General features: G+C 34.2%; 5 protein-coding genes across 5 annotated transcripts; 2 read left to right on the top strand and 3 right to left on the bottom strand.

Moving 5' to 3' along the window:
- Positions 1-25,229: 25,229 nt before the first annotated feature.
- LOC131606147 (non-specific lipid transfer protein GPI-anchored 30-like) lies at positions 25,230-27,485 on the bottom strand. Its single transcript, XM_058878425.1, has 2 exons — positions 27,167-27,485; positions 25,230-25,654 (listed from the first exon to the last, which is right to left on the bottom strand). Exons 1-2 carry the CDS (start codon positions 27,483-27,485, stop codon positions 25,533-25,535), a joined length of 441 nt encoding a protein of 146 aa, XP_058734408.1. The 3' UTR covers positions 25,230-25,532.
- A 984-nt stretch (positions 27,486-28,469) lies between these two features.
- LOC131606148 (F-box/kelch-repeat protein At5g15710-like) lies at positions 28,470-29,866 on the bottom strand. Its single transcript, XM_058878426.1, has one exon. The coding sequence runs from the start codon at positions 29,804-29,806 to the stop codon at positions 28,649-28,651; it is 1,158 nt and encodes a 385-aa protein (XP_058734409.1). The 5' UTR covers positions 29,807-29,866; the 3' UTR covers positions 28,470-28,648.
- Positions 29,867-36,405: 6,539 nt separating this feature from the next.
- On the top strand, positions 36,406-39,122 carry LOC131606149 (uncharacterized). The gene is made up of 3 exons (XM_058878427.1): positions 36,406-36,545; positions 37,893-38,115; positions 38,528-39,122. The coding sequence occupies exons 1-3, from the start codon at positions 36,454-36,456 to the stop codon at positions 38,798-38,800; spliced, it is 588 nt and encodes a 195-aa protein (XP_058734410.1). The 5' UTR covers positions 36,406-36,453; the 3' UTR covers positions 38,801-39,122.
- Positions 39,123-40,501: 1,379 nt separating this feature from the next.
- On the top strand, positions 40,502-45,186 carry LOC131601177 (3-isopropylmalate dehydratase small subunit 1-like). The gene is made up of 2 exons (XM_058872945.1): positions 40,502-41,352; positions 44,923-45,186. The coding sequence occupies exon 1, from the start codon at positions 40,587-40,589 to the stop codon at positions 41,349-41,351; it is 765 nt and encodes a 254-aa protein (XP_058728928.1). The 5' UTR covers positions 40,502-40,586; the 3' UTR covers position 41,352; positions 44,923-45,186.
- A 3,091-nt stretch (positions 45,187-48,277) lies between these two features.
- LOC131606150 (uncharacterized) lies at positions 48,278-49,957 on the bottom strand. Its single transcript, XM_058878428.1, has 3 exons — positions 49,798-49,957; positions 48,866-49,259; positions 48,278-48,632 (listed from the first exon to the last, which is right to left on the bottom strand). Exons 2-3 carry the CDS (start codon positions 49,234-49,236, stop codon positions 48,557-48,559), a joined length of 447 nt encoding a protein of 148 aa, XP_058734411.1. The 5' UTR covers positions 49,237-49,259; positions 49,798-49,957; the 3' UTR covers positions 48,278-48,556.
- Positions 49,958-72,089: the final 22,132 nt, after the last annotated feature.

Consider the following 72,089-nt stretch of genomic DNA (forward strand, 5'->3'; position numbering starts at 1 on the left):
TTTTTGAAAGTCTCTCAAGAATTGAGTCAATCTGATCTTGTTCGGTAATGGAATCTCCAACTGCAAGCAAAGAATTAGCTATGGCTTTGATGCGTAAGACGTACTCAGTTATTGTGCGATTGACTTTCTTTGTAGATTTCAGTTCCACACGCAATTGACGCACTCTGCCTTTCATTTGAGCATTGAAGTATTGGTGAATCTTATCCCAAACTTCAAAGGCGTGTTTACACGCAAGAACCCTAGGTAGAATAGATTCCGAAATCGTGGAGAATAGCCAGAAAAACACAGCTTGATCTTGAACAATCCATGCTTCATACTCGTCAGAAACCGTACCTGCAAGACAATCTTGAGCGTTCTAGAACTTGGCCGGAATCTACGGATTTGCCACAAGCTTGTGCATCTTCTGAGTGAGAATCACATCCTCAACCTGTTGATTCCAGCAGATAATTGTTCTCCTGTAGTTTGATCGAGAGCTTCGGTCTGAAAGCGTTATTGCCTTTGGAAGACGCAAAAATGGAATTCATATCTTGAGTTGATGTAATGTCTTTAATCAGCGATCCTTGATTTTCGTCAGACTCCATTGATGAACTTCGAGCTTTGGATGAGTGGAAGATGAAAGAATCTTGGTGAAACAGCTGAATTCAGAGGGAAGAGTGAAAAATCGTTACTGCGAATGATACCATGTTAGATATGAATCTTTGATCTCATCTTTGCAGTGAAAGGAAAGAGGTGCAAGTGAAGAGAGAAAACGAAAGATTGTACTAACATCAAAATTATAAGAGTAAAAAGAATTATGTAATACAATTAAACATTATTTTTCTAAGTTTTGTTCAAATATATTAAATTGTTTTGTTACCAAAAAAATAAAATTAAACATACACATTATCAACCTTTTATATATTAAATTCCTAATCTAGCTGGTCAGCTAATTAACATGATGAGCTAGTAGTTATTTTCACCATTCATATAATCCCTAGTCCTTCTCATTCATTTCGTAGAACATTCAAATTGGTATTCTAGTTTGGCATGCTTGTATATTAATATTGATATTTACTATTGTATCGACAAATGTCACGCTTTAAACGATTTGCTCTTCTCTTCAACTTATTTGGAATAATGTCAAATGACTCAACATACTAAATTTGAAACAAACAAAGCATCAATTATTAATATCTACGCAAATTTGGTTTGGTCCACAAACACATATGAAAATGAAAATTGTAGTTAATCATGATTTTGAAATTTGGTAAAGCAAAGTATGATTAAGATAGGAGATCAATTGAAGGAATGAATGGTGAACCAACTTTAATCATTCAAGATAAAATGGTTGTTATTGTCGTGATCATCATTATCATATCATCAACATAATAAGAGATTGATCAGCTATTAATTGGTTGCCGTAGGCCGTTAAAGTTGACATAGTAAATATGCATGAAACATTCAAATATATTTTTAAAAAAAAGTTAGAGCTGTCTTAAATTTTTGAAAATCTTGTATAAAGTAATCATAGTTTAAGAGATTTTATTTAAGTTTATCAAAAAAAAAATTATTTAACGAAGTTTAATCCAAACAAACATTTATAAGTTTTATTCAACTATAATTTATCTGTAATAAGTTTTTACTCCTATAAAATAGTCCTTATATAGTCCGTCTTATTCGTTAAAGACGGTGATTTACAATACTTATGTAGTTAAGTTACAACTTTAAAACACTGAGAACATAATATAATTGGTTGGATAAATAAATTAATGATTAATATTGTTATTTTTTAATAATATTAAATGTGATCAAATATTTAAAAAATTGAATTTACTTGTATACTTATATTTATATTTTACGTATCATAAATTTATTTGTGGTCTGTTAAGGTACCAAAATTAATCGGAAATCGGAGGTTGCGGTAGGCAACGGTGGACTCGAGCTTTTGGTACGTTGAGATTGGTTTGCAAGGTTACGATTTAGTAAGTATGAAAGTAAGAAGAGTGAATGAAGTTTGAATTTGAATTGCACCTGAAAATTCGCGCACTTCCTCTTTATATGGTATAACGGTTATAACAACTTACTGATCTTCTAGAATAGGATGCGAGAATCTGTTGGATGGATCTTGGATTTGGATTGTCAACGCTCTAAACTAGCATACTATTCCTACTCTTTAAGTGAATTGGTATATTATTGCATTCTTTGGGCGGCGATTATTGGGCCTTATGACAGGCCCAAAATAGTTGCCTCCAAGCTCTTCCATTAGTTTTGTAGTGTGAGAGCTTTGTTGCATTTGTTCTTTTTATTGGTCGTAGCCCAGCTTGAGTCGAAATCCAAGAGGTGTTGTTGATGTCATTGGGAACTCGCGCCTTAAAAGCGCCATATGCTTGAGATGTCTTTTTCGGAGGCTCTATCATAACGAAATTTGGGAACTAGAGTACTAGAGTGTTTTTCAGAGGCGATCTAAACCGTTGATAATTCCTATGAATTTTCTTTTGGTAAGACATTACAAGTGTTGTGAAAAATGATGCTTGAATCAAAAAGTATAATAGGTTTCTTTCGGCAAGAAACCCACAAGGGTAAGAAAATGTAGGGGTGCAATAAAAACACAACGAAATTGATTATAACTGCTATTCTTTACTTTCTCTTTAAATCAAGATTACAAGTGTTACAAGAATAACAAATAACCCTCTCACTCTAAATTAGGATAAAGTATGCAATGATGAGAGACCAGTATGCTATTTATAATAAACTTAACATACTAAACTAATGGGCTTTTTCACAAATACCCATTACAAGTCAAATTAGGGTACAAGCTAACTTAAACAATTCCACATACCAAACAGGCCCAATTCGAAATACTAACAACCCTAGCATTTTGATACCCACATACTAGAACACACTTCGACTACAATATGTAGGTCTTCGACACATTCTCTGTCGAAACAGGAAGCTGCTCTTCAACCCACTAGAGTTCGATCCAATTGAGGTCTTCCCAAAGTCAGTTATACAATTTATTGAGCTGTTACTTTTCTTCCTTCGTCATATGTATTTTCACAACATATTATTTTCTCAATTGATGGAAGTAGTGCCCACCGTGAGTCCAAAATTAAAAGACTATACTTCTGTCTCTTAGGTTGATCACTCTATTTTAGCAACTGCTTCTATATTTGCTCGCGAAGGTAGTCTTGAAAGGGCTTTCCTTGACGTGGGTCCTTCTTTACGTTGGGGTGTATTGATCCTTGTGGAAGATAAAGTGATTTTCAATGAGCACGACGAGTGCGCTATTCTTTTTTATGAGTGCGCTTTCTTAATACTTAGTATTCTCCTTCCTTTCAACAGTTTCAAAATAGAGGTTTTGAATCATATGATCATTGTCCCTTCGCAACTGACCCATGTGAAGTGGGCCTATATTAAAGTCTTCTAATATCGGTGTGAGTATCGGGAAGGAAAACCATCTTTGTAACTTTCCTTCCACCTTATCAAGGTACAATGTAGTTTAGTAAACCATGTGTAGGGTCAAAGCTTGATTACATTAGCGTAGGTTACCCGTTATATTTCAAAAATAATTCTGGTGGCGTGAAACATTTCGAAGATCGACTCTTTTTGGTTACTTTTCTTAGCAAAGAGGTTCATGTGAATGTATGTGTCATAGGGACCAGAGCAGGGAATCAATGCACTACTTTGTTTCATAATTATTGGAACCAATGAAATTTTTTACTAGGGAACATGTCATATGTCTAAAAGTAGAGAAACATGTCGCCGAAGGAGTTTTACGTAAAAAATAGGTTAGTCGCTTTTTCAAAGAGCTGAGTCTATTATTAATATATAAAAGTAATAGTACTTGGAAATTCCAATAAAAGCCCTCTGATAAATGTACTGAAACTTTTCTTATTCCACGGGTATAAAAGTCTTTTGTCAAAATAACACAATAATATTGATTTGGCATTTATTGCTGCTGATGTGGCAGTCTCTAATTTTTTGTTGATTTTTAATTTTTCGTAATTGATTATTTTTTTCTTCAAATTCAAATCTACACGTTATTAATTATTTATTTATTTATACAGATTACAAAACCCTAATAGGTCTATTAAATGCATGAATTATTCCATAATTTGAAACGATGAATTTTACAATTTTGAAAACACAAAGCCCTCCACTAACCAAAATTACTCCTGCCCTTCCATATTCCAAACAACACTTTTAAAATTCACACAACTTCCTATCTCCATTAAATTCCACCAGTTTTCCATAAGCCCTAATATTCACACCATTATTATGACTATATATATGACTATATATTTACTTCACAGGCAAAAAAATTGTTCCAACATCACCACCAAATGGAATCTGGCGAAAATTGAAAGGAGCAAGGTTACGCCATAACCTTATAAACAACCAGCAGTACATAACCTACAAACAAACTCAAGCCAACATGCAAGCAACCAGCAACGCACCTCAAACTGCAAAACTACAATACACAGAGCAACGACACAACCAAACAAGATCCAGTCACACACAAAATTTGCAACAGAAGAAACATGCTGTCTACGGTAATTTCCGGTAAACAACCGCTAGTCTTCCAAACTATAATAAATATGATTTGGTTACTTGCAGGATCGACTAGATTGATCCTAGGACACATAGTCAAGAAGATTGTTATCAATGTTTGTTCGAACCATATTCATTATTTGTCTTCTTCAATAAGCGTTGTTCGATTTACAGGACAAATAGTCTTGACAATCACTTTGTTATATATAAATGTGACTTCAACGAAGTGACATGACATAAAAAATTAAATGGACAATTGAAACGTAAAGAATCTTAAATTGCAGAAATATAAAAGACTTTGAAAGTAAATAGCATGAAAGTAATTCGAAAGTAAATGACGTTAAAGTAAAGATGCAGAAACGTAAATGGCAAGAAGTAAACGAAATGCAGTAATTCTGAAAGATAAAAAAAAAGATAATACACATGTATTAAAATGGTGGTGTCATACGTACATTTTCTCAGCGAACTCTTTCTCTTAACGCTTGATACTTGAGTAAATATGTGAGTGATTTGTACAAAATGAACACACAGAATCCTAACACTAAGACTCCTATTTATACTAGTTTCGACCTTAACGGTCCTACACTAATCTGCTGCCACGTTTCTCATCAGAACTTCCAGCGAAGCCATCTGTTGTTGAACGGTTACGAAACCGTCTTCAAATTTCAAATCTTCCCGCCTGAGTCCATCTTCGACGCGTGGCAGTGTATTAAACAAACACTACTAAAAAACACGCTAAGTAGTAATACTTGAATACATATTCTATGAATTTTGTCTAAGTCCCGAAGACATATGCTTTCATTAATCTTTCAGCGTTCACTTATCTTCATCGAACTTAGAAGTCTTTATTTTTCGAAGCATGACCATCAGTAGCCATTCTTTTACTTTTTAAGGGATGGCCATCAGTAACCATCTTTCCTTCGATTCTCAACTCCTTCGAAGGATAAACAACATAAAACGAAATCTTCAGCTAACAAATTGCCCCCAATAAATGCCTGTTTCGAGAATCAACAGAAATAGGCGTTTCTTGCCATTATAAGATTTCGTTTTTTTGATCCTTGAAAGTTCCAAGACTGCTGACTAGCGTCATAATCACTGATAACACTGTTTCCGAGACGTCTTGTCATTTTCAAAGATGTCTTCTCATAACCTACATTCCCACGTTTTAACCTTACTTCCTGATCATTACTCCTACATACTAGGAGTGAAGCTAACTCATTCGACCGCCGTTGGATTAAATCACCAGCCGCCACGTGTCTCTCGGGCTTTACCCAAAAGATTTAAAAAAAGGTTTCCGTTAAACCTTTAAATACTTGATCTTGTGTCTCTATACCGCCTTTCATTCATCTTCTTCACCAAAAAAATTGAAACATCTTCACTCTTTTTTAAAATCTTGTTCTTTCAATCAAAGAATTTCTTCATGGCTTCATCTTCAAATGTTCTTCAACCCGCTTTGAAGCTCCAATCAACAACACGTTCTGGGGAACGAGAGTTCGTTCCAAACCCTAACACTGAAGAAATACGCGCTATTTACGCTTCCCAGGTAATCATTCCCTTTGAACTTTCTGAGAAAACTCTTGCCTTTATGGGTCCGTTACCGAGTGAAAGTATCCAATCTATGAATAAGTTTTTTCCTGCTTACTACAAGACTAGACCATTAGTTAGCAAAGTTAAGATAGATGAAGACGGTCGCTCTCCTTTAGGCAAATCTGCTAAGATTGAGGAAACTTCAACCGCAATCCCTTTAGCTTTAAACAAAATTAGGTTAAACTATATGACCAATTCTGTAAAAGTGTTTAGGTCAATCCCTTTAGCCAAAGATCCTGACTTGTACTATGCCTGGCTAGAAAGGGTAGAGAAACAAAAAGGATCCTTCTGGAAAACATTAGGAATATACGATTTGATTCAACTGTCAAGAACGGGTTTAGAATACAACCAACCCATGTTAGTAGCAGCGGTTCATTTTTGGGATGCTTCTCACAACACCTTCCATCTCCCATGTGGAATGGTTACCCCCACGCTTTTCGACGTGGCCGCTATTACAGGACTTCGACCAACTGGTGAAACCTTCGACCCCAATGAGATGGACAATGACACTATTGGTTTTAACGATTCGCAAGTCACTTATACGGCATTCATCCAGAAGCATCATATTACCACTGAAGCGACAGTATCTGATGAAGAGCATATTGCTTTTCTAGCATTATGGCTTTCACGATGTGCCTTTTGTTCAAGGTCTATCCAAGTTGCGAAAAGGTACCTTTGCATGGCTAATCAATTGCATGCTGGAAAAAAGCTCAACCTCAGCCAACTACTTCTAGGGTCTCTTTATGAAAACCTTAGTGAAGCTGCAAACCTTACCAAGAATTTCAAATCTGGTAGTTTACTTTACGCTGGTCCTTTCTGGCTATTGCAACTGTGGCTTAATGCTACATTCGAAACTCATCTTCCCTTTCGAGGAGATGTCAATGAGGAGGATAGCATAATCAAAAATCGAACTATAGAGGGGACCAGGTTAGCTTACCTAACTCCAAAAGAAGAAATGGGAAAGCTTCATGAACATTTCCTGGCGTATTCGATGATGTTTGCTCGGCGTGACCAGTTCGATCCTTCTATGGCCCCATTTGTACACAGAACAATAGGCCCTGAATGGTTTACTCGAAAATTTCCACCAACATCTCAGGATCAACAAACTGAATCTATGAAAATTTGGGAAGCCTTTCTGACTCCAAGATTGTTTTCCCACCGTCTTCGACCATCAAAGGGTCAATGTATCCTCATGTGCTATCAACCGAATTTGGTCTCAAGACAATTTGGGCTAACTCAAATAACACCCAAGTGCTTATATGAGAAAAGGAACCATATGTGTTTCCACACTTTGTATTTGACTGAAGAAGAATGTGAACAAAAAATCGACAAATACGTTGACGTCACCAATCTTTCTCCTATTCCTTTTGAACCTTCTTTTTACTCTACACCAGATTTTCATCAATGGTGGACAGAGTATTATAGCTCTCAAATTTTTGATGCTGATAGCCTTGCTCAGGAACTAACTGCAGCTTTCAATGATGTGCAGGAGAACTTCCAAAAAGGTACTTCCACTCATATTAAAGAAATCCAAGCTTTTCAAAAATTCTTTGAAACTATCTATAGGCCTGATGATCTTAGTCGGACTGTTCGTGAGGCTGCAGTTACTTTGCGCGAAAAGTTTTCCGCCAAACTAAATAAGTTGAAATTGCCCTCGTATGTTCGACCAGAACTACGTTATGAAGTGGCTTTCAAACTCAATCCTCCAAAATTCCCCCCACTACCAAGTGCTGATTTTGGTGTGGCTCTAAGTCCTCCTTTCCCAGACTGGTTCGTGTGTGGGAATGCTCTCAAAATTCTTCAAGAGAGTACCAAAAAACGCGCTGAACGAGTGGTTCCGACTAAGCATACCTTGGATACTTTCAAAGGACATCTTCATATAGATCTTAAACATGTTCGTGTCCTGACTCCAATACCTGAAGGTCTGGATTAAGGCAATCTTTTCGACTGACTCATCTTTTCTTTATTGATATACTGATTTCAGTCTCAACTACAGCTGTTGCACGAAGGAGGAAGATTAAGGAAGCTTCTGCCTCAAAGGACTCTGGGACATCTAAAAGCAATAAACCAAGTGGGAGTGACTCCCTCGTCACTGATAAGAAGCCCACGGTACATACTTATCTCATACTCTCAATCTTGTACAATATGTGATTAGTACTCATCTTTCTCATTTTCGACTTGCCAGAGTTCGAAACCCCCAACGGGTTCGAAGCGTAAAGCTTCTTCGACCACTGGTTCGGATGGCGAAGATAAGTCCCCTCCTCAAACTAGACAAGGACAGAAGAAAAAATATAAAGCTGTTACCCCTTCGAGAAAAGGGAAAAAGGCAAGTCCTTCCAAAGCTGCTTCTCCTGGTGATAAAGCGTCCTCTGAAGAGTCTCCTTTGAAAGCTGCTAGTAATGCTTTCGTTGTGGAAAGCCATAATTCAAGTCCAGACAATCTTCCACCCAAGGTATTTTGGTTTTGTCCCACATATTATCGTGTGATTTAAAATCATTGTACTGACACTTTACCTTGTTATTGCAGGATGATGCTGGCACTGCTACTTCCGGTTTTAAGGATCCTGGCCTCACCATTGATGTTGACAAACTTTATGGTAGTTGTCAAACTTTAACTTTCGTTAACTAAACTCTTCAAAAGTTTATTTATTTTTGAATAACTTTGCTCTGTTTAACATAGGTACCTCTCAAAATCAAACTCGTGTTCTTTCACCAGTCTTCGAAGACGTTAGGCCAATTGCTACCATATTGCCTAATGAACCGGTCGAAGAAAGCCACTCTACTGACGAATCCCCACCTACCCATCAAGGCAAAAATTTGGAAGAGGATCATCCATTCTCAGGCAGCGTTAATGTGAACCAGCAATCACATGACAACGAAGATTCCGCGTCGGAGAAAGATGCTATGGAAGAGATTTCTCAGCCTGAAAAACCAGTTTCTCATGGAACTTCAACTCTAGACGCAAAAACCATTCCTGAGACAACTTCGACGCCTGCCCCTGCAAAGCTTACTCCTTCAGAGCTTGAACAACTTAAGCAAACTGATCCTCTCAGTTTCTTAAAGGCCATTATGAATGTGAATACTCCTTCGCCTCCGGAGCTTAATGTCTCAACAGCTATTACTGCAGACTCTAGTGACAAGGAAGATATTCCCAATCTTCTTCGACAAATAAAAGAAAGATTCTTTGGGGTCAATCTTGTAGATGTTCTCAACCGGGACCCTATTAAGAGCCACAACTTAAATCAACTTCTAAAGAAAGTAGATTTGCTTCAAGTTTCCACAGAAGTTTCAGAGGTAATTGTTCTGCTGGGCTCTCTACTCGAGCAACTCCAAGCTAACATCCTTCGAAGGCAAAATGTCGAAAAAGAGTTATCTGAGACAAAGGCCTCTCATGACTCTTCATGGAATTTTGCTATGGACGCAACGAAACAAGGTGAGGCCCTCAGGCTCAAACATTCAGAAAATCAGAAGGCCATTGATGATTATGAGAAGAAAATCGGCTCTTGGAAACAAGAAATCAAAGTACTCGAGGGCAAGATAAAGGAGGCTGAAAGTTGTCAAGCAGTCCTACAAAAGTCTAATCAACAAGACTTGCTCGAAGTGGTGCAGTCAGGAATGAAACATTTCGAGGCTGCACAAAAGTTAGTGCCAGAAATCGAAAGGTTGAAGAAACACCGGGCACTAATTGAACTTCGCATGTCTTCATGGGAGACTCAATATTTGAAGATCAAAAAGGATCTCCCTGAGGATTTCAACTAAATGTTTTCGATCTTGTTACTTATTGCACCTTTATTTTGTAATCGAGGCCACTGTAGACATATAATATTTGTACGCTTGACTTCCTTTTATCTCTATCATATTTGCCATTGTTGATTTAGCAAATCTTTCAATTTCTTGTCAAGATATATCTTTAGATTTCCTACAGTGCTTTTATTAAATGCAACATATAGAACCTGAACATCCTTCGCAGCGCTCTTGCCTCTAGACTTGACGTTTCCACTTCTTCTAGCCATAATCATTATTAAAAGTGACGTCACTTTCTCCAAAACGTCGGTTTTCAGACGTGCGTGCATCAGTTTAATGATTACTTCTCAACTTCCAAGGGCAGGAAACGGCGGGAGCCATAACTCCTTTCTTTGGAAAACCAACCGCAGTCCAATCACTCATTGGCAATTAAACCCACCCTTCAGTATTCCCCTTCTATATAAAGGGTCCAATATCATCTTTATTTCTCATTCATGCGTTTTCTCTCCAAACTAAACACAGAAAAAAGAAAACACACAACTTCTCTTTCAGAACAACTTTCTTACCTTGCAATGGCTGAACCTCTCTTCTTTAACGACATCAAAGCCCTCATTAGAGGCGAGTTCAGACTCTCTGAGGATGAACTTGTTCGCCATTTCATCAACATCGAAACCCTGTTTGTTAACCAGGAACTAGACTTCTACTTTGAGGAAGTCCTGGAGGGTGCCATTTACCCCAACATGGTGGCAGAATTCTGGATGAATGCGTCTTTACGCATAGATCCTGAAGGTAGGACCACCATTGATTCTGTTATTCGACACGCTCGTCTCAGCATTACTCCCACCACTATTGCCAATCTAATAAGATGCAATAACTCTGGTGAAACTTTTGATGACAACAGTTTCAACATGACTACTCATCTCATGCTGAGAGCTCTTGTGGATAATGACCGCTTCAGTGCCAAAGTCATCAGGATCTGGCACAAGATGCTCGTGGGGAACTTCCAACCTCGGCGGATTGACGAAAACGACATCATGGTTGAAGACTTGGAGTTTATCCTCTGCGGTCTTCGAGGGAAGAAAATTAACATCCCTTTGATGATCTTCAAGGGACTTGTTAAAGCTGTCTCTGCCGGTGTCGACCGTCGAGGGGTTGTGACTTGTCTTCCGTACGGGAGACTCCTTAGCTACATTTTTCTTAAGAAAGGCGTAGTGAGAAGGATGCGTACTTCTGGAGCCATGGATATGTTCGAGGCTGAACCTTCTCCCGTGTTGTCTTTGGACAATTTAAACCAAAGGATTGACTAGCAAGTTTTTACCTTAGGTTTAATCTTTTTTATTTATATTTATGCCTTCCTTCTTTTGTAACTTCAGATCCTATTCTTTGGATCTTTTTGTAATGAATGTACTCCCATGCTTGAAATGAAAAAGAATATTTTGGTGTCTTCTTTGATTTTTCTTTCCATAATTCTTCCTGATTGTGAAGCCATTTTGGTGCCTGACCATTTTGGCTTTTCGTAGTACCCTGGGTATCTACGTCTTTGCAATCCTTACTTCGTGCATACTTGGTTTATATCTCTTCAAATATTTCCCGTTTACTCTCAAGATCCTATGATCTTCTGCTAATTCTTCAATTTCATAAGCATTGTTCGAGAATACTTTTAAGATTCGAAAGGGTCCTTCCCAATGTGGGGACCATTTACCAAGTGCCTGATTCTTTCGATCTATAGGCAAAATAACTTTCCAGACTAAGTCATTATTAACAAAAGTTTTACCTTTCACCTTTTTATTATAAGCTCTGGACACTCTTTCCTTTTGCCTTTTTATCATTTCCAGCGCTCGAAGTCTGTCTTCGTCCAAATCTACTAACTCATTCATCATTAATTCCCAGTATATGTTGGGAGGAATGTCTGCTTGTCTTTGTATCCTTACTGACTGCAAACATATCTCAATTGGAAGTACTGCGTCATGTCCAAACGTCAACTGGAAAGGAGTTGTATTCGTAGCTTCTTTTGGAGATGTTCGACAAGCCCAAAGTGCTTGATCTAAAGTCTTATGCCAATTCTTAGGTCTCTTTCCTACATGCTTCTTGATAAGGCCAATTATTATTTTGTTTGCTGCTTCAACCTGTCCATTTGCTTGGGCATAATAAGGTGTAGAAGTAAATAGCTTGAAACCTATTTCTCTGGCAAAATCTTGCATTTTTCGTCCAGTAAAGACTGATCCCTGATCAGTTGTTATACTTTCTGGGATTCCAAATCTATATATAATGTGTTTCTGAATAAACTCAATCACCGCCTCTTGATCCACATTTGCCAATGGTATTGCTTCGACCCATTTTGTGAAATAGTCTATTCCTACCAAAATGTATCTTTGCCCTTTGGATGACTTGGGGTGAATCTCTCCAATCAAGTCCAGTGCCCATCCCCTGAAAGGCCATGGTTTTACTATTGTACTTAGTTCGTTTGCTGGAGCGTGTTGGATACCTGCATGTTCTTGGCACTCTTGGCACCCTTTCGCGAACTCTATGCAATCCTTTAGCATCGAAGGCCAATACATCCCATAACGAAACAAGAGCCATTTCATTTTGTGCCCTGCTTGATGTGCACCACAAGCTCCACTATGTACGTTCGACAGAGCCAAGTATGCTTCTGCTTCTCCCAAGCATTTCAACAATACCCCTTCAGGAGTTTTCTTGAACAATTCATTTCCCATTAGAAAATATGACAAGGCTCTATACTTGATTTTTCTGTCTGTATCCGTCGAAGGATTTTTCAGATAGTTAATAATTGGATTCCTCCAATCTGTGTCAGCCAATGAATCTATATTTAGTACCTCGAATTGTTCTTTACTGGCATAACCCAATTGTGAATCTTCCAGATCACTTGGCGAAAGTTTAGTAAACATTGCTCTTCCTCTTACTTCAATCAATTCTTCCAACTTTTCTTTTGATACTTTATATCCCGAAGCTAATTGAGCCAAGTCGTTTGCTTCCTGGTTATTCACCCTTGGTACATGTTTTAATTCCACGTATTCGAATTTCCTGAGCAACCTATTTGCGATGATAAAATACATGATCAGATTCTCTTTGATGCATTTGTACTCCTTTGTCAATTGTTTGATGACCAATTCGGAGTCTCCTTTAATTTCGACTCTGGTTGCCCCCAATTCTAACAAAGCCTCAAGTCCAGCAATTAAAGCCTCGTATTCAGCTTCATTATTGGAGCATGATGGACCTTCGATTTTATACTTGAGCTTTGTTGGAATTCCATCAGGAGAAATTATCAACATTCCAACACCAGTTCCCTCTCTATGCGTTGAACCATCGAAATATAACTTCCAAGGTTTCAAATCTACACAATGCTGATGATTCTCAACCACCGCATGGTCGACAATGAAGTCTGACACAATCTGACCTTTCATTGCCTTGAGAGGCTGAAATATTAATGAATATTCAGTAAGGGCTAAAGCCCATTTGCCAATTCGACTATGTAGCATTGGCTTAGATAACATATGTTTAATAACATCATAATGAGATGAAACGTAAACATCAACTGGTTTTATATAATACTTGAGTTTGATACAGGAGAAATACAAACAAAGGCAGAGTTTTTCTATATCAGTATATCTAGTCTCTGCATCATTGAGTACTCTACTTAAGTAATAAATGGCTCTTTCGATGCCATTCTCATCCTCCTGGGCAAGCATGCTGCCTATTGTTTTATCTGATGCTGAAATATATAGGCGCATGTGCTTCTTCCCACTTGGGGGAGATAGAATTGGTGGACAAGTCAAGTATTGCTTTATCTGATCGAAAGCTTCTTGATGTTCAGCACGCCATTCGAATTTCCCTTGCTTAAGCCGAAGTAGAGGTGAGAAAGCTTGCGTGCGTCCACTTAAGTTAGAGATAAATCTTCTTAAGAAATTTATCTTACCCAACAATGATTGTAATTCTTTCTTCGTGGAGGGAGACTTGGTCTCCATAATGGCTTTTGTCTTGTTTTGGTTGATTTCTATCCCTTTTTTGTGGACTACGAAACCCAAGAAATCTCCTGCCTGCACAAAGAAAGCACATTTAAGGGGGTTCATCTTCAAGCCATATTTCCTCATTCTTTCGAATGATTGGCTCAGATGATCGAGATGACTCATACCCGAGGTAGATTTTACCACAATGTCATCTATATACACTTGCATGAATGTTTCTATGAAGTCGTGAAATATAGAATTCATTGCTCTTTGATAAGTTGCCCCTGCGTTTTTTAAACCGAAAGGCATCACAACCCATTCGTAAGTGCCTATTGCTCCTGGGCAACGAAATGCTGTCTTGGATACATCATCTTCTGCTATAAAAATTTGAATGTATCCCGAATATCCATCCAACATGCTCAAATACTCAAAACCTGCGACCGAGTCTACTAGCATTTCTGCTATAGGCATGGGATACTCGTCTTTCGGAGTAGCTGCATTAAGGTCGCGAAAGTCTATGCATACTCTTAATGAGCCATTCTTTTTAATTACAGGTACTATATTAGCAATCCACTCAACATACCTTGTAGTTCGGATAAATTTGCACCGTAAGAGTCTTTTGACCTCTGCTTTAATCTTCGAGTGAATCTCTGGCGCGAATCTTCTGGGAGTTTGTTTTATTGGCTTCTTCCCTTCTTTTATTGGTAGTTTCAATTCGACTAAGTCTCTTTCGAGACCAGGCATCTCATCATAATCCCAAGCAAAACAATCTCTATTGTCTTTCAACATTTTGATGACCGTTGCTTTCAATTCTGGTTCTAGTTTCGCGCTGATATATGTTATTCTCTTTTGATCATTGTCTCCAAGATTGACTTCTTCAAGTGGATCTTGGGCCAACATCTTTATGTTCGACGCCATCGGGTCTTTTTCAAATCCCAACGGTTCTTCGTCGTATATTGCATCTAACCTTTGACTTGGTTCTTCTCCTATGATCTCTTCAACTGGACCCGTATCTTCAGAGAGTTCGAAACTCGTACGAAATTCCAATTCTGATATTCCTTCTTTGGTTAGGACTGTATCTATCTTTGTATTTGATAGTTCGGCTTCGAGAGCCGTTTTTCTTTTGTTCTCGGCCACATAGGCCGAAATCTTTTCGAAGAACGCAGACTCAGACATGATTAATGTCATCGTCCCAGCCCGTTGGCCGTACTGCTGGATAATTCTCCGATGGTGCTGGATCTGGTGGACCATCCATGATCTCCCTATCCCATTGGAATCCATTTGGGTGCAAAGTCAAATAGTACATTGCATTTTTGTTTGGGGTATACATCTCTTCAGCAGCATGACAAGGGCCTATGTTTGCCAAGTTCCTGTCGAAGTTGTTTTTGTTCACCTGGTTGACTTCAGCCATGTAATAACTCTGATCACCTTCGATATTTTCCACTATACCATCTTCTCTCCAAATTGTCACCCTCTGATGCATGGTTGAGGGTACAGCCGCTACTCCATGAATCCATTCCCTACCAAGCAAAAGGTTGTAGTTTGCCTTTGCTGGTATAACCATGAACATGGTTGGCCTGGTAACTGAGCCTACTGTCAAATTGACTTGAACAACTCCCAGAGTTTGTCCTATTTTGCCTTCGTAGTTAGATAAAACCATGTTATGTGGCCTTATATCTGTATCGAACATACCAATTCTTTTTAGCATGTATTGAGGCATTAGGTTCACTGCTGCTCCTCCATCAACTAGGACTTTATTTATGCCCACGTTCTCAATCTTAGCCCTGATATAGAGTGGCTTCAAATGATTTCGCATACCCTCATCAGGCCTTTCGAAGAAAGCATTCTGTTCTTCTACTGCACCGTTATTCAGCACATAGTAACACACGGGTCTGTGTTTTGCCATTTCTTCGATATCAGCCTCTTCACAGTCTTCTACTTCAGTTTCCTGATTAAACTCGTGAGGGAGTACCGAGACAACATTGCAATTCAAGTTTATGGATGACACCCCATCAGAGTCAAAATCATTTGTCATTCTATCCTCTTCTTTCCAAGAATTTGAACGCATCTTGTCTTCTTCATCCAAGAGTTTTTCAGCTTCGAATAGTCTGCGTTCCACCGGAGGTTTGTTCGACTTTGCCCCCTGGTATGGGACTTGGTTGCTACTAGAGTCTCCAGCTTCTCTTGGCCTGTATTCCTTCTGAGCCTTTTTTATTCTCTGATGTCTTCTCCACTGGGACCGAGACATAGGATTTTTTCCTTTATAATTCTCCAACCGATACGCCTCTCGATTTGATCTTTGAAATTGTTTCCTATATGCCATTGCAGTTCTACCACCTTGGTCCCAACTTCGCCATTTGTTGGTTCTTGCATCAGCTTGTACCCACCTATCCCTGGGTGCATTTGCAGGGACTTTGAACGTCACCCTTCGAGTCCTAGGATGTGGGCTATCAGGCCTCTTTGTTGGAGTCCAAATGTCGAAACCGTACAGGTTGGGGCGCAACCCCTGAGTTTCTTGACTCATGTAGCAATACACACGTTCGAATGATCGTGCTAGCATTTCGTCATAGACTGCCCCGCATCTTGGGCAGAGAGCAACTTCAGTGTTTTCTTTGTGGCATCTGACCAAAAATCCTACCAAGCTTTCCTCCATCTTTGGGTACAGTTGTAGTAGGGGATTTGGCTCTCTTCCTGGGTGTTCCCACCTTTCGCGTCGAACCCTTTCGAAGTTGGCTTCGACCCTTCGATTTAGCATGATCGAACACCTTGGACACACCCATTGCTTACCACCATTTCTCTCGTGGCAATTCCAGAGATATTCTTTGAGGCTTTCAGTTCTTGGAGGAACTTCGATGCCCCCATTTTTCCTCGTCAGCCATGTCTCTAGTTCGCCAAATTCAGACGCTGGTCGTCTGGCGCTAACCATGTTAACCGCTACTGGAGGAACTTCAGAAATCTGGATTTTCTGGAGTTTCATCCTGAGGTCTTCAGTGGCCTCACTGTTTTCTTCCTTCGAGGCTTCAGTTATTTCTGCCTTGGAAGATTCTTCAACATCAGTATTGAAGACTATGTCACTATTTAGGCTTTCAGTAGCCTGCTTTCCATTGAACATTGCTTTAGTCTCGATTTCAGAAACCTCCACCATGTTGATATCTTCTACCTCGCAGAGGCTGGCGTCAGCAATGTTTAGGGGATTGGTATCGACCCTCATATGACTCTTGGTCTTGTCAGCAAACTTCAACCTTCCATCATTGAGAGCATTTTGAATTAGATCCCTGAAAAGAAAACATTGAGAAGTTTTATGGCCTAAAAACCCATGATATTTGCAAAAACCTCTTTTCTTCCGTTGTTCAAACGGAGGAATTTTTGAATTTGAAGGTAGTATCATTTGGCCATCTTTTACCAATAAATCAAATATTTCATCACACTTGGTAATGTCGAATGTATAAGTTTTCTTAAGGAACCTATCATTCTTATCGTTTTCTACTGGATTTTTTCCATTGGCAGGATTTAGCAGTTTGCAAGCATAAGGTGGCGCTTCTTTCAATTCAGCCAAGTCTATTTCGACTTCTTCAGGGCTATATGAGTCATCGAAAGACTCATTCTCAGCATCCTTGGCTTCGACGTATGCCACTCTTTCTTTCTTATAACTTTTATTTGCCCTAGCTTTTTCTGCCTTCAGGCGTTCGACTTGTCGAACCCTATCTGCTAATTGGGCCATGTCCCTAAGGTATTGGGTATCTAGTTTCTTTCTTATTGAATAATCTAGACCACCTGCAGCCATTTCAACAAGTTCATGCTCTGGGACTGTTGTAAAACACCTTGACTTCAACAGACGGAACCTATTTAAATAATCATCAATTGTTTCTGTGAATTTTCTTTTAACACTGGCCAATTCTTTCAAACTTATCTTAGTTTGGCCCATGTAGAATTGCTCATGGAAAAGTCTTTCCAAGTATGCCCATGCATCTATCGAATTTGGTGGCAAAGTAGTAAACCAAATGAAGGCATTTTTTGTCAGTGAACTAGGGAAATATTTGATCCTTAAATCCTCATTTCCCGCTAAGTCACCTGCTTCCGTCAAATATCTAGCAATATGTTCCACCATTGACTCGTTTGTTTCGCCTGAAAATTTTGTAAATTTGGGTACCTTAGTGCCCCTAGGCAATTCTGCTTGCATGATATAATCTGATATAGGGGACGTATAGTTTGGACGTCTAAGTCCAGTATTAAGGCCATTGTTGGCCATAACCCTTTCTATCATGGGGTATAGTTTGGACGTATATGGAACTATGTCTTGTACACGTTCTAAAATGGGCCTCTCTTCTTGATTCGAAGGCTGTTTGTCTTTCCTTTTGGGTGGCGTTACTCCCATGAATTCCGCCATTCGATTCATCTGAGATGATATCTTTTGGAAAGTCTCCATGTTTTCTCTATTCGTGGTAGTAACATTTGCCATTAGTGGGCTTAAAACTGAAGTCAATTCTCTGGCCAAAACCCCTACCATATCATGGTTGCTTGCATCCATTTCTTGTCGAAATGCTGCTTGGTTATTTGTGGTAAAGTGAGGCATCTGGGTAGAGAAACCAGTGTTATGTGCGCTTCGACCCACTGAACTAACATTTGGTGAAAATGTCGCATTGTTAGTTGGGGCATATATATGTCCTGCCCCTCGTACGCCTGTTCCATGTGGGTATGGCATTCCGTATGGATTATTTGGTCTCCATTCGAAAGCGGAGTTCGTGCCTTGACCAAATAAATTGTTTGCAGCATTTGTCGAGGCAAACAATACGTCCTCTGCGCTTGTGGATGAGGGTGCGGTTGTCGACACTGAAACTGGAACAGTCCCTGTGGGTGCTGTATTATTTTCAGGCATAGTCTGAGAATTATCTGCAGGTCTCGATCCATTTGGACCCGTTGCATCTCGTGCTTCTTGAGTAGAAGTCGAATTTGCCGCTCCAAATCCTGAACCTTGTGGGGGATCTTGATTACCCCCTGCACTGGCCGTAACGACCATTTTCCTGTTGTACCTTCGTTTGGGAATCGGTTGTGCACTGTTCTTTAATTTACCGTTCCTAAGGTTCATACAACATCTTGATATTGTCTAGACAAAAATAAAGCAATTGATTAAAACAATCTGCTTGACACTGTCCCACTGGGCGTGCCAATTTGTTTACGGTAATTTCCGGTAAACAACCGCTAGTCTTCCAAACTATAATAAATATGATTTGGTTACTTGCAGGATCGACTAGATTGATCCTAGGACACATAGTCAAGAAGATTGTTATCAATGTTTGTTCGAACCATATTCATTATTTGTCTTCTTCAATAAGCGTTGTTCGATTTACAGGACAAATAGTCTTGACAATCACTTTGTTATATATAAATGTGACTTCAACGAAGTGACATGACATAAAAAATTAAATGGACAATTGAAACGTAAAGAATCTTAAATTGCAGAAATATAAAAGACTTTGAAAGTAAATAGCATGAAAGTAATTCGAAAGTAAATGACGTTAAAGTAAAGATGCAGAAACGTAAATGGCAAGAAGTAAACGAAATGCAGTAATTCTGAAAGATAAAAAAAAAAGATAATACACATGTATTAAAATGGTGGTGTCATACGTACATTTTCTCAGCGAACTCTTTCTCTTAACGCTTGATACTTGAGTAAATATGTGAGTGATTTGTACAAAATGAACACACAGAATCCTAACACTAAGACTCCTATTTATACTAGTTTCGACCTTAACGGTCCTACACTAATCTGCTGCCACGTTTCTCATCAGAACTTCCAGCGAAGCCATCTGTTGTTGAACGGTTACGAAACCGTCTTCAAATTTCAAATCTTCCCGCCTGAGTCCATCTTCGACGCGTGGCAGTGTATTAAACAAACACTACTAAAAAACACGCTAAGTAGTAATACTTGAATACATATTCTATGAATTTTGTCTAAGTCCCGAAGACATATGCTTTCATTAATCTTCCAGCGTTCACTTATCTTCATCGAACTTAGAAGTCTTTATTTTTCGAAGCATGACCATCAGTAGCCATTCTTTTACTTTTTAAGGGATGGCCATCAGTAACCATCTTTCCTTCGATTCTCAACTCCTTCGAAGGATAAACAACATAAAACGAAATCTTCAGCTAACACATGCATAGAGTATGAAGGCAAGGAAGAAGAAGAATGAACGAAGCATAAAATCTTTACCTGGGCTTTGAGAACTCTTTGTTTCTGTTTATGCTTGCTGGCCTTTTTTGTATGATTGAATTTTGTTTTTCTTGCTAATATTATGTAATTGATTAATGTAACCTCATAAAATATAATGAGATTGGGGTTGAGCATTCCGATTGGGGCTTGGGTATTATATGTTTGTGTGTTTGGGTATTTGGTTGTTGTTTTCTTTTGTTGTTCATGTGATAGCCATGGAAGAACCGAATTGAGAGGGAATGTGAAAAGATGAATATTTCTTAGAGATAAGAGAGGTTGAGCATCGTATATTTGGTTTGCAGAGAGAAAGTTTTTTATTTTTTTATTTTTTATTTCATCTATTTTCAATTATTACTTGGACCAAAAATGGCGGCTTGGTTTTCTTCTATAAGTTCCTAGAATTTTTTTGTTGTTTATGACTATTGTTGTTTATGACCATTTGGGTCTCACACCTTACCAGGCCAGATTATAACATAACTCTTAGTGACTATTTTGCTTCAAGTGGTGACTTTCACGCATAAAATCATGAAATGGTTCAGGCTCTTCTAAAAAATAATCTTATAAAGTCAATTTTTGATTAATTTATTTTGTTCTTTTGTAAATATACCTTAAATATTTCTATTAAAAATACATTTTAAAATTGAATTTGAAAAGTTGGATGATATTTATCATGTTTTAAATTTTTAAAATAGAATTTGGAAAGTTGAGTGATACACGCTTCCTCTTTTCAAGAAGAAAAGTTGAAATTCCCAGGATACTCTAAAAAAACCGTTTCAATTAAGTTTGTCATTAATAAATCATTATTTCTATACTGAGAAGTTTGTAATGATTCTTCCTTTATATTTATATAATGAAATAGTTATTACTCTCTATTAGTAATTATTATATTTCAATTCCGTTTTCACCGTATTAGATTATTATTATTATTATTCTAATAAAAACATAAGCAAATTATTATTATTATTATTATTATTATTATTATTATTATTATTATTATTATTCTATTTTTTTCTTTTTGTTTGAGGATTGTTTTTATTTTGAACTAAGTTTTATTAGTTTTGGTTATGAATTTATGAATATGATGATGAATGGTATATCGAAAAGTTTGCGTAAAAATAAATAGATTCCTTAAAAATATGGAAAATCAAGTTTGATTATAAAATTTGAATTATTGTAATTAATGGAAAGATATCTATAAAATAAATAAATAAATAAAAGAATAAAACGATATCACGTCTAATATGTCCACTTTCATAACTATTGTATTTAATATTTTTTATATTTTCAAATATTGTGTTTACTAATTAAAATCTTACAATTAAATAATACATTAATTTAATTTTAAAATCTTCCAATTATTGTGTTTAATCGTAAAAGATGTTGACAGTAAATTTACATTTAATTAGAAAGAATATTATCCAACAAAAAATATTGCAAAATTCCAATCATGATTAATTTAATTTTTTTTATGTAAATCAATCTGTTTATGATGTTTGTACATAGACTTTATTACTAAAATAAATATTTTAGTCATTTACTAAAGTTTTATTTAGGTTTTTCTTTTTAAAATTTAGTAATACATTAACTATAATTAAAAATACTATTAAAATATAATAAATTATATTAAAATTTCAATTTATTAAAAAATGTTAGTTTTTTCTATGATAGAATTATCATTTATACTAAAAAGTGTTATAAATATTTGTATATGATAAAAGAACATGAGATAATTATGATAGAAACATATATAAATTTATTATGAAAAATAGAAAATTGTCATTCTTTTTACATTTGTACAATTATATATTATCATTTTATTTAATTAGTACACATAATATAAAGTTTTATCACCATATCAAAAATAAGTTTTGGCTCTTTATAAAAATGTAAAAAATAAAATATATTAATTGTGATAATTAATTTTAATTATTATAATAATACATTAAACATAGAAATTTTTAAGCATTTGACGGTAGATGTCATACATTTTAGGTTTGAAAAAATGAGATAATATCTCAAATAGGTTTAATAAATTTTATTCTCTAACTATGTTTAATTTTTTAAAATTATATTTTTTTAAACCTATAAATTATATTTTTTATATTATAATAATATGTTAATGTAGAAACTTTTAAGCATTTGACGGGAGCTGTCATACATTTTATATTTGGGAAAATGGGCTAATATCTTAAACATGTTTAAATTTTTTTAGAATTAAGTCATTTAGATTCAACTGGAGTTTCTTAACTCATCTGAATTGACGGGTAGATATGAAAGTATCTATAAGATACAGTTATTGACAGATCATTTTGATGGGAGCTGTCATACATTGTAGGTTTGAAAAAATGAGCTAATATCTCAAATAGGTTTGATAAATTTTATTCTCTAACTATGTTTAATTTCTTAATTAAAATTATATATTTTTAAACTTATAACTCATATTTTTATATTATAATAATATGCATTAAATGTAAAAACTTTTAAGCATTTAACGGGAGCTGTCATATCTTTTATATTTGGGAAAGTGGGCTAATATTTTAAATAGGTTTAAATTTTTTTAGAATTAACTCATTTGGATTCAACTGGGTTCTTAACTCATCTGAATTGACGGGTAGATGTGAAAATATCTACGAGATACAGTTATTGACCTATCATTTTAATGTCTATATTTTAACTATTTCTTTTGTTACTGTTTTATAAAATTGAAGTTATAAAAATAATTGACGGGTAGATGTGAACGTATCTATGAGATACCAGTTATTAATTGATCATTTTAATGTCTATCTTTTAACTATTTCTTTTGTTACTGTTATAAAATTGAAGTTATAAAAATAATTGTACGATTTATTATAAATATGAAGTTGGTACATATTATTAATATATAATTGAAATTACGTGAATATTTATGAACAACATAATAAGTTATATTATGTTTGATATTCCTAACACATGAATTAAAATCTGATAAATGATTATAAGTTATAAATATATTAATGTTACTCATTCTTTGTATCTATATATGTTACACACTTTATTTATTTATTTTCCAAAGTTTTGATAAATATAAATCTTATTTTATGCATTTTACTATGCAGGTATATGATGCAGGCTTTGTTACTGATTGGTTCTGATAATTTAAGAATATAGTATTTGAAGATTGTACCATCTATATGTTTTATTGTTTTATTTAAAGAGCTAAAAGTTTAGATGTATTATTAGCACTTTTGTTGTTAACTATTAAGTTTTTGGGATTAACATGACTAAGTTTCAGTTGCATTTTGGTGGGATTAACATGACTAAGTTTGAGTTGCATTTTGGTTAAATATATATGTTTGATATATATAAAGGAACTTTTTAAGTCATAATTAGGTACATGTAATGGGAAGTCCCGCCAGACCCGTGCGATAGCACGGGTTTCCTACTAGTTATGATGAAGAAATTGTCCCACATAATAAAGCCTTAAAGAAACTCTTGAAATGACTTATATAAACTCTATCTCTCATATTTTAATTTTCATAGAATATTGCATGTTTAAGTTATTAATTCTTAGTGTAGTTTATCGTTCAAATTAGTTGGTAGCGGTTTATTATGTAAGGTTAGGTTTTGTTAGAATTAGTACCTAATTGAGCTTTAGTGACGATTAAATTCTGAAAAATTAATGTTGTTATAATCCGATCATGATTGAAATATTGTACAGGACACATCTCTATTTTTGTGAGTTTCAATAAAATCATAAGTCCCTATTATTACTTTAAGATGATAATAAAAAAATGATATAAAATTTTTAGGATTAGGAAGCACCTTTTTTAATATAAAAAAATTAATAAAAATTATCAAAACAAAACAAATGTATTTTATTCATGCAATATTAACGAATTTTGATTTATCTCCCTCATAATAAAAAAAAATTCAAAATTTTTTTATAAATAAAATAAAGAAAAAATATATAAAAAATCCCCGTGGATTTTAAAAATTAAAAAAAAATACACGTGGACATGTCATCTAAATAAAATTGAAGATTTCATGTCACTTTGTAAATTGAGGAGCTAAAGACATGGACTCCGATTTTTTTTACTATATTTAACGCTAAGTATTACTATATGATATAGGGGTGCTCGCGGTGCGGTTTGGGCGGTTTTGACGAAAAAAATCATCCGAACCGCAAGAGAAAAAATAGTGCGGTTTGGTTTGGTTCGGTTGGCTTTTAAAAAAAATTCGAACCAAACCAAACCAAACTAATGCGGTTTGGTTCGGTTCGGTTGGTTCGGTTTTTTACAAATATTTTATTGAGCCATACATACACATATAGATGATAACATAATTTTGTAGTTATACATTCATACACTATCAAATAACAACAAAACTCGTCATATTTTGACAACAATTTTCCATTTAATATGTAAAAATTAAATTAGACAAAAGTGAAATATTAAACATAAAATAATAGCATAAAACAATATAAAAATTATTATAACGAAACAAAAAAATAGAAGAGACGAAAGATTAGTGAAAGTGAAAAAGAAAAATAGTGTTGAGAGATTAGAGAAGAAGATATGCGATAAAAACGAAACAGAAATACGGAACATTTACATAAAAAGGAGAAGGTGAAAAAGAAAGAATATAAGAGAGTAGAGATTATAGAAGAAGAGGGAAGATGTATGTGGCAAAGAAGGTGCGATAATATTATTAGAGATTTTAGAAGATCGGGACTGAAATTATATGTGTAAGGATGAGAAAATTGTTCGTAATCATAATGCTAATGTATAATAAGTTTAAGTTTGAGTTGGATGTGAGTTACTAAAATTTAGGTTGTAACATAGTGCGGTTTGATTCGGTTTGGTTCGGTTTACAAAATACAAACCGCAAACCGAACCGAACCGTGCGGTTTTGTAAAAATTGACCCAAACTAATCCGAACCAACTGCGGTTTTTTGCGGTTTCGGTTTGATTTGGTTTGGTTTGCGGTTTTCTATTGGGTTGGTTTGGTTTTGATCACCCCTAATATGATATGTCTTGGTGCTATTGTGAGGCTTAGGAATAAGTATAGTGAATCAATAAGTATTTTTACGTCATAGATATTCATCACAATGTTGAATTCTGATATCATATGTTTTATAGTGATCTAATATTTTTTATCATTTAATATCAGTTTGACAATGTATATATACTTACTTGCACATACAAAGTAGGCATTAGAAGATCATTTGTATATAAGTATTGAGCAATTCTCCAAATCGATGTTGAGAGTTTCTTAGAAAGACTACTTGATGATAAACATATTGAAGTTTTAAAAGGACACTCTTGATGAATCTAGCTATTTTTGGTACTATCATAACATGAACAACCAAACAATGACATTTAATAAACATATAATTTCAAATTTTCAAATTTAAACATCTTGTATGCCACAACAAAGAAAAAGAAAAAAAAAAACCTAAAAATTTTTAAACATTCAATCTGGACCTCTACATTTTCTGCCACACACCATAATAAGTCCCTAGACCGATCCTAAGAACATGTGTACAATAGTTGACACAACTGAAATCATCATGACAAACCAAGACATGTTCATCAACTTTGTTGCCGAGTTCTTATCTGAGTTCCTAGAACCACCAGAATCTGAAACAAACACACATGTATATATATAATCATTTCAAAATAACATAATACTAGGGGTGGCAATTGGATCCATTAAGCTAAAATCCATTCAATCCATCCACCAAAAAATCCATCCAATCCATCCACCAAATAAAAAATTAAGTTAATGGATGGATCAAATCCATCCATTTATATACATGGATGGATCCAATCCATCCAACACATTTTGATAATCCAATGGATTATTTTTATTTTATACTTTAAATGGTTAAAATTATTTACGAGTTTCTTCAGAAAATTGAAAAATCGAATTTTTTTCCGAAAAACGAAAAAATCGTATTTTTACGAAAAACAAAAAAATCCAGTTTTTTCGGGAAAACAAAAAAATCGGGTTTTTTCAGAAAAACGAAAAAATCGAATTTTTTCAAAAAAACGAAAAATATCGTGTTTTTCCGAAAAACGGAAAAAATCAGGTTTTTCTCAAAAAAACAATGAAGTCGAGTTTTTTTTTTTTCAGAAAAATGAAAAAATCGAGTTTTTTCGGAAAAACGAAAAAATCGAGTTTTTTCCGAAAAACGAAAAAAGGTGAGTTTTTTTTTTTTTCAGAAAACGAAAAATCGAGTTTTTTTCGAAAAAAGTCGATATTTTTTTGGGAAAACGAAAAAATCGAGTTTTTTTTCGGAAAAACGAAAAAAACCGAGTTTTTTCGAAAAACGGAAAAATCGAGTTTTTTTCGAAAAAATGGAAAAAATCGAGATTTTTTGGGGAAAACGAAAAAAACCGAGTTTTTTTTCGGAAAAACAAAAAAAGTCGAGTTTTTTTGGAAAAACGAAAAAAAGTCGAGTTTTTTTGGGCAACACGAAAAAGTCGAGTTTTTTTTTCCGGAAAAACGAAAAAAGTCGAGTTTTTTTCGAAAAACGAAAACATCGAGTTTTTTTGGGAAAATGAAAAAATCGAGTTTTTTTTCGAAAAAGGAAAAAATCGAGTTTTTTTTCGGAAAAACGAAAAAAATCGAGCTTTTTTTTGGGAAAACAAAAAAAACGAGTTTTTTTCAGAAAAACGAAAAATCGAGTTTTTTTCCAGAAAAACGAAAAAATTGAGTTTTTTTCGAAAAAACGAAAAACACAAGTTTTTTTTGGAAAAACGAGAAATCGAGTTTTTTTTGAGAAAACGAAAATTCAAATTTTTTCGGAAGAACGAAAAATCAATTATTTTTCAGAAAAACGAAAAAACTATTTTAAAATATGTAAATTATTATTTTTATGAAATTTTAAAAAAAATAAAATATTTTTAATTATCTTTTGGATGGATGGATATCCATCCATTATAAATTTGTTAATGGATGGATTTTATTCCTTAATGGATGGATTGGATTGGATTTTTATTTAGAGAGTTTAATGGATTATAATGGATTAATGGATTGGTTTGATCCATCTATTAAGGATCCAATCCATATCCATCCAATCCATCCATTTGGCCACCCCTACATAATACCCTTAAAAAAGTTACAAACTCAAAGATGAGAAAACATACTTGAGAGACAAGACAATGGATTAACATGTTGACCACATCTTCCAGGCAAATTCTGAGCCTCAGTAACATTAATACCAGCTTCCTCAGCTTGTCTTGTACCTTTGTTACTTGCCAAGCTACATAAGCATGCTGCATCAGATTTAATCAAAGATTTTAATGGTTCACAGCAACTATCAGGTGGGTTTTTAGTCCCATTGAGGTAGTTTAAGCAAGGTGATAGCTTGTTTAAGCAAGAGTTATCTTGAGCACTTCCACTTGAGACATAGGTTAGTAGTACAATAAGTGTAACTAAGCAAAGTGGGTTCAATTTGGTTTTCATCTTTGTGATATGTTCTTGGAGTGTGATAATGCATGTGTTGTATATATATTAAGTGATTTGAATAATTATAAAGTTGGTTATCAAACTTGTAGCCAACTAGTTGACTTTTTTAAGGTTAAAATCTTTGATTATGTGTGTGTTGTTATTGTGACAGTTAGATAGGTGAAGCTACTTTGATTTTCTAATTTCAAAGATTAAAGATTTCAATGGAAACATAAGCCAGTTATAGCAACACTTTTCTAAGGGTTAAGTGTATTTTTGATTTATAAAACTATGTGTATTACTAAAGGAGTATTAATATAACACTTTTCAATATGCTCTTTTATATTTGTTTAAAATTTTCAGATTTTTTTAGATAATAAGAAATTATATTTTAACTTTTTAAATTTCTTTACAACCGAACAAAATTTCTGATATGATGATGAAAATTTTAAATATCAACAAAATTTTTGGTAATTTTTTAAAAATTTTCGATACGTTATAAATTTTTTTTGGAAATTTCGAAATTTATCATTTCGTATCGGAAATTTAATTCATTTGAAATTTTTCAAAAAAATTTTGAACTATCGAAAATTTTATAATTTCCGTTAAGACTTACCGAAAATTCTGGGAAATTTTATCAAAAATTTTCAAACTTTCGGTATTCCACTAAATTTTTTCAAACAATTTTCGGTATGAACGTGAAATTTCTGGTATTTTACTTACTATTTTCAAAGAATTTCTGATATGCGTATCGTCCAAATTTTTCGAAATTTTCATTAAAAACGTGAATTTGTAAAAATAATAAAAAATTTGAGTAAAATTATAATGGATTTTTATTAGATTTGGAGGTGTCATATATAATTCAGAGGTGGCATTTAGTATCCTTCTACTTATCTTAGCAAAATTCTTAAGCCCAAATAACTACACGCAACCCAGAAAGAAGAATCCATAAGGCAAAGCATCAAAGGCATAAACTTCCAAAATAATGTTACAATCATTAAATTTCAATCATAATAATTAAATTTCATGACATACATGAATAAATATCATGACATTTCAACCATTAAACTTCTACATAATAAATTTTCATAAAAACTACATTTACTTTCAATAAAAAGTTCATACATGAATAAATCCTCTAAAAATCACTTACACAAACACACCTCAAGATAGTTCCCAATTCAAAAGAAATTAGAAGAGCAAGCAAGACTTGGATTAACAAGCACTCCTCTAATAGCACAATTAAGCACTTTTTTCCCCTTAACATAACCACACCCATCAACCCAAACCCATTCCCTAACTTTTCTACAAATCACCATTCCATTTCCAAGTTCCCTATACAAACAAATAGCATCATCATCACTCACACACTTAACCCCTTCCCAATTTCTCTTCCCACACAACAATCTCAACCCTAATTCAATAGGCATCTCATCAACCAAACACCACCTATCATCCTCTTCACTCATCTCCCAAACACCAACACTCCCACCACACGTGCCACCAACCAATCCCAACCCTCCATTCCATCTCACAAGTGTGGCAAACTCAAGCTTATCCGCATAAGGCACACCAAATTCCCTCCAACAATTATTTCCAACATCATATCCCATCACACTATAAGCCCTAGCCGAAGTTATCCAATACAACGTTGTTGTTTTTGTTGTTGTTCTTGTTGTTCTTATTGTTGTAATGGTTCGCTCTACACAAACATTCTCATTTGGTGTCCAAACCGTTAGCCTAACCGAAAACTCAACCGCCACTGACCCGACAATCTCCCACGTGTCAACACATGAATCATACATTTCCACGGTTGTGTCATAGACGGCGCCACCGTGTTTAGCCTCGGACATACCACCGGCGACATAGATTCTAAAACGTGGAAAACACCAAACATCATTTGTTTCCTTAATTGTAACAATTCCACAAGCTGGATTGGTTCTTGAAACATTCAACTTAGGTAAGTACTTGAATTGTCTAGTAAAAGGATTACAAAGAACCAATTCAAGTGTTGTTGAATTTGTTACCTTAAAAAGGATCAAGCTTCCAATTGGTGCAACTGGCTTAAGTGATGTTTGGGTTGGAATGAAATCTAGTGAAATTTCATGCCAATTGTTTGTGATTGGATTTTGAGCATAGCAACATGGTTTTTGATAATTTCTAATAGGTAGTGCTAGGAACCATGGTTGTGTAGGATTCTCATGAGGTTTGAATTGGGTTATGATGAAAGTTCCACATGTGTGCCAATTCTTGCAAGATGATCTTGCTCTTGCTAAGGAATCTGGGGAGAGAAAAGAGAAGATGGAGGATAGAACATCAAAGGGTAGGTTGCTCCACATGTGAACAAATGAATTAACTATCACAAAACGTAAGGTGATGGTATAAGAATAAGAATATATATATTTGATCTAGTAGATAAGTATTCTTTGGTTTTAAAATTTTGTCAATATAAAAATTGAGAAAGGGCATTTTGCAAATATATAATTTTGATGTCAATTATATGATGTCAATTGGGAAAGGATTTTTTTTAATTACTATACTTTTTACTAGTTTTTATCAAAGGTTACTATTTACTTTTTGTTGTTTAGTATTTTATTTTTATTTTATAGGTTTTTTATAATATAATTTTCTTTTCTTTCTTTATTATAATAAAATCATTTTTACTTAAAAAAATTTAGGTTTCATCTTTGAATTACTTTATAAATGTAACTTAAAATATAAAGTTTTTGTAATTAACTGTAAAAACTAAAATTATTAATTAAAATAATTTAATTAAAAAATACATAGTGCATCAAAATTTGATATAAATTTTGTTGTGATAATTTTATGCATAGATATAGATTTTAAAAACTTAAAATAGTTTATCAAAATTTTCATCAAATATGTTAAAAAAAATATTCATAAAATAACTAATGAGTATTTTCACATGAATAGCCGAATAGGTGGTCCTGATATCACCATCATTCATCATAGGGAGGAGATTCTCTCTCATAACATTTATTTGCAGTGAAATCCTACCTTTTCATTTTTTTTTCTTCTTTTAAGTACAATAAAAATATTTTTTAAACAAATCAATGGGGTGGATCCGTGGATGTCCACTTTATTTCCTCCAATTAAATGTTCATTGAAGACAATCCTAATCCTTCATTATGAGAGATCAATTATTGCATTGGGGTGTGTGAGTCACATGATGTGATGACTTGGATTTTTGTCATGTTCCTCCATATCAACTTGTGTGTGTATTTGTCTCTTTCTAATTTAATATTACTAGAATATTTTTATTTTATTGCTTTTTATTTTGAAAAACAATTATTATTTTTACTCGATCGAATTAGGGATGACATCGGTCGGATGCGGGTTTCACAATACTAAAACTCGCATTCGAAATCGGCATCCGAATTCAAATCCAAAGACTATTTAAGTGGTAAAATAATACTCGCATCCACACCTGTTGGGTTCAAATTTTTTCACTCAAACCCAAAACACAGTAAAATACATAAAATATATTTTTCTTACAACAAATTTCCAATATAATATATATATATATATATATATAAAATATATAATATATATAATATATATAATATATATATATATATATAATATATAATATATCTATTATACATATTTTATATATATATATATATATATATATATATATATATATATATATATATAAGCGGATATGATTTCGGGTTTCGGCTGCGAGTTTTACACTATCCAAACTCGCACTCGAAATATCGGGTGGCACCCGAACTCGAACCAAAATCCAGTCAATTTAGATTTTCATCCGTTGACCCGGGTTTGGGTGCGGGTGGGCCCCGCGGGTTTGGATCTGCTTGCCATCTCTACATTGAATCTCTACTTCAAAAAATTAATTTTTAAACTTATTGTTCATAATTAAAAAAATTAACCCATCTTAATATGAAGTGCCATCACACTCAAACATAATAGTATCTAATTCTTGAAAAATTATAATGAGACTGCAAAAAAAATTACCATGTTCCGAAAGAAAACATAAGACAACATCAACAAGATAAGGTCTATCAATATTCGATTCCCTAAAAATATATCAGAAAAATTTTTAACGACCTCTTTCTTAATTTTAAACACTCATTCAATCCAAAACATCACATGCATTCAAGGCTATGATAGCATTTTGTCTACCTCCGATTTAGACAAAAACATGAAAATAGTTAGAATTATTGTCACTTTCCCTAAGACACTTAGGCCAAGCCTTTTGAAACAATTAAGAATCTTTAATCCTTGACAAGGACCACATATTCCTAAAAGCTCCATATCTAGTCCCAATCTCCTCAAGAGATAAGGTCTAATTAAGATCTGCCAATGAATCTGCATTACTCACCACCTCTTTTAAATTATCAATATGATAATCAAGATTATAAAACACATATTTTTTCAATATTTTAGAACTAATTTGAAAGTTTTAAACTTCTCCAATATAACAGAAGCTTTTTAGTCATGAACATTAGTACCAACTGTGGTTGAGGGAACTAGCTTAAGAAAGCAATTGTAAGATAACAAATAATTATTGAATCTAAAAGACTTAGGACCCCACACTTGATTAGTATACATAAGTATAATAAGACAATGCTTTGAAACATCCCTAAGAAAGACCCCTTGGGACACCTCACCCTAGTGGTCTCACCATCATTAGATATCGAAATCCAAGTGAACTTTCTTCCTAAGAGAGGTAATTAATTAGCTCCACCTAGAAGATAAAATTAGAAAAAATCTAAGATTTCCACATTCTTATAAGAACTACAAGGAGTTGTCACCTCTACTTTTTCTTCAAAAGCACAAGTGGAGTTAAAATCACAAAAAAACACACTAATTGATACCTCCAAAACTCTCTTTACGAGAGCAAAGAACAACCCACATAGATCTCTTGCCGATTAGGGGACACTTCAAATAAACATTAATTACATAACACACAGTACTTGTAGCACACCACTCCAAACAAACACCTAAGCAACTGGGACCAAAGAAGGAGAACAAAATATTTAGAAGGACTTTGCTTGGATGGTCACCGAACAATGGAAGCATGTTATTTTCCTTCTTTTTTCTCCAATAAAATTTATTTTTGAATTTCATTTGTGATTTTGGTGTTTTTTTCCTTCCTTTTTGAACATTACTTAACCATCTTTTCTTTTGTTAAGTAATCTTAACTGCAACAAATTCAAGTAGAGATTGATGATATGTCAAAAGCTGATGGGTAGATATTTTTATCTTTACACTCAAACTTTTTAATTTTTTTATTTATTTTTAAAATTCAGCTGTGAATTTGTTCAAAATATTTCACTATTAAGTTTTTTTTCATTGTGAAACTAGCTCAGTCATTTTTGAGATGGATAATACCAAAGTGATTGTTGTTGTTGTTGTTTATGGGCCTAGAGAGGTACTATATGATTATTGAACTTTCTTATGCACTGTTACTCATGTAATTTGAAAATGGATAGCTATAATGATCTTTTATAAGGGTTTAATCAACTTTGGATAGCCTATAAAGGTTTAATCAACTTTGATGTAATTTGAATTTGCATTTGAGATTTAGATGATATTTCCATTTTTTCAGTAACTTTTATATATTTTAGGTTCAAAATAGGAGCCAACAACTGAGTGACCAAGCTTTGGTATCTTTCTTCTATTAAGTTATAATATACTTCATTAGGGTGTACTTTAAGTTTATTTGTATGCAATGTAGTGTACTAAAATTTTAATCTTCTTTTCGTGTCTAGGTTGGATGGGAATACAACATCACTAATTTTAGCACTAGTGATCGCATGAGTAAATCAAAGGGTGACAAGTTATTTCCTTTTTACTTGTTTAATCTCCCAGTCTTTTGTATGATCTCAGAACTTTATACTTATTTGGTAAAGTATTTATGAACTATTAGGACGAGAATGATTGCAATAACAAAATCAGTCTTAAGAATAACTTGCAATTATGAATTAGACATTTTTATCGTTTTGCTTAAATAGGAATTAAACTACAAAAGAGGTGTTGAAATTAGAAGTCATAATTACTTAAAGTGGTTGAATGATTATTTGCATATTTAAACTATGTAGAAGACATCAAATTTTGTTTGCATTACTCATTTTTTGTGTAACTATGTTGTAGATGGATTATAAACTACCAATAGACATTTTGAAAAATGTTATGCAATTAGCTTCGGAAGCCTGCAATGAAACTGCAAACTACATGCGAGAAATAAGAGTCTATCTCATTATTGTGATTGATATAGAAGTAAAAAACACAATTCTCATTTATTTCATATCCTTAATTCCCGATTTCTTTATTGGTTGACAGATTTTGCTGGAGAACACAAAGGAACTTGAGTATCGACGAATTTCATAATTTAATAGAAGTAACTTTTCCTCTTTTCTTGTTTTTGTTTGCCGATTTATTTCATGTTATTCATATAACCGGATGCTATGGTGGTTATTGTTGATGGTAGTCCTTTTCATACACTGCAAGTTCATTTGTTCATCAATAATGTCTTTTTTCTTTCTATTTTCATGTTAGAATTCTACAGTTTTTACCTAGAAAAGTTTGAAGGTGCTCAAATGTTGTGATCCCCTAGTTTTTATTTTACTATTGATGCCTAAACAACAGTGTTTTGATTAATTTAAGCCGTGTTTGAATTTGAAATTCGCTCAAATTTCTATTTAATGAATTAATGAAAAACTCAACCTTAAATAAATAGTATTTTTTCCTAAATTTAAATTTTAAGCTATGTTATTAATCTTAGATAGCGGCAGAGTGCGGCGTTTTCTAAAAATAAAACGGAACGTGTAATACCTCAATCTATTCTTGAAGTACTTAACCCCTATTTCTAAGTAACTAGTGTAACTAATGGAATTATCCTTCTAAATGTAATAAGAATAAGGGCATTTTGGTACTTTCCTTTATTAAACCAAATTAAACCCTCAATCTCCATTTTTCATTTTCTGGGAAAAAAACTAAGTGATGAGGGGGAACCATATAAGAAGAAAGGAGGAAGAGGAAAAAAGGAAGGAAAGAACTTAGTAAAAAAGCATCATCATTATTCTTGCATATGAGCACTTGAAGGCAAAAGGCTTGGGAGAACCCGAATTGATCATCATCACCAACTCCTCACCTTTTTAATCACGTTTTTAGGTGGGATTCGTTAGGTAGATGGATAGAACTGTATAGGAAATGGATTATCTTGCATGATGAGTTTGGGGTTAATGTGTTCTTGCTTGCATGCTTAATATTTTGTTATTTTCTTATTCTAAATTGTTAATTGCCTTATGTGGTTGTCTTTTGTATTGTATGTGTTAATGAGTGTGTTTTCGTGTGTGTTGGGTGTTAATTGGGAATTCAGAACCGTTTGGGGATATCCAATTCTGGTACGCTCACTAAGCGAGCAAGAAATTTGCTCAGCAAGCCTTCTTGCGTGGAGAAACTCAGTTTCTAGGTTTTCTCACTAAGTGAGACCCTGGTCTCGCTAGGCAAGACTTCATGCATGGAATAACATGATCCTTCTTTGGCTATATACATCGACTTTGATGCATAACGACTCGACTACATCAACATAACATCGAAAGGTTCAGAACTTCATACCTAACTTCAGATTCAACTTCTCTTCCAATTTCGACTTCATATCTGAATTTGGATTTCTCCGTCGCTTCACTTTTAATGACCACGAGTTGGCGGTGATGGAGTGCTTGTCAATAGTAAGGATCTTCCGACGTTGAATTAGATTCCATTCAATGAGGATGCATATCTTTAAAGACTTCAGAGGTTTTTAAAAAGGCCTGTAAGTTATGGCTTCACACCATAGTTTTTCATGCCATCTCCGTCTCCTTCAGATTACTTAATTCTTGGATTCACAAAGTAAAGAGAAATCTAGTGTTTACTACGATTGATCTTGAGGCCCGAGTCAATTTTACGGGCCCCACGATGGGTGCTAAATGTTCTTGCAAAGAACATCAATTGGTTAATCCCCCTGATGCGAGTCAGGAGGGATCACAGATGCAATGGTTTTTTTGGTGTTTTAGGTGTTTTTAGGGGAATGCGGAGTGGCAACCATTGTTTGGATACTCCAAGATCTCTATGTCTCCTCTCCTTTTTATGTTACTCATGCGCTCTCTTCACCCTTTGTAATAGCACATACCTCCCTTTTATAGTTTTGACGTGCTTAATGACCTTTAAGAAACGTAATTGATTCCTTTAAATATTTGTAACGAGTTTTATTAATAACCTGTGGCGGTTTCATGTCCTTTGATCCTTGGGATACCGTAATGGCAACACGCGCATGGAATGAGGTTTTCTAGAATCCGAGATGGGAAGTCCATCCTGTTCATTCTACCTGTCACGAACGCATAAAATTTATGGGATATTGTCCTTAATGTTTCAATCAACCATAAGTCCACTGGCCGCAACGTCTATGAGATATTGTCCACTATGGACGTGAAAACCTGTCACAATTTTGTCCTTTGAAAAAAACGCATCGTTAGAAAGATGAGTATGAGTATTGTATATAAACTATCATTAATATTTCGACCGACCTTAAATCTGATGACTACTACAAATACGAGTCATTGTTCACTATTGGTGTACTAGAATAGTTGTCTCCTAATCAAGATAAATGGTTAATCAAGATAGATGAGTTAAACGTTCGAACATCAAACATGAAGACACAACACCTCCTTTTAGCTTCAATGTGTCTGCTCACCTCAAATCCTCTTAAAAAAATTTCGAATTTTTTAAAAAAATTTGGGTCAAGATAAAATAATGGTTCATTAAAGAAATTTGTAAAAACAATAATGAAATAAATTTTGTCAAAAAAATTAAAATAAATAAATTCAGTAAATAAAATAAAATATTTGTAAAAAAATATATAAAAAATAGAAAAGGGATTCTAGGTCAATTTGATTTGATTTTTTTTACTGAAAAACTGAACTCGTGAAAACCTGTTACCTCCATTACTATAGCTTCAATGGGTTCTTCTAAGCGATTGGCAAAACTCATTTCCACCATTGCTTTTTCCACTTATTTCTTTATCATCATTTTTCAACTTCCCATTTTCAGGTATATCAATCATCTTTTTCATTTCACCTTTTTCTTTTTAACTCTGAAAAGTACTACAAAGCTTTCTTTATTATTTTCCTTCTTTTTCTTTTTACTATTTTATTATTATTTATTTTCTGTCAATTACATGATTATTGTAGTGTTCTTGAAATCAGATGGTGCGTTTTCAATTTTATATTCTGTTAATTAGGGTTAATCATTGATGTAATGTAACGTTTAGGTTTTGTTTCTGTTGTTATTTTTTATTTTGCGTAGTAGTTTTCTGTTTTGTGGATCAAGTGTAATTTATTGAACATTGTATTGATTATGACACTCAACTACCAAATTGAGGTGCAAAATCCTATTTGCTATAAATTGGAGTAATTGAGTTTTGCATTTATTTTTATGCTATTGAGTACCACGCGATAATACTTTGAAAAAAATATATAAATTGAATGTAATCACATGTGTATCAGTGTTGTGTCACATCTTTGTTTAGTGGTATCGGTGCTACGGTGTTCTTATGTAAACATCAACTAAGATTCAAACTTGTATTGTTTTTAATGGAAGTTCATTAACCACTTAATTCTAACTAGTACTTGGTTAGCCTATGATAACTGATTAATGTAGTATAGGTCTGACAAACGGGCATGCCCACCTTGTTTAGACCTGCATTGCAAAAACTAAAAAAAAACGGGGCAGAATGGACATAGTTGAAGTTGCGGAGCTAAATCTTGATCTGTTCTAAAATAAATGAGGGTGGGGCGGGGAAGGCCCGTAGACACTGCACCTCTAAAGTCTAAAATGCAAAAGTTTATGTTAATGTCAGAGTCCACAAAAGCCCGAAAAAAAACAAAGCGGGGCGGGCACATTAGAGTGTGCAGGTCTAATATCTTGGTCTGTTATGTAAAAAGGTGCGGGCAAAACAAGCATGCCCGGCAGCTCGGCCCCGTTTTGCCACCATGTAGTATTTGCTAGCAAATGCTAGGAGAGTTTATAATTCTCTCTTTTTGAGCTTATGTCAAAACATAACTCAAACTCCAACGTATCATACAATCAAAGTGGAATGTATATAATTATGACAATGTTCACCCAATTTTTTTTGACATTAATTGGATTCATAATTGCAGTGTAACTGGCTCAGTGTCATATACTAATAGTGTGTGTGTTTTAATTCATGCAAGAATTAACCCCTAAAGCTTGAAATGAAGTTCTGATTCAATACTTTCAGTTTCAAATCCTATTTCAGTTATGAAGTTCTGATTCAATAGTTTCAGTTTCAAATCCTATTTCAGTTATAACTCATGAATTAAAACTTCTCTTTGAATTGCAGTACTGATACTAACAAAGGCTTTATTTCTTTCTCAGTGTTCCATGCCGAACCGGAATCTGCAAGACACCATTAGAATTGACATCTTCTCAATTAATTGCAAGTGAGGTTTTTCCTCTTTTCATAGTGAAAGCTCTCATCTACCCGGGAACAGTTGCAAAGGCTATTTTCAAGCAGAAAACCATCCCAAGTTACAGAAACTTGTTGCACAATTTCAATACAAGGACAATCTCTGTTGAATCGGAACTCCAACGCCTAGAGGTTGGTTAGTAACTGAAAATAAATAAAAATGTCTCATATCTGTTGGTAGGTAGTAGTTATAGCACTGCTATAGCGTTATTTAAGTAAGTTTATATGAAATAAGCTTTTGAGTAGGCTAACCGACCAAATCACACATTAGAAAAGGTTAAAGGTAAGGCCTAAAATTAAGCCTATGATAAGCCGCATGCCAGATATAGGCCTTGCAAAGCCTAGCTCGGCCCGACCTATTTCCACTTCTACGTGTAGCATAATTTGAACAAATTGATATTCTTCTGCATTATGTTATTTAGTATAAAATTTGTCAAATGATGGCTACAGTTGCATATCACAGTTCCATTGCTGAATTTGAGCAATCCCTTCTTTGAAGGGTTAAGCTTTGGTACTCATTTTTTAAGTTGGGTTCTTTCTGCAGGTTCTTGCAGGAAGCTATTTGTGTGTAGGAGGAGCAATCTTGGGTCTGATAAAACCAGGAAGAATGGGACTTTTTGGAGTACTTCTTCTTTTGTTGGGTCTGATCAGAGAACATATCATGGGAAAATCTGATTTGGCTCATGCAAAGGGTATTCAAATCTATCCAACCATTTTTATTGCTCTAGTCTCAGCATTCTTCTCCATTAGAAGCGATGTTAGAGCGATAATTCGTACCTTTAATCTAAGGCGTGTTGGGAAGGCAAAACATTACTGAATGAATGACAAATTGAGATTGGCAAACATGCATTATGCACCTGCTTCATCCATCATGTAAAATGTTAGGATGCTTGAACCTTACATGAGTACACTGAAAGGTTGGTAGCTAGGAATACTTCTGCTTACTGTTAAAGGCAATTGCAAACACAGAAATACTAGACTTCTTAATCATAGGCTAGCCATCAGAGAATATACATCATTTTTTTCTCGGATCATTTGTTAATGAGAATGTGTTGGTAGTCAATATATACATAGCACCTGATTCAACAGGGCACAATTTTTATAAAGTTTATAATGCAGCAGCTTAATGTGCACTTTTAGTTTTTTCATTGCATTTGTTAAATCTAAACAAAAGGATGAGTTATAGACATAGTGAATGTATGCATTAAGGTTTTCGGAACAGAAAATTGCAAATCATGCAGCATGAAATGCAACATATTTGTCTTGAAACTAGCCACGTTCTGTTGGTGATAATGCAAACATAACCATATATAGCCACTTGAATATATGCATGTTTTTTTTGGCATTGGAGGAATGCTGAAGACACGTTGAGTCGGAAGCTTTTATAAATCACGATGAATTGGCTTGCCTGATTTGAGTCGGAGGTCGATGGCCTCGCTTTCAAACAAACAATTTCTTAATTAGTTGAATGTAATTATTCTGAATAGAGGATTTGTAGGATCATTTAGAAATATGCATTATGCATTTTTGTTAGGGTGAATTCTGCTATGCACAGATCAGTTAAGGTTTGCATGTGCATTAGTACATTATATTTTCACCCTTGAATGAAAGAGTCCTGGCAGAATTAAGGTAAATACTCTACATTGCATTTTCTCCTTACACCTAAAAAGCCAAATACAAGGAAGCTACTCACCTCTAAAGTTGCCTAGCTGGAAAAATGCCACCTTCATGCCACCCTTCACCTCTCATTTTCCATCCTCTACATCCCCTTAACCCCTTTGGAAACAATTATCCTCTTTACATTTTTCTAAAACAATTTGCCCAACTCTTCTATGTTGGCTTTTAGTGAATCATCATTCAAAAAATGGAGATTATAGATGAAACCAAATGTAGAGTTTTTTTTTTTTTTTTGGGTCAAATGTCCATGTTTATTTAAATGAGTCTATTCTGACTTGATCATCCAAGGTTTATTTCACTTTTTGTATAAATTCTCTATGCACAATTGAGACTAATTAACAATGAACAAGCATTTTTAAAATCCCATTCATCTACTAATTGTTAAAAAAAATATAATTTTTAGTTAATCAAGTATTAGCAATCATTTATAATTTAAAAACGAACTTTGTACTGTATAAAAAGAACTTTAACAATTTCTTTTCTTTATGAATTTAAAAAAAAATTAGCCTCGAACTCCATATATAAACACAACCATGAATTCTCTCTAGTGTAATTTATACTTGAGAGAGTAAAGTGTGATCTAACATTATTCATGAAAAGTGAGAACCACATAAATAATTTAGATAAAATTTATTTTGTCTAACCATTTCTAAAGAGAAAAACACTTGAATAATGTAAGTATTTTTGACTGGTATATCACTTTTTTTTTTTTTGAAATTGTATTAAAATTAAAAAAAATAAAAATAACAAGAAAGATAGGACACGAAAGCTGTAATGGCGGCTACCAAAACAACCTCTAAACGCAGTCGTTTAAGTGAAGTATATAAATCAAAATAACCAAAACTCAGCGCCGCAGAAAACGTGATCAACGCTAGAGAAGCAGAGCCAGTGAGTGAGAGTGTGTTTGAACTTCGAACTCGAAAACGATGTCGTTTTTCTCCGCAACTGCAACCGTTCCTCAAAACCTCACCTTCGCTTCCTCTAACAAACTCTCATTTTCTCTCTCATCATCTTCTTCTTCTACGTCGTCGTTTAACTCTCTCTCATTTCCCTCATTTCAATTCAACTTCTGCAAAAGCATAACTACCTCACCCCAAATCACACGCGCTCACGCGCCTCCTACTCCTGCAACCACAACCACCGCCGCCTCATCCTTCCATGGCATCTGTTACGTCGTCGGCGACAACATCGACACCGATCAGATCATTCCCGCCGAACATCTCACTCTCGTCCCTTCCAAGCGCGACGAGTACGAGAAGCTAGGTTCCTTCGCCCTAATCGGACTTCCCGATTCGTATTCCGTCCGATTCGTTGAACCCGGGGAGATTAAAACCAAATACTCAATCATAATCGGCGGTGCTAATTTTGGCTGTGGATCCTCCCGTGAACACGCGCCGGTTGCGTTAGGTGCTTCTGGTGTCGCTGCTGTTGTGGCGGAATCCTATGCAAGGATCTTTTTCAGAAACTCGGTGGCTACTGGTGAGGTGTATCCGTTGGAGTCAGAGACGAGGTTGTGTGAGGAGTGTCATACGGGAGATGTGGTCACGGTTGAGCTCGAGGAGAGTCGTTTGATCAATCATACGACTGGGAAGGAGTATCAGTTGAAGCCGATTGGAGATGCTGGTCCGGTCATTGAGGCTGGTGGCATCTTTGCTTATGCTAGGAAAACCGGCATGATTCCTACTCGATAAGGTATTGAGCTTTGTTGTTTGTTCTTTCTTTCTTGCATTTGTTTCTTAATTTTCCATTATAATGGTGCAAAAGTTCTTGAATCAAAGTGAGTTATGGATAATGATGAAGGGGATTCCATGTACTAACTTAACGGCATGAGAACCTATAGTTTTGTCACTTCATGTTGTTAATTTTAAGATTCAGTTACAAGAGTGGATTGACATTTAGAATAATAAATTCTCATTGGATGCATGTGTAAGGTTGGTTTGCATTGATAGAGCATCCCCTATAAAATCATATTAGATATGTGTGTTTGGGCGAGCATTTGGTAAAATTGGTTTTGTATGAGCTTGATGTGATACTATTAGTTTTGGCTGAAGTTTAGCTTGAGGTAGAATAATTCATATTTAGAGGTTTTTTTTTGCAAACTAGGTTTGTAGTGGAAGTTGCCAGCTTCGTTTTATTGGTCAAACTTGCTTTGTTTGCAAGATAAATTTCGATTTATAACAACTAAACATTTAACTTGTTTTTCCCATAACCATGTTTTCTTTCCTCAATAACCATTTTAGAAGTGCTCCACCATTCTTCCAATCATGATACTATATGTCACCTATGAAAATGATAAAAGTGTTTTTCTACTAAATGAGATTGGCTACCTTGGCCTAACAAAGTTGCAATGTTCTATTTGAAATTATATATATAGTGATAGACCTTTTAAGTAAAACTTTTTGTGAACATTGATCAACCACCACCAATCAAAATCATTTTCACATGATAAAGAGAATTATTTGTGAACCTTAACCTAATAAAAAACACAGACAAATCTTCAAGATGAAAATTAAATGGAGGTGTTCAAAGCTTCAAGCTTTTTAGAGATAGTTCTTTGCAAATAGAAGGAACTTCTTCGACATACTCTTTTTCCATTGTTTTTCTATGGGGATTTATTTTTGAAATGAACTGTAAGCCAAAATTTTGATACCTGACTTTTACAGTTAAGTTACTATTCAGAACTTCTTCGACTCACTCTTTTTCCGTTGTTTTTCTATGGGGATTTCTTTTTGAAATGAAATGTAAACCAAAACTATGATACCTGACTTTTACAGTTAATTTACTATTCAGAACTTTAAGTCTGGAATTAAAATTGAGTTTTTAGGGTGGGTACCTGAATGCTTAAATGGGTTACCTAGCGAAAGAATGAGTTGTGGTAGTAGGATTATCATTTTTAAAATCACTCTAGACTCTAGAACTGTTTTCTTGTGCAAGACCTGCATTTGTGGCATTTTGCCTTTTGAATCTTTTTCTTATTAATTCACATGTGTCAAGTGAAGTCGTATAGTATATAGACATGCTATTGCTATGAGAATATGGATAGTAAACTTGATTTACTGCATATGCCCAGATTTTGTTAAACTTATACAGTTATAGCATTAGAAATCAACTTAGTTTGAAAGCTTTAAGCCTGTAACACGTTTTTACAAATGTAAGGAGAATATGAATACCACTAGGAAACTGACATCTTCCCACTTCATCATACTATAAATTTTAAATTGGATAAGCTAAAGTTTCATTTGCTTATAGCTTTTGAAAGAAGTATTTATTTTCAAAGTTGTATAAAAATATTGTTCAGAGATATTACCTTAGCAAAAGTTTTTTTGTTGTTTGGTTACAGTTATAAAAACAATTTTATTTTGAAAGGTAGTTATAATTACAACTTTTTTCAAGAAACTTCTCAAATAGCATCTCAATAATCCAAGATTTGATTTTTTTTCTTCCAGATGTTGATTTTTTTATCTAATGTTTTTACAAACAGCTAAAAAATATTAAAAGTGGTTTATTTCCATGTAAATAAGTTGAAATGAATGAGCTCTTAGTCTAGCAGTTATGTAGCTTTTAGGATGATATGATGGCAAGTTGTACAAGTTTGGGTTATTCTTCTGATCCAGTTGTGAGAATCAAATGTGGATTGCATGAATTGTCTTCACTGAGTCCTTGATAGTGTAGCATAGTTGTCAGCTAGGAGAATCCATATAAAGCCAGTTGCAATGTTTGTTCAAATTCAACTATGCAACAGTGCTATAGCACCACTATAGTGGCTAAATAGTGTAATGTAAAATAATATCGGTTTGAATCTTTTTCTTATTACTTCACATGTGCCAAGTCAAGTTGTATAGATATGCTGTTGCTATGAAATAAGGATAATAAACTCGATTTACTGCATAGACCCGGGTGTTAGTGTTATTAAACTTACACAATTATAGCAGTAGAAGTCAGTTTAGTTTGAGAGATTGGAGCCTGTAACATGTTTTTACAGATGTCTGGAGAATTAGAATACTATTAGGAAACAGATGTTTGCCTATTTCATCATAATATCGATTTTAAACTGGATTAACTAAGGTTCCGTTTGTTTAAGCTTTTGAAAAAGGTATTTTGAAAGTTTTGTTCAAACAACCTAAAGTTTTTAAAAGTGGTTTTTTCCATGTAAATAAGTTGAAATGAATGAGCTGTTAATCTAGAAGTTATGCAGCTTTCAGGGTGATGGCATGTTTTACAAGTTTGGGTTATTCTTCTGATTCTGTTATGAGAACCAAATAAGGATTGCATGAATTGTCTATACTGAATTCTTGATAGTGTAGCAGAGTTGTCAGTTAGGAGAATCCATAAAGTTCTGGAGTGTCTTGAGAACTGCAAAGTTAAGTAGGATTTCTATCTTTTTTCGCTCCTCTCATTACAAGTCATCCTAACGTAAGATTGAAACTCAGACTGCAAAGTTACTTAGTCCCTTTCTCCTTCTCATTAAAGATTATCCTAACCTTAGATGGAAACTCAAAATAGAAAAAAGTAGGCTAACTTTTCAAACTAGGGTTACATTTGGATTGACTAATGAACACGGCTAATTTGAACTTATCTACTAGCATATGTACTCATTGTAATGTTTGGAAGAGCTAATGGAAACACCTTTTAGCATGTTTTAGTTGTTTTCAGCTTAATTTCAGTAAGCTTAAGAGGATAGTTTGTTAAAACAACTTATAGTGTATATGAAATCAATTTGAATATATTTTCTCTTCTGTTATTTTAATAGTTTATACATTAGCAACTATAGGATAAGTGTCCTAAATTGACATGTTAACCTAAACATGCCCTTTATTTCATATTTGGTTATGGATCTGGACTGGTGCATTTGACTACACTCTGAGATTAAACACTGGAATGCATAATACTATTATGGGAAGCATTTCATATTCACAAAATGAATTAGGATTTGCAATTTAGCACATTTCAGATTACAAAATGAATTAGGATTTGCTTAATTTTGGCTCTTGGGCCGGGTAGTTTAGACCAGCCGCCTTGTTTATTATTGGACATGCTAAATTGAAGCACATATTATCTCGGACAATCTATTCATATGCATCTTAGACTTCAGTTTATTGATGAAAATCAGGTTAGAACCATATATGAGTGCAGTTTAAACAGACTTCTTATTGTTCATTATATTTATGTAATTAAGATTTTACATCTTTAAACTTGTAGATAATTGATTGTAAAATTACTTTTGTCATTCTCCTGAGCTTTTGTTGTTTGATTTGTTGTCAGCGTTCAAGAAGGTTATGATCTGTTCTCAGTTGAAAGTTTAAGTGATGTTGGCATGCAGCAGTAGATGTTTTAAGAGGCACGGGTTTGCTGATTCTATTCAGATACTTGTTAAGCAGCTTTGATAAAAATTAGTATTGTAATTTGGCATTAGAATTGTTAACTATTGTTAAATATAAATTGTTAACTATTAGAACATTTGAAACTTTGGATACAAGTTGTGTTAACATTTTATTTTATACTTATTTCAAGTCCGATTTATGGAGATGGATTCCTATAAAAAAACTGCAAAATGCATTTTATCAGCTTTGGATACAAGTTTATGCAGTGTTTGGATCCAAGTAATAAGCTTATTTCAAGTCCTCTAAAAAAAGTCTTGATGCAATCCACCAATTGAGCTTAGGCTCTTGGGTACACTGAGATATTTTAAATACCAATTGAGCTTAGGCTCTTGGGTACACTGAGATATTCTGTATTTAAAGAATTCTACTTGGTTACATCAGCAACATACGTGCATACAAGATACATCATACATGAGTAGCCATTGGCTTCTGTTATTTGCAGTACACAATTTTGCAACACAGTACCGCTGTTGTATTTCGGGTGTGTTTGGATTGGCGGTGAACAGAATTGATTCTAGTAGAATTGAGTTTGGTAGAATTGATTTTAGTAGAATTGAGTTTAACAGAATTGATTTATGTTTGGATACATTTTTGTAAAAGTGAGTTAAATAATAAATTATAGTGTAAAAATCATCCAGAATCAATTCTGGAGGCAGAAGCTACAAATTCTAGCTTCAAGTAGAATCAATTCTGGAGACAGAATCAATTCTACTTTTGTCAAATCAAACATCTTAAAATCACACAGAATTGATTCTATACCTCTAGAATTGCTTCTGGCCTTTTCAAAAGCCAAACCAAACATGCACTAAGTAATTTTCTTTACAATTTATTTCGCCTTTTGATTATTTCCTCATCCATTCCCTTGCTTCTCTATAATGCTAACTTTTGCTTTTTATCTTGGTCTATTTCTCCATTCTCATGTTAACCTCCAGACAATGACAATCTTTAAAAACTTAATTAATGGTTTGCTACTTAAAAAGGATGTATTTGTGGTTATTCTTGCACCAGTTAACTTCTATATCCTATTGTTATGGATTATTCATCACTTTTTGGATATTCGGAGGTCTATTCCTTTTTAGACAACTATATTTGTGAAATTTTCAAACACCAAGCAAAGGGAAAGGAGGGCTTTGGGGTTAGGGGATCAGAGAGGAAATAAGAGAAAAATCTATTATGATTATTTTTGTTGAAAATGATAAATAAATATTTATTATCAATATATTTTTAATTTTGAGAATATCATGGCAATATGGGAAAAATAGAAAAATTGATCTCTCCTTCTCCAAAATCATTCTTGACTACATTTTTGAGTTCCTCTATATGATAAAAAAAAGTAAACTTTCTCCATTCCAACTGGGTGACTATTATTCCTCTTTCAATTTCTATTGTCTGATTATCCTCATTGCTGATATTTTTCTTTAAATAAGAAAAGCAATGACTTCAAAGAAATAATGACATGAGTTCCAGCTTGATGAACCCAAAAAACAAGAGGAAAATCAATTTTGGTAAATGAAAATTACCCATATTGAAAAGAAGAGTCACATATATATTCACCTTCAGAATTGATAGGTTAATAGGGTTTTAAAGGGGATAACATTTTTATAATCACCATTATAGTAATAAAAAAAGTTCATGTATCTTAAATATAATCTAAATTGGGAGACACTTCACCAACATAAAGCATACCTTAAAAGAATTGGAGACCCTTCACTAACATAAAGCCTGCCTGAAAGGGAGAAAAAAAGAGTCCTACTTAAAAAACACATTTTGTTATTGATTCTTGAATTCATCTTTTGAATCCACAATGCACTTCTTTTTAAAGGTATACTATACTTTACATTCATTCAAAGGAATCCAATGTCATTTTTGTATCAAATATGATAACTAAGACAGTGAATATCATTCTAAAAAAAATAAAAAATAAGACAGTGAATATCAAGAAAGGAATGGCTTATAACGGATATGTTAAGTTTAATTATCTTCAAATATGGGGAACATATTATTTTTTATAATTAAGTTAATATCACTAAGTCATTTTCCTCTTTCCTCACTAATCAGCTTCTTTTATATAAATCACTAATCAACTTTTAAGTCAAAAAAAAATTCACAAGTTATGTCCAAATGTTAAATTAAAAAAAAAATAATGTTAAAAAAATAAAGGTTGAAATAAATTTGTAATGAATTTATGAAATGTGTATTTAATACTCCGTCTCAAATTAGACGTTGTTAGTAAAAAAAAAAAAATCTTATTTCATATTTTATTTTGTAATACAAATAGATTATTATTTCTTTTCAAATAATAAATATAAATTGAAAAATAGATTATAATCTTTTTTATGTAGAATTTTTTTATGATAACGTAATATTATATTTTAGCAATCTTATTGATGAGTATGCATATGTAGTGAAATCATCATATTTGTCTTTGTCTTCGTTAACTCATGAAATAAGATGAATGATAAGTTAGGATTGTAACGGGTAGAGTCGGGTGCGAGTTTCACATTACTCAAACCCGCATTCAAAATTACTATCTGAATTTGAATTTAAACTCAAAGGTTCTTCAGGTGGTAAAATAATACTGACGTCCACATCTATTGGGTTTAGGTTTTTCATTCGAACTCAAACCCGCAGCAAAATACATAAAATACAATAGCAACATTGAAATTTTCTATCAATCCAAACAGATGGAAAAACACCGTAAAATTAAAATATATTTAGGGGCATAAAATACAACAGCAACATTAAAATACAACGTAGAATTATATATATTTAGAGGCACTTATGTAATTTCAAGTTTAAGCGTGTGTGATTTTGGGTGCGGATTTCACACTACCCAAACTCGCACCCAAAATATCGAGTGACATTCAAACCCGAACTCAGTCAACTCATATTTCCACCCGTTGACACAGATTCGGGTAGACTCCACGAGTTTAGATCTGTTTGCCATCCCTAGTTATGGCATGACACTCCATGGTGTATTTATGGATAAAGCCTACCGAGCAAGTTTGATAAAATTACAATGGTATAAACCGTAACTTTATAGGTTAATATTTGTGGATAATATTTATTTATATTTATATATTAATGTAAATAAGTTATTGATATTTATATATTTGTAATTTTGTTAAAATTGTAAATAATAAATCTTATCAAAATTGCAATGAATGTGATGAATGTGATTTAACAAATCTGAGTGTCACTAAAAATATTAGTATTAGGCGATTTTGATGAGAAAATAAAGGAGAGATATTCATCTTCATTCAACAAAACCTCGCACCATACAATAAATGAACTCTCTAACACAAAGGATCAAAGAAAATAAAAATAGTTTAAAACACCAAAACAACATTGTTATAGTTTTTAAAGGGAAATCTAAACAAGATCCTAAGAAACGTGGTTTCTCTTATAACATGTCATTTCAAACCACCTTTTCAACTATCATCACCATCATCATCAATCTTAACATCTCATAGTAACTAATAAAGAAATCTTGCACCATCTCTAGTCTCATTTCTCTAGTAGGTGTCTCTTGGTGCACTGCATTTGAAACATTCCATTCTGCTTGCAAAGTTGTGCTCATTGCATCCTAATCTGTTCAAACCAAAAGAACAAAATAAAAATCATGTTTCCACCATGATAAAAATCGAGAAAAAAAAAGCATCTGTTATAAAAAATATAATATAGTATCAGAGTATATCTAACTGAATATTAAACTCTAAATGTTGTATGCGAGAGAGAAATATAATATGATATCAGAGTTTATTTATGTTAGTCTGTCACAGACTAAATATTAAACCTATAATATTGTACGCGACAAATTTTACCTGTTACAAATCCAGTCGCCCGATTTCCAACCAGGTCTAGTACTTCCACCAAAGCCTCTTGAAAGCAAAATATCAGTACTATTGTTAAATCCTCCACTAGCTAATTCATCTTTGAAAGCACCACATTTGAAGCAACTTAAACGACTAGCAAAATTGTGAGCACCACAATTTCCAGCACCACAATACCAATCACCCAAACGAACATCTGAACCACTCAAACCAAATGAAGACCCTCCTCTAATTCCTCCAAACACTGATCCATAATCAACTCTCTCTCCGTATTTCGAATCGCCACATCTTTGACACGATTCGCGCCTTTGGAAGTTCATGTGTTGGCATGACCTGCAGTTCCAATCTCCTGGCCTACTCATGTTTAGAACTTCTCCACAAATTACTGTTGCATTCAACAAATAACTCCATTAAAAAACATTGAAGAATGTATGAATGCATGATACATAGTGATTTTATCTAACAAACTTTGTAACTTTTCGTATCAATATGGGAGTTATAAATAAAATTGTCCGCATTCGTGGGATTTGGTTTGTCACATCAAGATTTTTGATGTGTCAGAGATAATAATTAAGGTTATATTTGTTTTTTTTACTTCTATTTTTGACAAATATAGACTGTGACGTGTCTGCGACCGCAATTTAAAATCAAATTTCTCATTTTTTAAAAAACAAAATTTAATTTTAATAAAAGTTAATATTTCTCCTAGATAATCATTAGGTCATTATTTTCTCATGCACAAGAGTTTATGAATATAGTCCTAGGTAATAACTATAGCTTGCTAGCTAGAATTTTGCATATTATATATAAGAACAAATTAAAAAAAATAGTTAAGGATTAACATCTTTGAAAACTAGAAATAAAAGTGAGTGAAAGAAAAATGAGTAAGAAAATTATAAATGAAGAACCAAAGACTAACTAACCTCAAGAAAAGAAAGTAAGTTGAAGTATAAGAGATAGAGAGGCTCAAGAGTATAAATTGATGATGAAATGTGAGAATAGGCATGGTTTATATAGTAGGATAGAGCACATAAAGAAGAGAATAAATGGAGGGAAAAGAGAATATTGTAGTACTTTTTAGTGTTGTTTAAGTGACAACCTTGATAAATGGAATCAATGAAAATTTAAAGGAGAGAAAAAGAGATAAAGGAAATTCGTGCTTCAATTCCAAAGAGAGGTTACTTTGAATTTTGAATATTACTTTGGAAGTGTGGGCTACAACTTCATTTTTTGTTTTTTGTTTTATTGGTATGCTAGCTAATGAATGCAAAATTGGATAGAAGTAGGGGAAGAGAGTGGGAAGCGGTGGGGCTACTCTGAATTTGAATTGTGTACTACACTATTACTCAACCTTAAGGTGCTTAAAAATATTTACATTGTTCAAGCACAAAAATAAACATTAAAATTCAAAGAATTGTTTTTTTTTTTGTCAAACCATAACAAGTTTTCTAAAAATCAAGTGTAGAGATTTTGTTTTTAAAATTGTATATACAATTTGAGGATGTCAATTTGTATCCATAGACGTAGACGGTGATTCATGTAGGAATTCGAGGCACAGAATTAGGGCCGGCCCAACCTGTTTAGAGGTTTAAAGCAAATTTAAAGTGAGGCATTTAAAATATATTTTAAAATATTAATTTTGTGGTTGTTAAGAGTTGAACTAAATATCAAAAGAAAAAGAGGCCTATATTTTACCAATTCAACTACAATAATATATGTAATTCAAATGTCATTATATATTTTTATATTTAAATAAAAAAAATTGAGGCCTTTTTTAAGCCCGAACTTTTGAGACCTAAGGCCCTAGCTTTAGCAGCTTGGCCCTTGGGTCGGCCCTGCATAGAACATATCCCTTGTATTAGGTGACTTTGCCCGTCAAATTAATAAAATACTTTTTAGATAAATATTATATATATATATATATATATATATATATATATATATATATATTTTACATAATATACATATAATTTGTTTTTTTAAAATACAATGTTTACTATAATATTTTGATATTGTATTTGTTTTACGATTTAATTTATATATTTTTGTTAGTTATTTTATTAAAAAAATAGATATTTAATTATTTTTTCATTCTTATCTAAGGGTTAAGCAGGAATGTCGAATATGCGGGGATGAGGCAGGAATGCATAAGGTTATGCCTTATTAACGACCAATTGAGAATCACTTTTAGCTATGAGGTGAGTGGCTCCTACCTCACGGGCTAACTTTATTTCCGCTATAAGAGCTTTGCACTTCGCATGGTTATTTGTCTTGGAAATTGAAACATAATTGTTCTAAGAGTACTTCATTACATCCTTCCATCACAATTCTTGTTACGCTTCCTTTCAATTTAAAAGACCTGTCCACTGATAAGAACCAAAGGCATGGGGATTCCGCCTCAATCGGATTACTGAGCTCGACCAAGAAATCTCCCAGGGCTTGAGACTTAATAGTGCTTATGGGTATAAATGATATGTCATATTCAGAAAACTCTACCGACCATGCCATTATTTTCCCTTTATTACTCGAACTAGTTCATTGCTCAGTGGATACTTCATGGTCATATATAGCATCAACAAGACCACCTCTAAAGTGTTGAAAGTCGGCCTGCCTATGATGATGTTGTAGGGTGAAGGGGCATTTATCACCGCATATCTTAGTTTTATCGTCTTTGCACTCCGGTCCTCCCCGAAGGTAGTCTTGATGGTGACATAACCCATGACTTACACTTGCTCGCTTGAGAAACCTACTAATGATCCTTTGAAATTTGAATGGTTGGAGGAATTTAGGGTCCAACTTCAATCCTTAAAAAGCCTCTGAATAAGGGATATTCTCAGAACTATTGGGATCAATCAATACTCTTTTTACATTCCAATTGTAGATTTGGAGATTAATCACCATTAGATCGTCTTTATGTGAAATTATACCCTCAGCATCTCTGTGAAATAAATTTCCAGTCACGATTGGAGCTCTTGATTTGGTTGGAGGAGCACTAGCAACATGCATCACCTCTCGGTCATACTTCTTTCTAGATAAACTAGATTCATCGCTACTTATAAATATGCTAACTATTGTGTTAAATGTATATCATGGTGCACTTTATTATCGCTCTTCCTACATACTTGGGGCTCTCTTGGTTGGAGGGGTTCTTTATCGGGCTTTTTTCTGTGGCAATATTCTTCTTTTTGCGCCCGTCCTCCCTCCTAAAGATATTTCTGAAGGAGACCTATCTAGATCAAATTATCGATCTCATGCTTTAAGTGGTGACAATCATCATTATGGTGACACGTACTCTATGGTATTAGCACAATTTTTCGATATCCATTCCCATTACATTGCTTTTAGACGGGTTTGGCCCGAGAAGGATCTTTGTATGGAAAACCTCTTGTAAAATTCTCTCCTGTTTTATGTTTAGCGGAGCAAAATATTCATTTGGCTTCTGATTAGTCATAAATGTTGCTTTCTGTCACGTAGGTTCTTGATCATGATGCATTCTTCTCCCTCTAGTTTCTCATTTTGATACTTCATTCTCTTTCGCACCCCTCCTTCTTTTTTGTGCATTAATCTCCTCCCATTTAATGTAACAATTTGTTTGTGCCATTATCTCGTCCAATATTGTCGCCGACTTCTGGGCTAGGGACTCATTGAAGTTCTTATATTCGAGGATGTTATGAAAATCCCCTACAAACATCTCTTGATTAGGATGGACTACTTTAATGGCATCCTTGTTAAAATGAGCCAGGTATTCTCGTAGCTACTCGATCTATCTTTGGCGGATATTGAAGATACTTATGATTGACACCTTGGTTTATTTGTTGGCAGAAAACTAATATATCATTTTCCTAGACAAATCACGATACTTGGTAATGGAGAACCTAAGGAGACACATGTACATATGTAAGGCGCCGTCCTTCAACGTTCCTTTCATCAACTGACATTTCAGCGAGTTAGTAGTTCCAATGATGGCTATTTGAGTGTTCACCATTATGATATTCTCTTAAGGATTACTCTTATCGTCAAAAGTGGCCAACCGGGGTGGTGTGAAATTATTTGGGACTTGATCATTCCAGATTTCCACTGTTAGAGGTTGTGGGTAAATCAAATCCTCCATTTTGTAGTCTTTCGATGTAGGTTGTGTTGATTCTACTGCAAGGTGTGCACGCTTCAATGCAGTAGTTCGTCTTATTGACATAGGTCTTCCACGACGATGAGTAATTCCTCCATGGCAGCTTGTGATCCTTGATTATTGTTGCTGGTTGCTATCGTCATGTAGGGAGATGAGATGAAAGTTTTGAAATGTTTTTGTGTGGCCCAAGAAAGTTTTACTAGAGCCTCACAGACGATGCCAAACATTCACGCAAGAACACTAGGTGGTAACTCAACGATGTTGGTTCATAAGAGTTGCAATGAGTAATTTTCTATCTGAGAGTTGATTATGTCCCTCTTGGTTGATGCGCATTCCTTTTATACTAATTCACCTCTACCAGATAAGAGACAGGGGCTATAATTGCAGTTAATCATTATAATGGGCCTTAATAGCTATTTATTCAGTCATTGTCATATTGAGGAAAAATGTTTGGACATATTAACATCATTTGATAAATAACCATAAATGCTTGTCTTATGCTACCTTGTCTAGGGCGACAATTGTCACGCCCAAACCTGGAAACGAGATGTGCTGAAACAACCATAACTGGGCCTAACTCGATTCTACAAGATGTAGGCATGGTCGGGCAAGTTGACTACATGAATTTTTTGGAATATACACAACCTCATAAGCATGAAGCCTAATGGGGCGAGATTCTTACGAAAGAGGTCCTCCAAGTAAGCCGACCACGAGAATTTCTCGTGATGTACAGACCCTTTATTGTGTTTAACAGTATTGTAATATTTTTTGGTATTCCTCCTCTGTAATGAATTTGAGTACTCCCATATTAACACCATTTTCTTTTTATATATATATATATATATATATATATATATATATATATATATATATATATATATATATATATATATATATATATATATATATAAAAGAAAATCAAAATTGTGACACGAAAAGAAAATTTTGATAAAATTCATAGGAAGAAATTCAAAATTTCTTAAAATTTACTGATAAATGCATCATTAATATCGTTCTTAATTAATTAATCATATTTTTTTTTTAAATAGCTGATGGACATTATATGATTAAAAAATAGTGACAATCATCTTGCAACATGATTAAACTCATAAGTTCTAAAGATAATTAACATCAACAAGAAAATATCAATTAATATTATTTTAGAGCTTTGTCACACTATGATATCTTTTGCACTAACTTAACATACACTTTATCATGGTCTTCTATAGCAACAAGCAAGCTGGCCAAGTCAAAAACTCAAACCAACAAAAAAAGCATGTAACCTAATAACACAACATAAAATGTCCAAAGATCTCATCAATCAAAGAAACCATAAACCTATAAAGGTTCCCTTTGACCACACCATTTTGGTTTATATGAATCAAAATTAATTCGAATTTTAGACCCACAAGCAAAATCCAAAATCCATGTATAGGACAAAATTTAAAATTAACTGTATGAAAAAAAATGTTGTCAGTGCATTATTGGAGGATGGAGAATCCAAGTCAGCAAATTGTGAAGATTCGTACCAATAAAATCATATTGAGTGACCCTACAAGTTATCACAATAACATCCATGAAAGAATCCATGTCACTTTCATGTCAATTACTCTTTGGGAATCAACGGAATTTTGACGGTCAATTTTGTTGGAAAATAGTTTTTGCTTTACATGCAATTTGAATATTCTTTTATTCCTATTTTCTGCTTTATATATATAATTTGAATATGTTTTTAATATTCATTCGAAATTTAAATATATTGAATATGTAAATTCTCTCATAGAGAAAAAATAGAAGACAAATGAAAAATAAATTGCGTTGTTATTAGTTTTTTTAATGGTAATACTAATTTTTTAGTTGTGTTATGTTAATTGAGTTGATATAGTTGTATAGAAACATCGTATATAAAAGGTTGTTATTAGTTTTTTTAATGGTAATACTAATTTTTTAGTTGTGTTATGTTAACTGAGTTGATATAGTTGTATAGAAACATCGTATATAAAAGGTTATGTTCAAATCTGTGACATCATCATACTGAGTCATCTTTAAAAAGTGAACTACAATTATAAGGCTATTTGACAAAAAAAAAACCAAACATTTTAAAAGATACATTAATTATCCTAAGAGACGCAACATTGTTATGCATGAATATCTATAAAAAAATTCACCATCTCTGCCACAAGAAAACTAAATGAGTGACATGATATAAAAATATGTTAGATCGTCGAAACACGTTTTTTCTTTTTTGTCGACTTTAGTTAAAACAACTTTGAAAGATTAATTTGAACACGCTTTTTTAAAAATGGAATATGAATTCCATCGAAACACCTTCTTTTTTTTTTTTGAAATCTTGTATAAGATCATTTGCGGATACTCATTTAAAAACCAAACAAAATTTTGTATGAAATTGTCCCAATACAAAAATTGTCAACAGAATTCAGGATTTCACCACTAAACCAACCAAAATGATTAGAAAAATAGCGACAATGATCTTGCAACATTATTAAACTCACAAGTTCTAAATATAATTAACATTAACAAAAAGTATCAGTCAATATTATTTTGTATGAACTTGTCCCAATACAAAAATTATCAACAGAACTCACGATTTCAACCCCAGGGCTTTGTTCTGGCTGGGCCCGATTGGTCCGCAAGACACGGGACCTCGTTAGTAGACGGTGAGATTGGTCGGCAAGGCCGGATACCAAGATTGTTAATATTCAGTTTCATATGTTTTTTTTAATTAATTTGTGTAAAAAGAAAAGGCAAAATGGTGAGTTTCAATAAAGATATGTAAGCTTATGATGTAGAATGAATAGCAAGCCATTTTGACCATCTTTTGTATTGCCACTACTGCGGCTGCTGCTGACTAACTTACTTTATTCTCTCTTTCCATATCTCTCTCTTCTCTCTCTCACACACACTAACCTTATAGTAGTAGCTTTATTATCTCTCTCTTCTCTTGAATGAACAAACCAAGATCTGTCCTCCATTCTCTTGGGGAAGGGTAAAGAAAAAAATAGATGCAAACTGTAAAGAAGAATAAAGAGAGTGTGCATGATTCGATTTGCATTGAAAATCGTTTCCATGCAAAGACCACGATATACATCATATCTATTGTTCTATCTCTTCTGCTATGTGTCATTGTGTGCGTACTTTTTTATCAACCATTTCTTAAATGTGTTGCTACTCATTGCTGCTGCTAGTGCTAAGTGCTAACTATATCTATATCCTTATTGTTTCTTTTTGGTTTGTTACATATACTTATTATAATATATAGTATTAGTAAATCAACTTTTTTTCTTCACTTTCTTTAACATTTTTTGTAATATATATTATTCATTGGGAAGATCATTGATATTTGGTTGTGTACATAACTTAATGGTTAAGCACAAAGCTGACCCAAAGTGTTTTATGGTTTAAAGTGAATTATTAGATAAAGTATTTTTTTAGGTAATATTTTTTTTTTTTTAAAAATAATATATATTTCTTATATAAAAATATATATTTTAAGGGTTTTGTTGTTGTTGTTGTTGGTGTGTGAATAGAATATTTCTTAAAACGAAATTATGATAATTAATCTTTTAAGTTTTGTGTGACTAATCACTACTATGAAATATGCGTTTACGTTAGGTATTTCAATATCGTGGAGCTTTTATCTCAATATTGGAGGAAGTAACAAATGGTGTAATAGAAAGTTTGTCCTTTTTTTTTCCAACTGGGGTAAAATCAAAATTATAAAATCACTAAACTTTTTCCGTCGTTGGTAATTCCACCTAGGTGAAATGAAACACTACAAAACCATTCTCTAGAATGGATCGTAAGAGCAGAAAAACGTGAATCAATGTTCTCTTCCTTAATGAAATATCTTTTTTTTTTTTTTTTACAATTGCTAAAATTATTTTCTTAAATACATGGGTGTAAAAAAGTTTTAATATTTCTAACAACAAACAACAATAAAAATACAATGATCTTGGTAATGTCTTGACAGTTGTTACTTTATGCATTGATTATATAAACAAACACACATTTTTCCCTCGGTTGCCAGCCCAATTGAGGGAATGTGTATTAAATAAAAAACTAAAAAAAATAAAAGACACTAAAATGATGTTGTAAGGATTCAAAGGGGGTTAATCATAATATATTCCATCTATTCCTAGCACAGCCGAGGGAATATGTCATCAATTTAAAAAACTTAATTGCAGTAAGGATTCGAAGAAGGGTTGATCATAATCTTTTCCTTGGCTCCTAGCACAACTAAGAGAATAAGTAGTATGTTTTTTTAAAAAAAATTAAAATGTGACGCGCCTATGATAGCCACCTCAGTTGTTCATCGGTAGAGGTGAAATATTTGTCATAAAATATATTATTTGTAGTAGTGAATAGACAATATAAACTTTTTGTAAAAAATTTTGTTTTGATGTTATTATGAATAAAGACATATCATTGTAGGTAGGGTCATAGTCATTGTGAAGTTTATTGGATGGGTCGATAAGTGTAATGACTCATTTAAAGCCTGGGTAACCTGCATCAAATTCTAAATATAACAAATTTCATTTAACATGATTATATTTCTTACGTAGAAGGAGCCAATTTAGTGTAAGGAAATACTCAAGCTGGTCAAAATTTTTTATTTGAAAAGATATGTGTAGTACATGATGATATCATAAAACTCGAACGTTGAATTACCATGAACTATTATTTCATCTACATATACTCTCATGTAAACATCTTCATGTAGTTCACCATACAAAAATGTTGACATCTAGTTGGTAAATGAACCAAATAGATATGATAGTGATTGCAACGACAAGTTTGAAAGTTGTGAGATAAAATACTAAAGAATATGTATCAAAATAGTCCAAGCCTGACATTGGTTTGTACATCTTTTTCACTAATATGGCTTTGAATCTCCCAATATATGTGTGGATATATGTGCTTGCATGTATGATGTGTGCAGTGATCCGTTTAGTTTTGATGTTGACAACAATCTTAAGTGAAGTCTTCATTCGAAGTGTTGATCAAGTCCATTTGAATTTAATGTTCTTAACTCTACGAGGTGCAGGCATTAGTTGATGCAATGATTAAGTTGTGGTGCTTAAAGCATAAGATATCAAGATATTAACGCTCATCTAACAAGGTTATCAAGTTTAGTGATGAAGTTGTGGTGCTTAGAGATCAAGTTATCAAAGCCTATATGAGGAGGACTACATAAAAGCCACGAAGTTATTTAAATTTACAAAATTTGATTTTTTTGAAGATTTTCATGTGCTATACTACATAAAAGTCACGAAATTCGTTAAACCTGCAAACTTTGGTAATTATGAAGATTTTCTTGTGCTATACTGCATAAAAGTCACGAAGTTCGTTATACTTGCATACATTGGTATTTTGGAAGATTTTGGTGTGTTATACTACATAAAAGTCACGCAATTCGTTAAATTTGCATACATTGGTTTTTCATGTGTTATACTATATAAAAGTCACGAAGTTATTTAAATTTCCAAAATTTTGTCTTTTGGAAGATTGTCAAGTGCTATACAACATAAAAGTCGCGAAATTTGTTAAACTTGCAAGCTTTTGTATTTATGAAGATTTTCTTGTGCTATACTGCATAAATGTCACGAAGTTCGCTAAACTTGCATACATTGGTATTTTGGAAGATTTTCGTATGCTATACTACATAAAAGTTACGAAGTTTGTTAAACTTGGAAAAGTTGGTCTTTTGGAAGATTTTTGTGTTCTATACAACATAAAAGTCACAAAGTTCGTTAAACTTTCAAAATTTGGTCCTTCTGAAGATTTCCGGGTGCTATACAACATAAAAGCCACGAAGTTCGTTAAAATTGCAAATTTTGGTATTTTGGAAGATTTTCGTGTGTAATACTACATAAAAGTCACGAAGTTTGCTAAACTTGCATACATTGGTATTTTGGAAGATTTTTATTTGCTATACTACATAAAGTTCATGAAGTTTGTTAAACTTGCAAAATTTAGTCTTTTGAAAGATTTTCGTGTGCTATACTACAAAAATGTCTCGAAGTTCGTTAAAATTGCAAACTTTAGTATTTGGAAGATTATCGTGAGCTAACTACATAACATACATGAAGTTCGTTAAACTTGCATACATTGGTATTTTGTAAGTTTTTCTTGTGTTATACTATATAAAAGTCACGAAGTTATTTAAACATACAAAATTTTGTCTTTTTGAAGATATTCATGTGCTATATTACAAAAAAGTCACGAAATTCGTTAAACTTGCAAACTTTGATATTTATGAAGATTTTCTTGTGCTATACTGCATAAATGTCACGAAGTTCGTTAAACTTGCATACATTGGTATTTTGGAAGATTTTCGTGTGTTATACAACATAAAAGTAATGAAGTTCGTTAAACTTGCATACATTGGTTTTTCATGTGTTATGCTACATAAAAGTCACGAAGTTATTTAAACTTACAAAATTTTGTCTTTTGGAAGATTTTCATGTGCTATACTACATAAAAGTCACGAAATTCGTTAAACTTGCAAACTTTGGTATTTTAAAGATTTTCTTGTGCTACACTGCATAAATGTCACGAAGTTCGTTAAACTTGCATAGATTGGTATTTTGGAAGATTTTCTTATGCTATACTACATAAAAGTCACGAAGTTCGTTAAACTTGCAAATTTAAATATTTTGGAAGATTTTTCCTGTGCTATACTACATAAAGGTCACGAAGTTCGTTAAACTATACATTGTTATTTTGGAAGATTTTCTTGTGCTTTACTACATATAAGTCAAGAAGTTTGTTAAACTTGAAAATTTGATATTTTCGAAGATTTTCGTCTACTATACTTCATAGAAGTCACAAAGTTAACAAAATTGCAAAGTTTATAATTTTGTAAGATTTTCGTGTGCTATACTACATAAAAGTAACGATTTTCGTTAAACTTGCATACATTGGTATATTAGAAGATTTTCGTGTATTATACTACATAAAAGTCACGAAGTTTGTTAAACTTGTAAAAGTTGGTCTTTGGGAAGATTTTCGTTTGCTATACCACATGAAAGTCAGGAAGTTCGTTAAACTTTAAAATTTTGGTATTTTGGAAGATTTTCGTGGGTAATACTACATAAAAGTCACGAAGTTCGTTAAACTTGCATGCATTGGTATTTTGGAAGATTTTCGTGTGCTATACTACATAAAAGTCAAAAAGTTTGTTAAACTTCAAAATTTGGTCTTTTGGAAGATTTCTGTGTGCTATACTACGTGAAAGTCACGAAGTTCGTTAAACTTGCATACATTGGTATATTAGAAGATTTTCGTGTGCTACACTAAATAAAAGTCACGAAGTTTGTTAAACTTGCAAAAGTTGGTCTATTGGAAGATTTTCGTGTGGTATACTACATAAAAGTCACGAAGTTCGTTAAACTTGCAAATTTTATAATTTTGGAAGATTTTCGTGTGTTATACTACATAAAAGTCACGAAGTTCGTTAAACTTGCATACATTGGTATTTGGGAAGATATTAGTGTGCTATTTTACATAAAAGTCACGAAATTCATTAAACTAGCAAATTTTATAATTTTGGAAGATTTTCGTGTGCTATACTACATAAAAGTTACGAAGTTTGTTAAACTTGCATACATTGGTATTTTGGAAGATTTTCGTGTGCTATATTACATAAAAGTCACGAAGTTTGTTAAACTTACAAAATTTGGCCTTTTGGATGATTTTTGTGGGCTATACTACATAAAAGTCACGAAGTTCGTTAAACTTGCATACGTTGGTATATTGGAAGATTTTCGTGTTTTATACTACATAAAAGTTACGAAGTTTGTTAAACATGCAAAAGTTGGTCTTTTGGAAGATTTTCGTGTGCTATACTACATAAAAGTCACGAAGTTCGTTAAAATTGCAAATTTTAGAATTTTGGAAGATTTTTGTGTGCTATACTACATAAATTGTTAGAACAAGATTTTTTCTGATCAATATTCTTAGTTTTGATGATAACAAGGATATGAATTTTGTGTGAGATAATGTGGTACTCTAATACACTGCAATTTCCCTTTTCAGGAAATATATAAAGAGTATGCACAAATCAGCGCTCAGAAGCTTTGACTCAGAAGGTTCAGCATGCAACATCAGAACATGGTCTGGCAAGACATCACAAGATGGTCAAGCAGAATCAGAACATGGGTCTATGGAAGCATCAGAAGAACTTGAGATCAGAAGCAGAAGCACTGAAGCTCTCATGGTATCACGCTCAGAAGCACTTCAAGGTCAGAAGACAAGAAGATGCTTTGCACCAAGCTGTTTGACTCTGATGATATTCAAACGTCGTATACACAAACATCATATCAGTAGCAAGTACAAGATGGCAGGCTACGCTGACTGACAAAAGGAACGTTAGAAGCTATTAAAGGCAACGTCAGTAGACACAGCGTAAACAAGGCTCGAGGTAGTTGACAAAAGAGTGAAACATTAAATGCAATGCTGTACGGAATACGCAAAGCATTAAATGCTCCCAACGGTCATCTTCTCAAGTGCCTATAAATATGAAGTTCTGATAAGAAGCAAGGTTACCGATTCTGACGAATTCTGTGAATACAAACTTGCTGAAACGCTGTTCAAATCAAAGCTCACAAACTTCATCTTCATCAAAGCTCACTACATTGCTGTTGTAATATATTAGTGAGATTAAGCTTAAACTTTAAGAGAAATATCACTGTTGTGATTATAGCTTTTCAGAAAAATTGTAATACTCTTAGAATTGATTACATTAATTTGTAAGTAACTAGAGTGATCAAGTGTGATCAGGATACTCTAGGAAGTCTTAGCTTGTGTCTAAGCAGTTGTAACTAGAGTGATCACGTGGTGGTCAGGATACTCTAGAAAGTCTTAGCTTGTGTCTAAGCAATTGTTCCTGGAGTGATCAGGTTGTGATCAGGATACTCTAGAAGACTTAGTCGCGGACTAAGTGGAAAACCATTGTAATCTGTTGAGATTAGTGGATTAAATCCTCAGGTGAGGTAAATCACTCCAAGGGGGTGGACTGGAGTAGTTTAGTTAACAATGAACCAGGATAAAAATAACTGTGCAATTTGTTTTTATCGTTCAAGTTTTTAGACTACACTTATTCAAACCCCCCCTTTCTAAGTGTTTTTCTATCCTTCAATTGGCATCAGAGCGCCGGTTCTAAGGTGCAAGCACTTAACCGTGTTTAGAAAAGATTCAGGAAGAGAAAACGCTTCAGTAAAAGATGGCTGGTGAAAATCCAATAGACCCACCTGCATCTACATCTGGCTCTGCTGAGCAATACAATGGTAACAATGGTTATACTAGACCACCAGTATTTGATGGTGAAAACTTTGAATACTGGAAAGATAAACTGGAAAGTTACTTTCTTGGTCTAGATGGTGAACTATGGGATCTCTTGATGGATGGTTACAAACATCCAGTGAAAGCTAGTGGCGTAAGGCTTACAAGGCAAGAAATGAATGATGATCAGAAGAAGCTTTTCAAGAATCATCATAAATGTAGAACTGTTTTGCTGAATGCTATCTCTCATGCTGAGTATGAGTAGATATCTAACAGGGAAACGACTTATGATATATATGAGTCATTGAAAATGACCCATGAGGGAAATGCTCAAGTCAAGGAGACTAAAGCTCTTGCTCTAATCCAGAGATATGAAGCCTTCAAGATGGAGGATGATGAAAACATTGAGAAGATGTTCTCAAGATTTCAAACGCTAACTGCTGGATTAAGAGTTCTGGATAAAGGCTACACCAAGGCTGATCATTTAAAGAAGATTATCAGAAGCTTACCCAGAAGATGGGGTCCAATGGTAACAACATTCAAGATTGCAAAGAATCTAAATGAAGTTTCTTTGGAAGAGCTTATCAGTGCCTTGAGAAGCCATGAAATAGAGCTGGACGCAAACGAGCCTCAAAAGAAAGGTAAGTCTATTGCATTAAAATCTAATGTTAAAAAATGCACTAATGCTTTTCAGGCTAAAGAAGAAGATTCTGAAGAATCAGAATCAGAAGAAGAAGATGAACTGTCCATGATCTCCAGAAGGGTAAACCAACTCTGGAAGAGCAAGCAAAGGAAGTTCAGAGGCTTCAGAAGTTCAAAGAGATTTGAACGAGGAGAATCTTCTGGTGACAGAAGATCTGACAAGAAGAAGGCTGTCTGCTATGAGTGCAATGAGCCTGGACACTTCAAGAATGAATGTCCAAAACTTCAGAAGGAGAATCCCAAGAAGAAGTTTCATAAGAAGAAAGGTCTTATGGCAACATGGGATGATTCTGAATCAGAATCAGACTCTGAAGGAGAGCAAGCCAACTTCGCGCTGATGGCTATAGAAGATGATGGATCAGAATCTACATCAGAATCAGATTCTGAAGAGGTATTTTCTGAACTATCTAGAGAAGAGTTAGTTTCCAGTTTAACAGAACTTCTGGAACTCAAGGCTCATCTTAGTATCAAATACAAAAAGCTGAAGAAGCAGTTTGAATTTGAGACTAAGAAGCTGGAAGTGGAAAATTCTGAACTGAAGGAAAAAGTTTTAAATCTATCCAAAGATAGTGGATCTCCTTCTGAAACAAAAAAATCCATTCCGAGTCTCAATCATATTCTGAAAGAATATGACTCGAGCTTCAGAAAGTTCTTATCTAGAAGTATTGGCAGAAGTCATCTTGCTTCTATGCTATATGGAGTTTCTGGAAACAGAAGGTTTGGTTTTGGTTATGAGGGTGATACCTCACATAAATTTGAACCTATTGATTATCTGAAGATCACATACAAGCCATTGTATGATCAGTTCAAATATGGCCATGCACATGATATTAGGCTCACTTCACATGCACAGAGCTTTAACACTGTTCACACCAAGAAGCATGTGACACATCCTAAGAAATATCACGCTGACAAACCTAAAGAATATCATGCTGTTCCTCCTGTTAAATATTATGCTAAACCCAAGGTCAATCAGAACTTGAGGAGAACTAACAAGAAAGGACCCAAGAAATTGTGGGTACCTAAGGAGAAGATAATTTCTGTTGCAGATATCCTTGGCTGCAAAGAGGACAAAAAGCAAAATGTCATGGTACCTGGACTCTGGGTGCTCGTGACACATGACGGGAAGAAGGTCTACATTCCAAGACCTGGTGCTTAAACCAGGTGGAGAAGTCAAGTTTGGAGGAGATCAGAAGGGCAAAATCATTGGCTCTGGAACCATAAGTCTTGGTAACTCTCCTTCCATAACTAATGTATTTCTTGTAGAAGGATTAACGCATAACTTATTGTCCATAAGTCAATTAAGTGACAATGGTTATGATATAATCTTCAATCAAAAGTCTTGCAAGGCTGTAAGTCAGAAGGATGGCTCAATCCTATTTACAGGCAAGAGAAAGAACAACATTTATAAGATTGATCTTTCAGATCTTGAGAAGCAGAAGGTGACATGCCTTATGTCTGTTTCTGAAGAGCAATGGGTCTGGCACAGAAGATTAGGACATGCTAGTTTGAGAAAGATTTCTCAGATTAACAAACTAAATCTGGTCAGAGGACTCCCAAATCTGAAATACAAATCAGATGCTCTTTGTGAAGCATGTCAGAAGGGCAAGTTCTCCAGACCTGCATTCAAGTCTAAGAATGTTGTGTCTACCTCAAGGCCGTTAGAACTCTTGCACATTGATCTGTTTGGCCCAGTCAAAACAGCATCTGTAAGAGGGAAGAAATATGGATTAGTCATCGTTGATGATTATAGCCGCTGGACATGGGTAAAGTTCTTAAAACACAAGGATGAGTCTCATTCAGTGTTCTTTGAATTCTGCACTCATATCCAATATGAGAAGGAGTGCAAGATCATTAAGGTCAGAAGTGATCATGGTGGCGAATTTGAGAACATATTCTTTGAGGAATTCTTCAAAGAAAATGGTATTGCCCATGATTTCTCTTGTCCTAGAACTCCACAGCAAAATGGAGTTGTAGAGCGAAAGAATAGGACTCTACAAGAAATGGCCAGAACCATGATCAATGAAACCAATATGGCTAAGCATTTCTGGGCAGAAGCAATAAACACTGTGTTATATTCAGAATAGAATCTCTATAAGACCTATTCTAAATAAGACTCCTTATGAATTGTGGAAGAACAGAAAGCCCAACATTTCATATTTCCATCCTTTTTGATGTGTATGTTTTATTCTGAATACTAAAGATCATCTTGGTAAGTTTGATTCTAAAGCACAAAAATGTTTCCTTCTTGGATATTTTGAACGCTCTAAAGGCTACAGAGTATACAATACTGAAACATTGATTGTAGAAGAATCAATCAATATCAGGTTTGATGATAAGCTCGGTCTTGAAAAACCAAAGCAGTTTGAGAATTTTGCAGATTTTGATATTGATATATCAGAAGCAGTAGAACCAAGAAGCAAAGCTGCAGAAGCTGATAGTCTCAGAAGCACTGGATCAGAAGATCAAGTTGTTGCATCTTTAGAGAATCTCAGGATTTCTGAAGAGCCAACTGTCAGAAGATCACCCAGACTTGCATCAGCTCATTCAGAAGATGTGGTCCTTGGGAAGAAAGACGATCCCATCAGAACAAGGGCATTCCTTAAGAACAATGTAGACTGTCAATTAGGTCTTGTTTCTTTGATCGAGCCAACTTCTATTGATCAAGCTCTAGAAGATCCAGACTGGATAATTGCCATGCATGAAGAACTCAATCAGTTTACAAGGAATGATGTATGGGACTTGGTTCCTAGACCAAAAGGATTTAACATCATCGGCACTAAGTGGGTATTCAGAAACAAGCTAAGCGAGAAGGGAGAAGTGGTAAGAAACAAAGCCAGACTGGTTGCTCAGGGCTATAGTCAGCAAGAAGGGATTGACTACACAGAAACCTTTGCACCAGTGGCCAGGTTAGAATCTATTCGTCTATTAATTTCTTTTGCCATTCAATACAACATCACTCTTTATCAGATGGATGTCAAGAGTGCCTTCTTAAATGGTTATATAGATGAAGAAGGTTATGTCCATCAACCTCCTGGTTTTGAAGACTCCATGTCTCCAAATCATGTTTTTAAATTAAAGAAATCATTATACAGATTGAAGCAAGCTCCTAGAGCTTGGTATGAATGTTTAAGTTCTTTCCTTCTGGAAAATGGTTTCACTAGAGGAAAAGTGGACACTACTCTCTTTTGTAAAACCTTTAAAAAGGATATTTTAATATGTCAAATATATGTTGATGATATCATCTTTGGAACATCTAATGCTACACTTGGAAAGGAGTTTGCTGAGTCTATGCAGGCTGAATTTGAAATGAGCATGATGGGAGAACTCAAGTATTTCCTTGGGATTCAAATCAACCAAACTTCTGATGGAACCTATGTTCATCAAACGAAGTATGTGACAGAACTTCTGAAGAAGTTTAATCTTTCTGAAAGCAAAGAAGCCAAAGCTCCTATGCATCCAACATGTGTCCTAGGTAAGGATGAGGTAAGTAAGAAGGTAGATCAGAAGTTGTACAGAGGTATGATTGGTTCTCTTCTATACCTAACTGCTTCTAGACCTGACATTCTCTTCAGTGTTTGCTTGTGTGCTAGATTCCAATCAGATCCGAGAGAATCTCATTTAACTGCTGTTAAGAGAATTCTGAGGTATCTGAAAGGTACTACTAATGTTGGTTTAGTCTATAGAAGATCCAAAGAATACAACTTAGTAGGATTCTGTGATGCTGACTATGCTGGAGATTGAATTGAATAAAAGAGCACTTCTGGAAGTTGTCAATTTCTTGGAAGTCATCTGATCTCATGGTACAACAAGAAGCAAGCTACTATTGCCCTCTCAACAACAGAAGCAGAATATGTTGCTGCTGCTGGTTGTAGCACACAAATGCTTTGGATGAGAAGTCAGCTATAAGATTATCAGATATATGAGAGTAACATTCCTATCTTCTGTGATAATACTTCTGCTATATGTTTATCAAAGAATCCTATCTTACATTCAAAAGCTAAACATATTGAGATTAAACATCATTTCATAAGGGACTATGTTCAGAAGGGCGTTATATCTTTAAACTTTGTGGATACAGACCATCAATGGGCTGATATCTGTTAGAACAAGATTTGTTCTGATCAATATTCTTAGTTTTGATGATAACAAGGATATGAATTTTGTGTGAGATAATGTGGTACTCTAATACATTGAAATTTCCCTTTCAGGAAATATATAAAAAGTATGCACAAATCAGCGCTCAGAAGCTTTGTCTCAGAAGGTTCAGCATGCAACATCAGAACATGGTCTGGCAAGACATCAGAAGATGGTCAAGGCAGAATCAGAACATGGGTCTATGAAAGCATCAGAAGAACTTGAGATCAGAAGCAGAAGCACTGAAGTTCTCATGGTATCACGCTCAGAAGCACTTCAAGGTCAGAAGACAAGAAGATGCTATGCACCAAGCTGATTGACTCTGATGATATTCAAATATTATATTCACAAACATCAGATCAGAAGAAAGTACAGGTGGCAGGCTACACTAACAGACAAAAGGAACGTTGGAAGCTATTAAAGGCAACGTCAGTAGACACAGCGTGAACAAGGCTCGAGGTAGTTGACAAAAGCGTGAAACATTAAATGCAAAGCTGTACGGAACACACAAAGCATTAAATGCACCCAACGGTCATCTTCTCAAACGCCTATAAATATGAAGTTCTAATGAGAAGCAAGGTTACCAATTCTGAACGAAACAACTCTGAACCAAAGTCTGTGAATATTAACTTGCTGAAACGCTGTTCAATTCAAAGCTCAGAAACTTCATCTTCATCAAAGCTCACTACATTGCTGTTGTAATATATTAGTGAGATTAAGCTTAAACGTTAAGAGAAATATCACTGTTGTGATTATAGCTTTTAAGAAGCATTGTAAAACTCTTATTTGATTACATTAATTTGTAAGTAACTAGAGTGATCAAGTGTTGATCAGGATACTCTAGGAAGTCTTAGCTTGTGTCTAAGCAGTTGTAATTAGAGTGATCACGTGGTGGTCAAGATACTCTAAGAAAGTCTTAGCTTGTGTCTAAGCATTTGTTCATGGAGTGATCAGGTTGTGATCAGGATACTCTAGAAGACTTAGTCGCGGACTAAGTGGAAAACCATTGTAATCTGTTGCGATTAGTGGATTAAATCCTCAGGTGAGGTAAATCACTCCGTGGGGGTGGACTGGAGTAGTTTAGTTAACAACGAACCAGGATAAAAATAACTGTGCATATTGTTTTTATCGTTCAAGTTTTTAGACTACACTTATTCAACCCCCCCCCCCTTTCTAAGTGTTTTTCTATCCTTCAATTGGCATCAGAGCGCCGGTTCTAAGGTGCAAGCACTTAACCGTGTTTAGAAAAGATTCAGGAAGAGAAAAACGCTTCAGTAAAAGATGGCTGGTGAAATTCCAACAAATCCAGCTGCATCTACATCTGGCTCTGCTGAGCAATATAATGGTAACAATGGTTATACTAGACCACCAGTATTTGATGGTGAAAACTTTGAATACTGGAAAGATAAACTGGAAAGTTACTTTCTTGGTCTAGATGCTGATCTATGGGATCTTCTGCTGGATGGTTACAAACATCCTGTTAAAGCTACTGGTGTAAGGCTCACGAGAAGCGAAATGACTGATGATCAAAAGAAAGATTTCAAAAATCATCACAAATGCAGGACTGTTTTGCTGAATGCTATCTCTCATGCTGAGTATGAGAAGATATCTAACAGGGAAACGACCCATGACATATATGAGTCCTTGAAGATGACTCATGAAGGAAATGCTCAAGTCAAGGAGACTAAAGCTCTTGCTCTAATCCAGAAATATGAAGCCTTCAAGATGGAGGATGATGAAGACATTGAGAAGATGTTTTCAAGATTTCAAACTCTGACTGCTGGATTGAGAGTTCTCGATAAAGGCTACACCAAGGCTGATCATGTAAAGAAGATTATCAGAAGCTTACCCAGAAGATGGGGTCCAATGGTAACAGCATTCAAGATTGCCAAGAATCTGAATGAAGTTTCTTTGGAAGAGCTTATCAGTGCCTTGAGAAGCCATGAAATAGAGCTGGACGCAAACGAGCCTCAGAAGAAAGGTAAGTCTATTGCATTAAAATCTAATATTAAAAAATGCACTAACGCTTTTCAGGCCAGAGAAGAAGATCCTGAAGAATCAGAATCTGAAGAAGAAGATGAACTGTCCATGATCTCCAGAAGGGTGAACCAACTCTGGAAGAGCAAGCAAAGGAAGTTCAGAGGCTTCAGAAGTTCAAAGAGATTTGAACGTGGAGAATCTTCTGGTGACAGAAGATCTAACAAGAAGAAGGCTGTCTGCTATGAGTGCAATGAGCCTGGACATTACAAGAACGAGTGTCCAAAACTTCAGAAGGAGAATCCCAAGAAGAAGCTTCATAAGAAGAAAGGTCTTATGGAAACATGGGATGATTCTGAATCAGAATCAGGATCAGACTCTGAAGGAGAGCAGGCAAACTTTGCGCTGATGGCGACAGAAGATGATGGATCAGAATCTACATCAGAATCAGATTCTGAAGAGGTATTTTCTGAACTATCTAGAGAAGAGTTAGTTTCCAGTCTAACAGAGCTTCTAGAATTAAAAGCTCATCTTAGTATCAAATACAAAAAGCTGAAAAAGCAATTTGAATTTGAAACTAAGAAGCTTGAGTTGGAAAATTCTGAATTAAAAGAATTTTTTTTAAAATTATCCAATAATGTTGGATCTCCTTCTGATTCAGAAAAATCCATTCCCAGTCTGAATTATATTCTGAAAGAATATGATTTAAGTTTCAGGAAGTTCTTATCTAGAAGTATTGGCAGAAGTCAGCTAGCTTCTATGATATATGCTGTGTCTGGGAACAAGAGAGTTGGCATTGGTTATGAGGGTGAAATCCCATACAAGCTTGAATCTGTGGATGATATGAAAATATCATACAAGCCTCTGTATAACCAATTTAAATTTGGCCACTCCCATGATATTAAGCACACATCACATGCACAAAGTTTTCACATAACACACACCAAGAAGCATGTGACACAACCTAAAAAATATCATGGAACTCAGAATAAGAAATATCATGCTGTTCCTCCTGTTAAATATTTTGCTAAACCCAAGTTCAATCAGAACTTGAGGAGAACTAACAAGAAAGGACCCAAGAAATTGTGGGTACCTAAGGAAAAGATTATTCCTATTGCAGATATCCTTGGCGGCAAAGAGGACAGAAAGCAAAATGTCATGGTACCTGGACTCTGGGTGCTCGCGACACATGACGGGAAGAAGGTCTACATTCCAAGACCTGGTGCTTAAACCAGGTGGAGAAGTCAAGTTTGGAGGAGATCAGAAGGGAAAAATCATTGGCTCTGGAACCATAAGTCTTGGTAACTCTCCTTCCATAACTAATGTACTTCTTGTAGAAGGATTAACGCATAACTTATTGTCCATAAGTCAATTAAGTGACAATGGTTATGATATAATCTTCAATCAAAAGTCTTGCAAGGCTGTAAGTCAGAAGGATGGCTCAATCCTATTTACAGGCAAGAGGAAGAACAACATTTATAAGATTGATCTTTCTGATCTTAAGAAGCAGAAGGTGACTTGTCTTATGTCTGTTTCTGAAGAGCAATGGGTCTGGCACAGAAGATTAGGTCATGCTAGTTTGAGAAAGATTTCTCAGATTAACAAACTAAATCTGGTCAGAGGACTCCCAAATCTGAAATACAAATCAGATGCTCTTTGTGAAGCATGTCAGAAGGGCAAGTTCTCCAGACCTGCATTCAAGTCTAAGAATGTTGTTTCTACCTCAAGGCCGTTAGAACTCTTGCACATTGATCTGTTTGGCCCAGTCAAAACAGCATCTGTCAGAGGGAAGAAATATGGATTAGTCATCGTTGATGATTATAGCCGCTGGACATGGGTAAAGTTCTTGAAACACAAGGATGAGTCTCATTCAGTGTTCTTTGAATTCTGCACTCAGATTCAATCTGAGAAAGAGTGCAAGATCATAAAGGTCAGAAGTGATCATGGTGGTGAATTTGAGAACAGATTCTTCGAGGAGTTCTTCAAAGAAAATGGTATTGCCCATGATTTCTCTTGTCCTAGAACTCCACAACAAAATGGAGTTGTAGAGCGAAAGAATAGGACTCTACAAGAAATGGCTAGAACCATGATCAATGAAACCAATATGGCTAAGCATTTCTGGGCAGAAGCAATAAACACTGCATGCTATATTCAGAATAGAATCTCTATCAGACCTATTCTAAATAAGACTCCTTATGAATTGTGGAAGAACAGAAAGCCCAACATTTCATATTTCTATCCTTTTGGATGTGTATGTTTTATTCTGAATACTAAGGATCATCTTGGTAAGTTTGATTCCAAAGCACAAAAGTGTTTCCTTCTTGGATATTCTGAACGCTCTAAAGGCTACAGAGTATACAATACTGAAACATTGATTGTAGAAGAATCAATCAATATCAGGTTTGATGATAAGCTTGGTCTTGAAAAACCAAAGCAGTTTGAGAATTTTAAAGATTTTGATATTGATATATCAGAAGCAGTAGAACCAAGAAGCAAAGCTGCAGAAGCTGGCAGTCTCAGAAGCAATGGATCAGAAGATCAAGTTGCTGCATCTTTAGAGAATCTTAGGATTTCTGAAGAACCAACTGTCAGAAGATCACCTAGACTTGCTTCAGCTCATTCAGAAGATGTGATTCTTGGGAAGAAAGATGATCCTATCAGAACCAGATCATTTCTTAAGAATGGCAATCAGAAGCAGTGATCAGAATCAAAAGGCGTAAAGACTATTCTTAATTTATAGCTGTCATCCATTATCTGATGGTGAACACGTATCTGTACGGTTTGTACAAAGCGTGCAGTTGAAAAGACGCCGACCTAGGTAACTGTGTTAAATCATTTCATTTACCACGTTCTCTCACCTAACGTCACTTATCAATAAATGAAAATTGATTTCTCTTGATTCTGTAATTGTTCATTTACTAATCTTATTGCATTTTTTTAAAAATCCGTCTCTATATATTCTTTTCAAAT

Source organism: Vicia villosa, linkage group LG5, assembly GCF_029867415.1.
Source record: "Vicia villosa cultivar HV-30 ecotype Madison, WI linkage group LG5, Vvil1.0, whole genome shotgun sequence".
Taxonomy (NCBI): domain Eukaryota; kingdom Viridiplantae; phylum Streptophyta; class Magnoliopsida; order Fabales; family Fabaceae; genus Vicia; species Vicia villosa.

Bases quoted from the DNA above. Each gene is read 5' to 3' on its own strand.
- LOC131606147 (XM_058878425.1), bottom strand. From the start codon at position 27,485: ATGAAAACCAAATTGAACCCACTTTGCTTAGTTACACTTATTGTACTA. The intron at 25,655-27,166 runs GTATGTTTTCTC...TGTTTGTTTCAG, and splicing joins TCCATTGTCTTGTCTCTCAA to ATTCTGGTGGTTCTAGGAAC.
- LOC131606148 (XM_058878426.1), bottom strand. From the start codon at position 29,806: ATGTGGAGCAACCTACCCTTTGATGTTCTATCCTCCATCTTCTCTTTT.
- LOC131606149 (XM_058878427.1), top strand. From the start codon at position 36,454: ATGGGTTCTTCTAAGCGATTGGCAAAACTCATTTCCACCATTGCTTTT. The intron at 36,546-37,892 runs GTATATCAATCA...TTTCTTTCTCAG, and splicing joins TTTCAACTTCCCATTTTCAG to TGTTCCATGCCGAACCGGAA. The intron at 38,116-38,527 runs GTTGGTTAGTAA...TTCTTTCTGCAG, and splicing joins CGGAACTCCAACGCCTAGAG to GTTCTTGCAGGAAGCTATTT.
- LOC131601177 (XM_058872945.1), top strand. From the start codon at position 40,587: ATGTCGTTTTTCTCCGCAACTGCAACCGTTCCTCAAAACCTCACCTTC.
- LOC131606150 (XM_058878428.1), bottom strand. From the start codon at position 49,236: ATGAGTAGGCCAGGAGATTGGAACTGCAGGTCATGCCAACACATGAAC. The intron at 48,633-48,865 runs GTAAAATTTGTC...TGGTTTGAACAG, and splicing joins GGCGACTGGATTTGTAACAG to ATTAGGATGCAATGAGCACA.